Raw genomic sequence first — 72,089 nt, forward strand, 5'->3', positions numbered from 1 at the left:
GGGACTAAAAGTCGGGGTCACCCCAAACCACCAAGGGCTAAGGAAGGCGAGTCAGTAGTCACCCTCATAAAGTCAGCCTGAAGGATACCTGGTTCCCACCTGGTTCATCCCAGCTAAGCCCGGGCTACTCACCCTGCCATCAAATGTGAGTAAAGCCCTTGAAAGACATTCCTGCCTGTGTGGTTATTCTGCGACTTGTGGTACTACAAACCTACACAGGGCCCTGGGGCTTGCCTCACTCTCAGGAGGCTACTACATCCGACTGCACCCACCATCAGCCCCAGGCGTCCCCTAACCTGCAGTGGCGGTCCCCACTGACCGCAATACTGAGAGTGGCGTCACGATCAAACAAGAAGATTTCCTACCAGTGACGGAGATCCAGCAACGTGGAGTCCCTGAAGGTAATGCACCGACACTGACACTACACCTGTGGGGCTTCACACTATCATCGAACTGCAGCCTTCCACAGGTAGTGATGACCTTGGGCCCTATGTAATTCCAAATCCCTGTATAGGGGTTAAAGGGTTTCAGGGTTCTAGGGGTCCTGCTTGGTGAGTGGCTTCCCTCTAGCTTGTCCATTACAGCCTGTCTGAGTCTGTGGATCCAAGCAGGTGTTACAATATGGCATTCATAATCTATCCCAGGCAATATTGCACTCCAAAAATCAAATGTTGCTCTTTCCTTTCTGAGCCCTGCTGTGCATCCAAACAATAGTTTTCCACCACATATGGGATATCGACGTACTGTAGAGAAATTGCAGAACAAATTGTATGGTGTAATTTCTCCTGTTAATATTGTGAAAATGCAAACTTTGGAACAAAAATAAAATTTTTATTGGAAAAAAGTGATTTTTTATTTTCATGGCTTAACATAAAATTCTATGAAGCACTTGGGGGTTCAAGGTGCTCACCACACATCTATATTAATTTCATGAGGAGTCTAGTTTCCAAAATGGGGTCACTTGTGGGGGATTTACACTCTTTAGGCACATCAGGGGCTCTCCAAATGCAACATGGCATCCGCTAAGGATACATGCACACAATCAGGACTCGCTGTATCCTCGACTCAGCGGGTCCTGACCTGTGGGGCCACAAAACTCCTTCACAGGAGAACGCAGTAGACCGCAGCTGCTTGTACCCACAATCAGGGTTCGGTGCGCTGCGGTCTCTCGCTTGTGTTCTCCCTATGGAGGACACTTGTGCTTTCACAGCAAACAATTTACATGCTGCAGCTTAGAAAGTTGCACCGCAGGTCAGTGTTTACTGCGGGAAAAACAACAAGCACAGTGGGCATGAGCGTTCTAGAAAACCCATCCACTATGCTTGTACTTTACAGTGCAGCATTTCGGATGCAGCTGAAGCATGCTGTATCCAAAATGCTGTGAACACTGATCGTGTGCACTTACCCTGACGATTCCAGACAATTTTGCATTCCAAAAATCAAATGGTGCTCCTTCGTTTCTCTGCTGTGCACCCAAACAGTAGTTTTCCATCACATATTGGCATATGGGACGCCCTGGACTAGCCAGGTAGTTACAGACATAACATACACACCCCCACCCTAGGCAGTTACAACAGTCAGACAAAAAAACCCTTGATGCCTCCCTCCAGGGTCTGATGTCCACACCAGGTGGGGCGGAGCCAGGTGGTTGGCCCCACCCACCAAGGAGTTCACAGGCCTGCAGGCGGGAAAAGCAGTAGATCAGTTTAGAAGGTGAAAGTGAGAGGACACAAACTGCAAGTGTCTGGGTAGGAGCCCAGGCACTGACAGCAAGGTTGGCAGACGGTGGTGGCCATCTGCAGGAGTTAGCGGAACTCTGCAGAACCGTAGGACTGGGGTTGGGCGGTGGCCCACCGGTACCGAACCGGGGTAGCGGAGTGAAATTAAGCACACAGGCAGGGCCATCGGACCCCGACTAGGCTTGGAGCCGCCGACAACGGTCAAATCCGAGTGTGACCGGAACCCCAGGGGTTTCCAAACAACCAAGTCCCGACAGAAGGCAACAGTCCACACTGTGAGGATATACAGCCACCGCCACAGGCTAGAGATCCAAGGGCCAGCGCCTGCGGGCAAAAGGGCTCCTACGGTACCTATACGCTGGGGAGCGGACTACCGTTGGGAAACCATCGGAGTCAACACAGTTTACACAGGTGCAGGGAAAAACAGCCATCATCAGCCGTCTGGGGAGAGCACAACAACACTGCAGCCGGCTGCGGGACCCGTCCATCCGGCCGTTTGGTTTACCAGAGACTTTGTGACTTTCTGTCTGAGTGAGTACACCAGTGCCGCCTGGCACTGTGCCGCGCTGTCCCTTCAACCCTGTGCCCCAGCCATCCAGCCTTCCCGTTACATCATCGGTCCCCGGGAGCACCGACCCCTACCCACGGAGGGGACAACATCCTAGCTGCTCTCTACCATCTCTCCCAGGATTCCAGTCACCAGCAGCGGTGGTGCCATCATCACCACGTCCCGTGGGTGGCATCACGAAATATCTCCCCAAACCAATCATCCCTTTTCACTCATGGGTGAGGAGCACTTGAGCCACCGAGCAGCAGCAGTAGAAGCCCCGTCCCCGAGCGTGGCGAGCGCGTCCTCTCCGCCCGCGACACATACTCAGAAGAAATTGCACAACACATTGTATGGTGCAGTTTCCCCTGTTACCCTTTTGAAAATGCAAAATTTGGAACTAAGACAACATTTTTGTTGTAAAAAAGTGATTGATTTTTTTTTTTTTCACATCTCAACATTATAACATGGTATAATCGCCTGGGTGTTCAAAGTGCTCACCACACATCTGGATACATTCCTTGATGGGTCTAGTGTCCAAAATGGGGTCACTTGTGGTGGAGCTCCACTGATTAGGCACATCAGGCACTCTGCAAACATGACATGGTGTCGCTAACGATTCCAGCCAATTTTGCATTTCAAAAGTTGAATGGTGCTCCTTCCCTTCTGGGCCCTGATGTGCATCCAAACAGTAGGTTTTTTTTTAGAAAAAATGCAGATCAAATTGTATGGTGCAATTTTTCCTGTTACTATTGTGAAAATGTAAAATTTGAGGCTAAAATAACATTTTTGTGGTCAAAAGTTAAATTTTCATTTTTTAATTTCATATTGTTTTTGCTCCTGTGAAGCACATACAGGATTCATAAACTTCCTGAATGTAGTTTTGAGCAGTTTGAGGGTTGCAGTTTATAGAATGGTGTCACGTTGGGGTATTGTCTGTCACAAAGGCCCCTCAAAGTCACTTCAAATGTGATGTGGTCCCTAAAAATGTGGTTTTATAAATTTTGTTGGAAAAATGAGAAATTGCTGATAAACTTTGAACCCTTCTACCTTCCTAGCAAAAAAATTCTGTTTCAAAAATGGTGCTGATGTAAAGTAGACAAGTGGGAAATGTTATTTATTAACTATTTTGTGTGGTATAGCTATCTGGTTTAGGCCATAAAAATTCAAAGTTTGAATAACCACTGGCACCTGTTGAAGCTTTCCAGGATTATTATTGTACTTCATAAAATAACACTAGTCTGATTTAAAAAAAATGAGACTTGGTCGCTAATGTACTAAGTGGCTTCGTTGTCAAGGGGTTAACCTGATCGGTAAACACTGTATAGAAAAATCTAAATTCCAGAAATGCAATTTTTTGGACCAACACAAAAAAATGTAAAAGTGATCAAAGTGTATTAGTGCCAAAATAGTGTCAATAAATACATCAACTTTCCACGCAACAAACAAACCCTCATACAGCTCCATTGAGTGAAAAAATGAAAATATTGCTCTCAGAAAATGGCGATACAAGGGATTTTTTCAACAAATTTGTTCATTTTTTCCACCACTATGTATTGCTGTAATCATACTGAATTGGAAAATCACATTGCCAGGTCATTTTTACTGAACATTTCTTCCCCCCCATTTTCTTGTACACTGCATTGTACAATGGATAGTGTTATTCAAATGTACATCACAATTAAAAAACAAGTCTTTATATGGCTAAGTGAAATTAAAAAATGTAAGTTATGGCTCTTGGATAAAGTGGAGGAAAACATGAAAACATAAAAAAGCGAAAATTGCCATGTCAGGAAGGGGTTAATTTAATAGGAACTAATAATGGGCGAGTGTGCTTGGCACTCGATTAAGCATCGGGGTGCTCGGGTACTCGCAGTGCGCAGCTGGGTTTCACGGGTGCTTGGATGTTTCGTCTGTGAGGCAATGAACACAAACCACAGGCTTGCTTCACTGCATGATGCGAGTAGGCACCCAAGTGAGAGCCACTTGCTTTGGGGTACGGTAGGAACCTCCAGCTGTGACCACAAATAAACTGAGTGACGTCACCGCTCATCGCTGCGGCTCAGTCAGACTCTGACTGAAGCCACAGTCTGCGGACATGTTCTGTCCCAGCACGCTGTGCCTTCAGTATGTAGCAGAGCCGGAATCATTGTGGGACCTTTTGTGGATTATGTCGGAACTGGATGTTTGAGGATAATAAAGGGGTGAAAGAGGGTGTTTATTTGTATTTTATTTCAAATAAAGTATTTTTTCGGTGTTTGTGTTTATTTCTTTTCACTTACAGATTAGTAATGGGGCCACTCATAGAAGCCTCCCATTATTAATATAGGGTTTAGTGGCAGCTGTATGTTGTCATTACTCCCTTATTACCCTGATTGCCACTGCACCAGGGCAATCACGATGAGCCGGGTAAAGTGCCAGAATTGTCACTTCTAATGGATGTGAGAATTCAGGGTGGCTGCAGGCTGCTAAATTAAGGCTGGAGGGGGGCTCAATAAGCATGGGCCTCCCCAGCCTAAGAATAAAAGCCCCCAATTGCCAATCATGGCTGGTTATCAAAATTGTGGGGGGGGACCACTCGCCACTTTTAAAAATTGTAATAAGTTTTAAAAAAAGCTGCATAGGAGTCCCTCTTACTTTGATATGCAGCCAAGAGCAGCACACGGCTGAGGGATGGAGACTGCAGCTGTATGCTTTATCTGTGCTGGATATCATAGTATGGGGAGACCCTACACCAATTTTTTATTTATTTATATTATCACCAGTATAGGGACACACACAGCATCTGTGATTCCAGTCAGACACGCTGTCACACAGGGTGGGGGCGCGGTCTGACTGCAACGAGTCACAGATGCCGAGACTGCCGGTGAGCGAGGGATGCAGTGCATATGCATGAGGATAATGAGCTGCCCCGGAAGTAGTGTTACAGCCGTGAGGAGACTGATAAGTATAATGCACCTGCTTTATTTTTATTTTCTTTCTTTTTCCTTTATTTTTTAGCTTTAATTCCCTGGGTGGCCAGATCTGGATAGTTACCTGGAGTTCCCTGAAACCTCGGGGCCCAAGGATCAGTGCACGTGTACTAGATAATTCTTGCGGATCTGGACTATTACAGTCCGGGTTCGCCCATCACTAATAGTAATATATTTTGTATGATCTCAACCATTAATTAGCTTGCTTTGACCTCAATCCAAGTCAGGTGTAGAACATTTCAGAACTTGAAAATGTTTCCTTGAAGCTAAATGTGCTTTATTGTTTCTGAATCTTAAAACAAATGTAATCTCTATATATATAGAAAGCAGAATCTGTGTGTTGTAGCCTGTGGTAGCCCGTTCAACACAAAACAGTTTTCATCCGATTTGAGTGAATTTTGCATGGCCCATCTTTAACCCCAGACTAAAAATACTGAAAATATTGAGTGAACAGTGCACTAAGGCTATGTTCACACACTGCGTTTTTTACCTGCGTTTTGGGTCCGTTTTTGCTGCAGAAATTTCTTGAGAAATTCTTGTAACCTTTCTGCAGACATTCCCCAGCAAAACCTATGGCAAAAAAAATTAGCTGTGCACACACTGCGTTTTTTTCTTAAGAAAATTCTTTCAGTAGATTTTCTTAAGAAAAAGAATGAGCATGTCACTTCTTTTCTGCAGCTAACTGCGTTTTTTCCCATAGATAATTGGCACAATAACGCAGGGAGCAACCAGCGGTAAAAACGCACCAAAAACGGACCGAAAACGCACCAAAAACGCACCGAAAACGCGGCAAAAACGCAGGTGCGTTTTTGGTGCGTTTTTTAACACAGGTGCACTCTTAAGAAATTTCTTAAGAAAAATCATTTTTCTAGTGTGAACATAGCCTAAAAGTGCACAAGTGCTCTTTACCTGAGTCGAGCAGCTCAGACGGTCTGATGGGCTCAACTCGAGTAACGAGTATAATGGAAGTCAATAATTCGGCAGGTCAGCTCCCCCCACTTACAGCCAGACATAAACAAAGCATTTCTGGGCTACCAGATCGGGTATTGAGCAGTAGTGAGCATGCCCACTCATCATTAACTGCAAACATTAAAACTCAAAACCTCCCCACTTTCATGAGATTTAGTCCCCAAAATTAGGCTCTATACAAATAAAGGAGTAAATGGTTTTCAATGCAAAACCATAGTTTTTGCCCAAAAGGGTCTTAAACAATTAAAGCCATGGTGCCAAAAGAGTTGCTCTTAAAGGGGCAGAAACCATATAGTCGCTAAGCTGGGGCAACCTGATAATTCGCTCTAAAGTCTGCAATTATAGCAATAACTATCAACAATCAGTGCAAAAGTAACTGGGACCTCATTTATCAGAATTGCCTCACAGTAAGATCATTCTAGTTGCCTAAAGCCACTGCCGAAGTAAATGGGGCCTCATTTATGAGATTGCCTCACAGTAAGATGTTCTGGTTCCCTATAGCCACTACAAAAGTAACTGGGGCCTCATTTATGAGTATTACCTCACAATAAGATCATTCTGGTTCCCTATAGCCACTGCAGAAGTAACTGGAGCCTTATTTATAAGAATTGCTTCAAAGCAAGATCATTCTAGTCTCCTATAACCACTGCAGAAGTAAATGGGGCCTCATTTATGAGTATTTCCTCACAATAAGATCATCCTGGTTCCCTATAGCCACTATAGAAGTAACTGGGGCCTCATTTATGAGAATTGCCTCGCAGTAAGATCGTTCTGGTTTTCTATAGCCACTGTAGAAGTAACTGGGGCCTCATTTATGAGTATTGCCTCACAGTAAGATCGTTCTGGTTCCCTATAGCCACTGCAGAAGTAACTGGGGCCTCATTTATGAGAATTGCCTCACAGTAAGATCGTTCTGGTTCCCTATAGCCACTGCAGAAGTAACTGGGGCCTCATTTATGAGAATTGCCTCACAGTAAGATCGTTCTGGTTCCCTATAGCCACTGCAGAAGTAACTGGGGCCTCATTTATGAGAATTTCCTCAAAGTAAGATCGTTCTGGTGGCCTATAGCCACTGCAGAAGTAACTGGGCCCTCATTTATGAGTATTGCCTCACAATAAGATCATCCTGGTTCCCTATAGCTACTGCAGAAGTAACTGGGGCCTCATTTATGAGAATTGCCTCACAGTAAGATCGTTCTGGTTGCCTATAGCCACTGCAAAAGTAACTGTGGTCTCATTTATGAAAATTGCCTCAAAGCATGATCGTTCTGGTTGCCTATAGCAAAAAGAGTGCAGCTTTCATAATGAAGCTGCTGAGGTAAAGTGAAAGCTGAGTTCTGATTGGTTGCTATGGACAACTAGAACAGTCTGACTGAGGCAGATTTCATAACTGATATTTTACATACGTCAGGACATATTTTGTGGTTTAGATATTTAGATTCACCTATTAGATCTCTGATCAGTGTGAGAAGATTACTAAGGGTCATAAGACTGTTTTCTCCCTCTTCTTTTTTGTGTTATGTTATGTGAAAGGAGAGTACATTTTAATGTTTGATAAAAATGTGTTCAAAAACTAGTTGTTGTTCACCTCAGTATTACAACAAATTTGTAAAAAGAAACAAGTGGCCTGAGGCAATCGTCCCCCCATCCTCCTCCATTTCATAAAGAGCCTCGCCCGTCTCAGAATGAAGTGGAGGCGCTGGGATCAGAAGAGGGTCAGAAATAATATGTTCAGATCCGGCATAATGAAGTATATAGCGAATTAGCAGAATACCAGGGCTTCGCTCGCTGAAAACCATATGTGACATTATTGATAATGCTTATAAGATAATAATAATAAGATAATAAGATTACATTTTCAATTTCAACCTGAAGAAGACCTCCTCAGGGTTAAAAATGTTTTTTTTTCAGCTATTCTTTTATTAGTTTGGCGTTAACAATAGCTTAAACCAGCCCAATTCTCCATTCTTCCACTTCATTTTATCCACCCCTTATTGCTGTATTTTGAATGACACCGTCCATTTTATGATGGATGTACTGGAAAGCAGAAAAATCATCCTAAGTGCGGCGAAATAGCAAAAAAAACCCTGTAATTTAAATAATGCACTGCCTCCAAAGCATCATGCAATTCACTCCTTCACTGCTGGCAGAATAGACCATTTCCAAGTAAGCTCCAGCAGGCTGGGAAAGTTCAGTGCAGGGTAACCAGTATCAGTAGCTCAACAAGTTCTAGATTTATCAATGAAACCTGTTTATAGATACCTAGCTACTGATTCTTATAGAGGAGGCAGAAGTGTTAGAAATGGCTACATTACACCCAAGGTTGTTTGTTCCAAAGAGAAAAAATAAAAGTTTTCTAAGCTGCCTCAGTATGGCGACCTCCTCAACATTATTAGAATCCAGAGAAAAAAAGGGAACCAGCACGATCTGAAATTAGCATGCATCATATAAAAAGTGAAAATTCACAAATTTATTCCAACTGTACTATAATAAAAAAAATGAGATTTTTAGCAAATAATTGATCAATTTTTTGAGCCACCCCTGCCAACGTCACGGCAAATCTCAATAGGGGGGTCCTACTCTACATTCTGTATTTCATGTGCCATGCGGCCTCCTAGATAAAGTTAAAAGCAGAACCATAATGGAGCACACATACCTGCAACCTGTATATAGCCGCTTCCATGTTGCAAAAAAGGCACTTGTGGATAGAGACCAGCCCAGGTCCCAGCATGTGGAGCAAGCCCTACACATACCAGGACTATATCAGAACTGATCCTCCCAGTGTCAAACAGCAACCATTGATAAAGGCGGACCAGATCCAAGAATGGTGCTTAATTAGCATTGCCTGTGGAAAGGGGTGAGGTAACTGAGTCTGAACAGCTACCAACAGGAGGAATATATTGCAAGCCAAAATCAGGCGTGCATGGTATGGTGATGGTCAGACACCAGATTTGTAGCATAACTACGGTCAAAACAGAGAAAATTTTATATTATGCATGCCAATTTCAGATCGTGCTGGCTCCCCTCTCTCTCTGTTTGGTCGTAGTTATGCTACAAATTCTGGTGGCCGGTCACCACCATGCCATGCACGCCTGATTTTGGTTTGCTATGTATTCCTCCTGTTGGTAGCTGTTCAGATTCAGTTACCTCACCCCTTTCCACAGGCAATGCTAATTAAGCACCATCTTGGATCTGGTCCGCCTTTATCAATGGTTGCTGTTTGGCACTGGGAGGATCAGTTCTGATATAGTCCTGGTATGTGTAGGGCTTGCTCCACATGCTGGGACCTGGGCTGGTCTCTATCCACAAGTGCCTTTTTTGCAACATAGAAGCGGCTATATACAGGTTACAGGTATGTGTGCTCTATTATGGTTCTGCTTTTAACTTTATCTAGGAGGCCGCATGGCACATGAAATACAGAATGTAGAGTAGGACCCCCCTATTGAGATTTGCCGTGACGTTGGCAGGGGTGGCTCAAAAAATTGATCAATTATTTGCTAAAAATCTCATTTTTGTTATTGTAGTACAGTTGGAATAAATCTGTGAATTTTCACTTTTTATATTATGCATGCCAATTTCAGATCGTGCTGGCTCCCCTCTCTCATTATTAGAATCCAGAAGTGTGTGAGAAATAGCATTTACTGACAAATCTTTCATTTCTGCAAAAATCTAGAAAAGAATAATGTTTAATAATACATCATAACAATAACAAGGCTGCAACTGGCACTCACTGATGAAACTGATGAGCAGCTTCATTAATAGTCACTCACATTAGTGACAACTTCTGGTGGTTAATAGATTATGGGATTTGATAGCCACTCAATAGCCATACCACAGTGCTATTGTTTTATGACCTCTGCCATCAATCAATTAAAGGGAATCTATTGATTCAGTCACTGGTCATTGGGACCCAATAACAGTAAATTATAAATGGATACAGTATGTATATATACTGTATATATATTATACAAACATACAAACACCATATGTATTTATTCTTTATATGTAGTATATACAAGTATATTCTTGCAAATGGATACAATGTATGTACAGTTACACACACACACACACACATATACATATATATATGTATATATAATATTATACACACACTAAATGTATATACATGCAAAATTATATAATGTGTACACACACACACACACAGACACAAATATAAAGCCACACCATGGGTATATATACAGTATATGTACATGCAAAGATATGCAATGTATATACATGCAAAATTAATATATACAAATGGTAGCGTGAGATATATATATATATATCTATATATGCACACATACATACTAGGTTACTATTTGCTGCATTTAAACTCAATAAGTGAGCCATGAGAGGAACAATCCGACTACTCACAATGATGTAACTAAATGAAATCTGCATAGGCACCCTTGTCCAAATGCGTCAGAGCCAGGTCCCTGTGTGGGGGAGGGGGGGCATTCCAGACACCTCTCCTATCCAGAGTGCAGTTTTTGTCCCCTTATTGATCGCTTTCATCCAGGGAGTTACTTTTTCCTCCTCTTCTTCTTCAGCTTCACCAATAGGGAGGTGATGCTGCTGCTCCAGTTGCTGTGCATAGGCTGAGCACACAGCATCTTGGAGGGGATTCCCTGGGCCAGTTAGTGCAGGGTCTCAGGCAGGCTCTAAGACATCAGGGGATTCCTCTGTGTGTGCAAAGTGTTCTTGGTGCCGAGTTTCTCCTTGTGCTCAGGATGCAGCTCTGCAAGGGGCGTTTGCTGGGGATCTCTGTGGCTGGAGCACATGGGGTGTTCTCTGAACATCCTGCTGAAGTTCCTAATCAGCCACTTCTCCTTCCTAACCCTAGTGCATGGCCAGCTCCACCGCAGCCCTCACCCTGGAGGTGCGCAGGCGCTGTGGGAAGATCTCCGGGCCTCCTTATGGGCTGCAGCTGGCTCGGATGTTTGCAGGAGTGAGCATCCTCTCCACCCTGCAGTCCGGCCTGACACTATGGTCTCTGCGAGGACTCAGCTTGCCTATGTACGCAGTATTCAAGCGATGTCTGCCCCTGGTGACCCTATTCATTGGAGTACTGGTGCTCAGGAATGGGCTGCCCTCTGTAGGGGGGCTCGCTGCAGTGGTCATCACCACTTGTGGGGTGCTCTGGCAGGTAAGTGCAATCATCATACCTATTCAATTCAAGCTGCTGCCTCTTACTGCATCTTAGGCAAGAGTCTGCTGTATTAATAAAGTCTGCTTTCTTTATTTGCTCCTACAAAGACATATCAGGCTCCTGAAAGGGTATATGTAGTATTCTTCAACTCAATAAATACCTGGCTATCCAGAAAGATAGACTTCCCCCATTTGATCACTACCTCATTTTATAGGACTTGTGAGTATATTAACAGCTGTTTTTATTGTCACCTCTATAAGCTACAGGCTGAAGCTTTTTCCTCTTTCCCCTCCTTGCCCCCTAGTGTTCTAGCACTTGTCATGCTGCATACTGTACATACTTTACAGTTTAGTGTGACCTGCCTTTTGGGCAACAATATAACTTCACTTACCCTGGGTATTCACATTAGCAAAATGAAATAAATCTCATTTAATCATGAATTATTAATGAACACTAAATAATAGTATAAGTAAAGGACGTCTGGCTCAATGAACAGGTTCTTCTTTAATGATCACTAAAGTTGGTTATACACCTGAAACGCGTAGGTGCAGATGCTATCAATACATTTTTAATGTAATGTCCCATATATTAATATTTAAAAAATAAAGAAAAACATGTTCATGTTTAGGACGTCCTTTACTTTTTCTATGCTGAATTCAGGCCATGGCGAAGCTCCTGTCCGAGCTCTGAAGAGAAGGTGGATACTTGTATGTTGATCTGGACCTTCTTTGATACTAAATAATAGTGATTTGGTAATTTATAGCAACACTTTACCATGCATCAAGGTGAAGTCAGGATTTTTTATGGTTGAAGTACACATCTTTGGGTGTCCCACTGAAGAAATAGGTGATACAACATATGGAGCATGCAGTAGAAAAGAATGAGTCAACTGACCTATAGGATATAAGATATCAGATTTAGTAAACAATTTTGGCACATTATGTAATATAAATATAGTGATACTGAGCCTTGAACACCTATATATACTTTATTAGCCTCTGAAGAAAAAAGTGTGGCATAATGAATTTGTGTCATGTCTCATGTTTTTGTAGACACCCCCGCAACTTGCACAAAATCCCCCATTAACCTGTCTTCTTATGAACTTATTCAGGTTAACATTGTATTTATTATGTCAGATAATACTGTATTTAACACACTGGATTTTCTGTGGTATTATCATGCTAATTTATAAACCATGAAGGAGAAATCTGCAGAGTCTTGTTTTGTGGAAGTATCGAAAAATAAGTAGTATTAAGAGACACTGGTAGATACTGTTAACATTACTGAGTGTACCCTTTCTCCTCTATATGGCCAAAACTACTAAAGGAATGTGTGTTCTCCATTGAAACGAAATTATTTAACTTCTACATATTTTCTCTGCAGACTTAGCAGGTACTAATATATATATATATATATATATATATATATATATATATATATATATATATATATATATATATATATATATATATATATATATAGTTACGTCCGGGTGGTGGAAGCACTGGACCGTACACCGATTTCCCCTGAGAAGGCAGCCAAGCTGGTCACCCCGCCAGAGGGTCCTGATGCACGGCAGCCGGAGCACTATAGGTAGCTGGACAGTCCGTAGAGAAGCAGGAAAGGTGGATGATGCTGAACCCACGGAGTTCTGGACGGTAGTCCGGGTGACGAGGCTCAGGGTCCGAGGCCGGGTTATAGGGTCAGGCGGGATCCGGAACCTGCTGAGCGATGGAACAGGTCACCGAACGGAGCCAGAGACTGGAGACTGGCGGAGCTGTAGAGGTGGTGGGACATCCGCCGAAGTCACCGTCAGGGTCCAGGGATGGACTTGGTTCGGAGCGACTGGCGTGGCAGGATAGGCTCTACGAGACAGGACAGGGTTAACACAAGGCAAAGCACAGGGCAAAGCAATACGGGGACCTGAACACTAGCTTGCTAAACACGTAGAACAGGCCCCGCCCACCAGGAAAGAGAAACCTTATATACCCTGTACCTGTCTATGCAATATCCTGTTTCTGGGTGCTGGCTCTTTAAGAAAGGGTCAATGACCGCGCGCGCGCCCTAATGCGCATGCGCGAGGCCCGTGTGCCAGAAGCCAGTCCAGGAAGTGGTGAGGAGGAAGCAGGAGCGCCCGGCTGGGAGTCCCACGTCGCAGAGGAGCGCCGGGAGCGGGGAGCTGGACGCATGGAGGCCGCAGGCGGGTAAGAGGAGGCCGGGACCGGAGTGGTAAGCAGGGGACACCGCCGGGGAGCGGACCACGGGGACCGGAAAACGGGACCAGGGGACCGGGAAGCGTGACAAAATATATATATATATATATATATATATATATATATATATATATATATATATGGTACTGTTCAAAACTATGAGTCAGGGTGTGGAGAAATTGCTGTACAGTAGGAAGATAGTTACGGGTGTAATTATTTTTTTTTTATTAATTACCAAAATACAAAGTTGATGAACAGAATAAAGATTCATATCAACTCAATATTTGATGTGACTGCCCCTTTTCCAAATCAGCATCAATACTTCTAGCTACAGGTGAGCACAGTTTTTGATGGAACTTGGCACATGGAGGTTATTGCAAACATCTTGGAGAAGTAACCGCAGATCTGTGGATGTAGTCTTGCACAAATCTTTCTGTCTATTTATGTAATCCCACACAGGCTTGATGATGTTAAAATCAGGGCTTTGCAGGGCTTATATTATAACTTCCAGGACTGTTTGTTCTTCTTTACACTGAAGATCGTTCTTAATAACACTAGTTGTATGTTTGGGTTCATTGTTCAAATGCAGAACACATTTGGAGCCAATCAGATTCCTCCCTGATGGTACTGTATGAGAGATATGAGTATCTGACATCTTTTTAGCATGTATTTAAATTGACCAAATCCCCAACTCTCTATGCTGAAATGTAGCCCGACTTGCAAGGAACTTCCCCCAAGCTTGACAGTTGCCTACAGATGCTAATTATTGCACAGCTTTCCTGCTGTTCCGTAAACAGACTACATTATATTAGAGCCAAATAGATCAAACTTTTACTTCATCAGAGCACCTGCTGCCATTTTTCTGTTCTTATATTTTCATACATACTTGAGTCACTTGGTCTTGTTTCAGTATCAAATGTATGACTTTTTAGCCACAATTTTTCCATGACAACCACTTTTAGCCAATCCTTTCCAAACAGTAGATGGGTATAGCTGGGTTGCACTGGTAGCTGGCAATTCTGAGCCAATGACATTACTGGATATCTTCTTATTTTGAAGGAAAGTAAACATGTTGAGTCTTTCATCTGCTATATTAAAGGGAACCTGTCAGGTCCCCTATGCCCTCCAACTTAGTAGCATTCACACCTGAATGCCCAAATTCCTTGCCAAACCAGCCCTGTATAATGCTATTCACTAATATGAATGTTTTCAAAAACTACTTTTAAACTTCACTTTCCCTATGCTAATTATGCTTGTTGCAGGGGCGTTTTCTCCCCACGCTAGTCTGCCCTTTTTCCATGTTTCCACTCCACTATGGGTATGGTAACATGATTTCCACGAGCTGGCGCGTCACAGCCAGCTAATGGAAATCTTACACATGCACGCAGCTCATTTTGACCAGTGCTCTTCAGAAGCAGGGTGGATGCTTCCCGGCTTCATTAGGTGCACTACACATGACCGTAAGTTCAGAAGATGTGAATTTTAACCATCTGCTGAACGTCCGGTCATGCACAGTGTGCCTAATGAAGCTGGAAAGCGTATGTGGCGCCTCTGAGCCTTCAGTCGCCATAGAGGTACTGGACCTCAGCCAGATGTGTAGTATCCCATTCTCGGGTAAGGAGGGGGGTCCCAAACCGGTATACACACAACACAGGCACTCTCATTTAGCAACACTCCACTAGACCGTGGTTAGGGCAAGTTGCACCTTTGATGCGCCATAGGAACGCACAGTCCGAAGCCAGGCTGGGAGGTGGAGTCTAGTTAGTGGGAGCAGACTGTAGAACGTTGGCGAGTTAGGAAGGAGCAGTGGAGGCGTAAAGACCTGTGGTCTGGAGCTGCAGCAGCTTGGCCCAGGCACACGACAAAAAGAGTCCTAGAGCCCACGGGAAGTGCACCATACTCTCGTGGTCTCGTTCCACAGATGACATTCCGGAGTGGAGGGACTTGGCCGCAGAAGGAGACCGGCCCCTCAACTAGTGGAGAACTTTAAGACTCAGCTAGCAAACTAGAGGCTGAGGTTGCTTCAAGTGCAGAAGCCACATCCACACACATCCAGTGAAAAGGTGACCACATAGGGCCAAGAAATAGAGCTTTAAGCCACCCGACAGGGTCCGCAGACACCGGCTCGGGGCTCTGTGTGTGCAGGCGTGGGACAGGCGGGAGAGGTCAGCGCAGGAAGACGACCAGGAAGGGAACACAGAAGGGTGTACCGGTTTGTGCCTCCGAACTATCTGGCATCGGCTGGAGCCCATCACAGCAGGACTCAGCACCCCAAGGGCAGCATTTGTCTACATGTGCTAACCTAGAACTGTTAACTGTGAGTAAAGACCTTGTGACTGCATCCCTGTCATCCGGTTATTTCCTGGGCCTCCAGCCTGGCACCCCGCTGTTACAGACTACTACTCCCAACACCCTGGGGTCCTGCTCTACCTGTGGAGAGAGATTCCAACTCTGCTGTGTCACCACCGACCCCAGGGGAAACTGAACAGCAGCGGCGGCAGCACTCTTGCTGCATACCACAGGTGGCGTCACGATATCTCCCCTGTAAATATTTCAAGGACTGCTCATTACCCTCATGCATATTTAATGCTTCCCTCGCCCACTGTTAGTCCCAGCGTCTCTGATTGGTTGCAGTCAGACCACGCCCCACTCTGTGTGACAACGTATCTGACTGTTTGAAATTGCATACTCTACCTGCCTATGTATAGTGGTGCAAAAATAAAATAAAAAATTGGGATAGGGTCCCCCTATATTATGATACCCAGCATAGATAAAACACATGACTACAGGCTGCAGCCCCCAGACGTGTGCTTATCTTGGCTGTGTATCAACCTACCTAATGTGGCTTTTTCTTTTTTTTAAAAAAAAGTTAAATAAATAGCTTAGAAATAGCAGCCTGCAGCCACCCAGAATTGTCGCCACCATTAGATGTGACAATCCCGGCACTTTACACTGCTCATACCGATTGTCCTGGTGCGGTGGCAATCAGGGTAATAAGGGGTTAATGATAGCTCACAGGTGCCACTAAACCCTAGATTAGTAATGGGAGGCATCTATGAGACCCCCACATTAATAATCTGTAAGTGAAAAGAAATAAACACAAACACCGAAAAATTCTTCATTTGAAATGAAATGCAAAAAAACACCCTCTTTCACCCATTTATTAACCACAAACACTTAGTTCCAACGTAATCCACACTCGGTCCCACGTCATGATGATTCCAGCTCTGATACATACATACTGAAGACAGAACATGTCCGCACGCTGTGGGCTCCACGCAAAGTCTGACTTAGCTGCAGTGATGTCACTCAGTTTATCTGCGGTCATAAATGTTGTTTCCCACGGTACCCCACCTGTGACTGCAGGTAAACTGACCTCAAGTGACGTCATTAAATTCAGTGACCTGACCTCAAGCGAGGTCACTGAGTTCACAGACCTTCATTTCCTGGCAGAAAACCAAGGTTTTATTGTCAAGAGAAACAGATTTGGTGCTGATATTTCCATCATATTGCTGCACCAAATCTGCATTTTTAGGCAAAAAAACCCGCATCAAAACATGATGCAGTTTTGATACGATAGTGATGTGATTTTTTGCCAGGAGATGCAGATTTGGTTTAGGACTATGGTGTATAAATTTCAGCACCAAATCTGCATGTCTTGGCAAAAAAATGCACAATCTCAGTGCGGTTTTCTGCTAGAAGATGCAAATTTGGTGCTAAGATGGTGTCAAAACTGTTATGGTGTTTTTTTTTTAACTACAGATGCAGATTTGGTGCTGAAATTTATTCCTGCACCAAATCTGCATCTCCTGGCAAATAATTGCATCACTACTGCATCAAAACCACATCGTGTTAAGATGAGTTGGGGTTTTTTTGCAAGAAGATGCAGGTTTGGATCAGGAATATGGTGTATAAATGTTAGCATCATATCTGCATCTCTTGGCAATAAAACATGTAGTTGTCTGCCAGGAGATGCAGATCTATGAACTCAGTGACCTCACTTGAGGTGACGTCACTGAGTTTAATGAGATTGCCTGAGGTCCATTTACCTGTGGTCACAGGGGGAGTACCGTGTGAACCTTCAGCTATGACCACACATAAGCTGAGTGACATCACTGTTCATTGTTGCAGCTCAGTCAGTCTCTGCCTGAATTCACAGGATGCAGACATGTTCTGTGCCCGCACACTGTGACTTCAGTATGTAGCAGAGCTGGAATTGTTATGGGACCTTGTGTGGTTTACATCAGACCTGAGTGGGGTAATATAGGGATGAAAGAGTGTGGTTTTTTTTGTATTTTATTTCAAATAAAAAAATTTTTTTGTGTTTGTGTTCATTTCTTTTCCTTTACAGATTACTAATGGGGGGGGGTCTCACAGACTCCTCCCAATACTAATCTAGAGCCACCATACCAGGGTAATCAGGATGAGCCGGGTAAAGTGGCAGGATTGTCACAGCTAATGGATGCAATAATCCTGGATGGCTGCCGGCTGCTATTTTTTGGCTCGGGGGCCAAATAACAATGGGCCTCCCCAGTCTGATAATAGCAGCTGTCGGATTTATGATGGTTGAGTAGTAAAATTGGGGGGGGGACCATGCACTGTTTTTTATATTATTTATGTAAATATTTTTAAAAAAAAATCTACATGGGGTTCCTCTTATTTTGATACACAGCCAAGATAAGCACATAGCTGTGGGCTGCAGCCTGTATCCGTATGCGTTATCTGTGCTGGGTATCATAATATGGGGGGACTCTATGCCAATTTTTTAATTTATTTATTTTTACACCACTATACATATTCAGACAGCATCTGTGATTCCACACAGTCTGAAACGCTGTCACACAGTGTGGGGATGTGGTCTGATTACAATCAATGACAGACGAGCTTAAACCACGGTGTAGACCTGTAAGAGTTTGCTAATAAGTATTGTAGGGATACGGCTCACTCGGAGGCAGTTGAGGTAGACATGGGAGGCGACATTAAACAAAAATTACTAGGCTGCTTTTTTAAGGCTCCATAAAGCAAGCCACCCACAAGGAAAATAAATGGCATTTCTTTGCAGGACAATAGAATACATAGTCCTAACAAAAACACTACAATATTATTTCAGCACATAAGTCCAAACATGGAGATATCACACAAGAGAATTTCTTACCTCCAGACACAGTTAATGATCACACCGGGACTTTCTTATGTCCACAATACCACACCCCAGGGTGGGGATACGTGAGCAGCCAATCCCACTCATATATCTGACTGCTCATAAACTGCCCCTTGTTAGCCCAATCCCTCTCAGTACCATACGTACTGTGAGCTTGCTTTGAATCACGATCTCTGTGATACATATCTCCCCTCTATGACGTGTCCAGATGCCATCTTGCAGTATAATGAGAATTTTTAAAGTGGAGCCAGATTTCACAATACAAATTGTATACAATATTAAATAGATCTCATAGCTCTGATGAAGCTGGTGTAGAAACTTTGAAGCTGAAATGGCTGTATAATCCTTTTTGAAAGTTTTCTTGCGGGATATTAAAATTAGTATTTAATGCACTGGATTTATAAAATGTTCATCTTAACATGGACATTCTGCTGTGGATTATCATAGTAAGTACACCAGATTAATTGGATCTATAAGATACATTTAATAATGTGTACAATTTGTACTGAGAAATCTGGTGAGAAATCTTTTTTACATAACCACTGACTTTTTTTTTCTGGGAAATCTTATTTTGCTTCCTTTTTGACATTTAATCTACACAATATTTTGGAAAACTGCAATTGAAAAGGACACATTATTCATTAATTAATGCAGGGGGCCTGGCCCGTTACTGTCACTTCATCAGTAATTAGATAGGGTCACATTATTGATTTCTGCTCCTTTTAAGCTACCATCAGAGTTAGTTTTATTGTTCGTATAGTTATTTATTACACTAATTTTGCACATAGCATATTCCTACACTAAGACATCTAAAATAGTAATAAACTTCCAGACACCATTTTCTGGCTTGTTTGTAAGCAAATGTGGCGCCCTGGACAAGCCAGGACGTTGCAGGTACTGCAACAACACACCCCACACCCCGGTTAGGAACATCAAAGTCAGACACAAATCCTTGTTGCCTCCCTCCAGGGGCTGATGTCCACACCAGGTGGGGCGGAGCCAGGCGGTTGACTCCACCCACCAAGGAGTTCACAGTCCTGGAGGCGGGAAAAGGAAAGAGAGAAGTGAAGTGGAGTGAGAAAAAGTGGAAGGAGTAAGTGGTAGGAGAGGAGCAGACTAACCGTGTCCGGGTACGTGGCCCGGGCACCTGAGAGCAAGGTTGGCACACGGTGGTGACCGTCTGCAGGAGAGGCCGATTGACGCACAACCGTAAGGACCGGGGACGGGCGGTGACCCGCCGGTACCGGATCGGGGAGCGAAGAGAAGCCAGCACCATCCGGCAGGGCCTACGGACCCCGACCAGGCTTGGAGTTGCCGTTAAACCGGTCAAATCCGTCAGCGACGGGAACCTCCGAGGTTTCTCAGCAGTAAAGACCTGACTGAAGGCAACCGCTCAACCGTGAAGGGAAATACAGCTACCGCCACAGCTAGGGTTACCAGGGCCAGCGCCTGCGGGCAAAAGGGGCTCCTCCGGCAAATATACCGCTGAGGAACGGGTTACCGGTGGGAAGCCATCGGGGCCGAGAACATAACACCGGTGCAGGGAGAGACAGTTACCGCCAACGTACCGGGAGTGACCGGCGCAGCCGTCTGTGGGACTCGTCCATCCAGCCGTTTGTTTTACCAGAGACTCCATGTACGTTACTGGCTAAGTAAGTACCACTGCGCTGCCCCGCGACCCTGCACCTGGCCAAGCCCCGCAATCCACCTTACAGACAACAACTCCGGGCCCCGGGACTACCAAAATCCCCCTACCCACGGAGGGGAGAGAAACATCCAAGCTTCTCCCTGTCATCGCTCCCGGGATCCCCGTACAGAGCAGCGGTGGTACCTCAACCTCACCACACACTGTGGGTGGCGTCACAAACCGACATACCAAACACCAACAAACCACCCCTTTCACTCACGGGGGAGGAGCGACGCTCGTATCCCCGGATCCGGCCCACCGCTCGAGCCACCGAGCAGCAGTAGCAGCAGCGCCGGACCCGAGCGTGGTGAGCGCAGCGCCCTCCCCGCCCGCGACAACTTGGCGTCACGAACAGGATCCTCCGTTCTACCGCCCGGTAGAAGTGCGCCTTGTGTCCCGCCGGAGGTGTCCGGCCGAAAATATTCGGAAGCCGCCATCTTGGGCGCAAAAAGTCCCCGCTCGAGCGTCTTCCCGAGCAGTGGAGGCGCGAAAGCTGTAGCTCCGCCCCTGAAGAGGAGGTGCCGGAAAGAGACCAAGGAGGGCACGGAAGGCGTCTGGCCGCATGTGGACCACGGCTATGAAAGCAGGGACGCCAGGACCCTGCGGCCATCTTTTGGTTCCTGGAAGAGGCCGCCGCAGCGATGCACCGTCCGATCAGCAACACCGTAGCTCCCGCGCCCGGCACCCATCCTGCTGCCCCAAGGATAGGCCCCCACATCCTGCTGCCCCAAGGATCAGCGCCCCCATCCTGCTGTCCCAAGGATCAGCGCCCCCATCCTGCTGCCCCGGGGTCAGCACCCCCATCCTGCTGTCCCAAGGATCAGCGCCCCCATCCTGCTGTCCCAAGGACCAGCGCTCCCATCCTGCTGTCCCAAGGATCAGCGCCCCCATCCTGCTGTCCCAAGGATCAGCGCCCCCATCCGGCTGTCCCAAGGATCAGCGCCCCCATCCTGCTGTCCCAAGGACCAGCGCCCCCATCCTGCTGTCCCAAGGATCAGCGCCCCCATCCTGCTGTCCCAAGGATCAGCGCCCCCATCCTGCTGTCCCAAGGATCAGCGCCCCCATCCTGCTGTCCCAAGGATCAGCGCCCCCATCCTGCTGTCCCAAGGATCAGCGCCCCCATCCTGCTGTCCCAAGGATCAGCGCTCCCATCCTGCTGTCCCAAGGATCAGCGCCCCCATCCTGCTGTCCCAAGGATCAGCGCCCCCATCCTGCTGTCGCAAGGATCAGCGCCCCCATCCTGCTGAACTGTAGTCAGTGCCCCCATCCTGCAGTCCCAAGGATCAGTGCCCCCATCCTGCAGTCCCAAGGATCAGTGCCCCCATCCTGCTGTCCCAAGGATCAGTGCCCCCATCCTGCTGTCCCAAGGATCAGTGCCCCCCATCCTGCTGCACTGTGGTCAGTGCCCCCATCCTGCTGTCCCAAGGACCAGCGCCCCCCATCCTGCTGTCCCAAGGACCAGCGCCCCCATCCTGCTGTCCCAAGGATCAGCGCCCCCATCCTGCTGCCCCGGGGTCAGCACCCCCATCCTGCTGTCCCAAGGACCAGCGCCCCCATCCTGCTGTCCCAAGGATCAGCGCCCCCATCCTGCTGTCCCAAGGATCAGCGCCCCCATCAGGCTGTCCCAAGGATCAGCGCCCCCATCCTGCTGTCCCAAGGATCAGCGCCCCCATCCTGCTGTCCCAAGGATCAGCGCCCCCATCCTGCTGTCCCAAGGATCAGCGCCCCCATCCTGCTGTCCCAAGGATCAGCGCCCCCATCCTGCTGCACTGTGGTCAGTGCCCCCATCCTGCTGCGCCGGGGTCAGTGCTACAGGCCACAGCAAGGAGAAGACACCGGTGTTACCTAGCCGATGCCCCAGGGTCAGCGCTACAGGCCACTGCGAGAAGCACACGCTGGTGTAACCCCACCGACACCCCAGAGTTAGCACTACAGGCCACAGCGAGGAGCAGAGACCGGTGTAACCCAACCGATGTAACCGCCACACCTGGACTGATCCCCATGTGCACTGGTCAAACAGTGAAACCTGTGGAGCACAGCACAACAGGACGGCTCCACACCTCACTCATCATAGCAGCCTCGTCCACAGGCACCGACCCCTCCAGCTCCTGCACAGGGGGAAGAGAGCTGAAGACGTCTGTGGGGCCATGTCCCAGATGTCAGGGACGCGAGCGACCATGATCTCAGAGACATGCCTAAATACACCCAGAGAAACAGCAAGTTTGCCCCACAGCCAGAGGAGGGTCCACGCGGAGGGGACAGAATAGAAGGGTCCAGTGTGAGAGAACACTAGGGTCCAGAAATAGGGGGAGAGAATAGAAGGGTCCAGAGAGAGGGGGCTGAGAATAGAAGGGTCCAGATGAAGGGGCAAGATTAGAAGGGCTCTAAAAAAATAAGGGGCAAGAATAGAAGGGTCCAGAGGGAGCAGGCAAAAATAGAAGGGTCCAGAGGGAGGGGACGCCTAGGAGTCCTGAAGAAGGTGGGGGGAACAGAAGTCTGTATGCACCACACTAACAGAGGTTGCTGCACCGTGGGGCCGTGCACCCTCTTGCCATTGTGCTCCTCAGATTGTCGTACATGGGCTTTATACAAGGCGCCTGCTATGTGGAGATTACTTGCAGATAATTAGGAGGACCAGTCGTCTTCTGCAGACGTCGCACACAGGCCTGCAGGGTCCGGTGGGGACTTACAAGCTCGTTCCTGGTGGCCATCTGGCGCCCCAGCTCCTGGTAGATCTTCTGCTGCTTCACCTCCTGCTGCAGAGACTTGATAAGCTGGTCCTGGCTGTGGAGCTCACTGGCCACATTCGTCTTCTGACTCTGCAGCTCCTCGATCTCCTTCATCTTCTTCTCCAGGTCTGTCTCCAGCTTCTCCACCTCCTCTACAAGAACAGTTCAGACTGCCAGGACCCCAGCACATACTCCCCCCCCCTTTAAGAGACACCACGACACAATTTTTTCTTTAAAACAAACTTTTTATTTAACTTTGCTTTGGAGAGTCAAAGGAAATCAATGCTCTCATCTTTTGGGATAAAATTATGGTCACAGCTCTCCAAACAGGCGTTAAACCAGCCAAATATACCAGGGGTTTAGGTAAAGTACTGCCACTCGGCCGTCCGGTGCGGGTATTTCGCCTCCATTTTTCCTTATTTCCAACCCCTTCCGCCAAGGAGCAGCCAAATATCAACGAGCTGCGACCCCACCCACCAGGGACTGGAGCGCTTGCACGACACCCTCACGGATTCCTGCCATGAACACATCCTGCCCACTATCATTCAGATGCACTCCATCTGCCCGCAGGTAAGCCGCATTATCACCCTCCAGCTGGTGATGGCGGACGACAACCCCGTTTTTAAACCGGATGAATTTGGAGATACGCTGATTCAGTGTTCGCCGGGTTCGTTCTATGGCGAAACCTTCCCTAGCGCCATGCCAAACGAGCCGTGGAATTACCTCGGACCAAACCAGCTTCATTTGGGGGAAGAAGCAGGGGAATTTGTCCATATCTGACCGCATAAGGGTCAGTAACTCAGCCAACGGGAAAGAAACCAGGTCGTTACCCCCGGCGTGTATCACCATAACCACTGGGGAAGAGACCATCCTTGCTATCTTGACCACCTCCGGTAAAACTTGCGGCCAGGACAGGCCCCTGATACCTCTCCAGTTAACATCGATGTCGAGTAATCCCAAGGACCGGCCACCAGGTCGAGAGTCCGCTCTCCGAGCCGCCCAGTACACAAATGAATGACCTAGGATCCACACACTCGGACGGCTTGTATCTGAAAGGAAAACAATGTCAACCGCAGAAAAACAAATAAAACAGGTACCTTCGCCTTTGCAATGCTCCAGCTAACCACGTCCCGCTAGATCAGCCGCATGTGTTCCCAAACCACAGCGGCGTGCCCCTGTTACACCACCAACATGACAAGTTTACTTAAATGGAGACAGAACATTTATTATGTCTGAAGGCAAAATGTGAGTCACTGGTCTCAGTACAGACATCATTCACTGCAGCTTTGAAGACCGGCTGAGTCACAGGACAAACGCAGTTTCTGCGATTGACCGCCGGCTGGTCAGTATTATGGCAGAGCAGCGGATATGAGGCCTGTAAAGACTTCAGACATCCGAGAACCAACCACCAAAGCATGTATTCTATATAATATACACCGTGTGCAGAATTATTAGGCAAGTTGTATTTTAGAGGCTTTTTTTTATTATTGTTCAACAGCTATGTTCTCAATCAACCCAAAAGACTCAAATATCAAAGCTTAATATTTTTGGAAATTGGAGTGTTTTGGTTTTTTTTTGATTTGGCTATCTTAGGAGGATATCTGTTTGTGCGGGTAACTATTACTGTGCAGAATTATTAGGCAACTTAATAAAAACCAAATATATTCCCATCTCACTTATTTATTTTCACCAAGTAAACCAATATAACTGCACAACATTTAGAAATAAAAATTTAAAATTAGTGACCAATATAGCCATCATTCTTTATGATGACACTCAGCAGCCAACCATCCATAGATTCTGTCAGTTGCTTGATCTGTTTACGATCAACATTGCGTGCAGCAGCCACCACAGCCTCCAGACACTGTTCTGAGAGGTGGACTGTTTTCCCTCCCTGTAGATCTTACATTTTATGAGGGACCACAGGTTCTCTATGGAGTGCAGATCAGGTGAACAAGGGGGCCATGTCATTATTTTTTCATCTTTTAGACCTTTACTGGCCAGCCACGCTGTGGAGTAGTTGGATGCATGTGACGGAGCATTGTCCTGCATGAAAAAAGAGAATTTTGTTTACTTACCGTAAATTCTTTTTCTTATAGTTCCGTATTGGGAGACCCAGACCATGGGTGTTTAGCTTCTGCCTCCGGAGGACACACAAAGTACTACACTTAAAAGTGTAGCTCCTCCCTCTGAGCTTATACACCCCCTGGAGAACCAGATCTAGCCAGGTTAGTGCAAAAGCTGAAGGAGAATTGCCACCCACAAGTAAAAACAGAGCAAAAACCGGAACAACCGGAGACTCTGTCAACAACAACAGCCGGTGAAAACACGTGGAACAAGAAATTGCCAACAGGCAACAGGGAGGGAGCTGGGTCTCCCAATACGGAACTATAAGAAAAAGAATTTACGGTAAGTAAACAAAATTCTCTTTTTCTTTATCGTTCCTATGGGAGACCCAGACCATGGGACGTCTCAAAGCAGTCCATGGGTGGGAAATAAACAGAAAAACTAAGAAGTAGGCAGAACCTAACTTCACAAATGGGCGACAGCCGCCTGAAGGATGCGTCTACCCAAGCTCGCATCTACCAAAGCATGAGCATGCACTTGGTAGTGCTTTGAAAAGGTATGCAGGCTAGTCCAAGTGGCAGCCTGACTGACTTGTTGAGCCGTAGCCTGGTGCCTGAAAGCCCAAGAGGCACCGACAGCTCTGGTCGAGTGTGCCTTGATCCCCGGCGGGGGAGGCACCTGAGAACACTGGTAGGCGTCCAAAATGGTCGACCTAATACAACGGGCTAAGGTCGGCTTAGAAGCAGTGAGGCCCTTGCGCCGACCTGTGGTTAGCACAAAAAGAGAGGTGCACCACCTAAGAGCAGCGGTGCGAGACAGATAGATCCGGAGAGCACGCACCAGATCCAGAGTATGCAGCGCTTTTCCAAAGCGATGAACAGGAGCCGGACAAAAGGAAGGTAGGGTAATGTCCTGGTTAAGGTGGAAAGGAGAGACCACCTTAGGAAGAAAGTCCGGAGTCAGACGGAGAACCACCTTGTCTTGATGAAAAACCAAAAGAGGTGACTCCGAAGAGAGCGCAACCAAATCGGAGACTCTCCTGAGGGAAGTTATGGCCACTAGAAAGACCACTTTCTGTGAAAGACGAAACAAACCTCCCTAAGAGGCTCAAAGGGGGGTTTCTGCAAAACCGTGAGGACCAAGTTAAGGTCCCAGGGATCCAAGGGCCGCCGGTAAGGCGGAATGATGTGAGACGCGCCCTGCATGAAGGTGCGGACCTGAGCCAGCCGGGCGAGACGCCGCTGGAACAGCACTGACAGAGCTGAGACTTGTCCCTTGAGAGAGTTGAGGGACAGTCCCAGCTGCAGACCAGACTGTAGAAAGGACAGAAGGGTCGGCAAGGAAAATGGCCAAGGAGGATGGCCGGAAGAGCGACACCAGGACAGGAAAATTTTCCAAGTCCTGTGATAGATCTTGGCGGAGGAAGACTTACGGGCCCGAGTCATAGTGGAGATGACTTCAGGAGGGATACCAGAAGCCGTCAAGATCCAGGACTCAAGAGCCACGCCGTCAATTTGAGAGCCGCAGAATTCAGGCGGAAAAAACGGACCTTGTGAGAGAAGGTCTGGACGGTCCGGAAGATGCCACGGCACCTCTACGGACAGATGGAGCAGGTCTGGGTACCGAGCTCGCCTGGGCCAGTCCGGAGCAATGAGGATGACTCGACGGCCCTCCATTCTGATCTTGCGCAGGACTCTGGGCAAGAGAGCTAGAGGGGGAAACACGTAGGACAGACGAAACTGGGACCAGTCTTGAACCAGAGCGTCCGAGGCGAATGCCTGAGGATCGTGGGAGCGAGCCACGTAAACGGGAACTTTGTTGTTGTGACGAGATGCCATTAGGTCCACGTCCGGAGTGCCCCATTTGCGGCAGATTGACTGAAAAACTGCCGGGTGCAGGGACCACTCACCACTGTCCACGGTTTGACGGCTGAGATAATCTGCCTCCCAGTTTTCCACGCCTGGGATGTGGACTGCGGATATGGTGGACTTGGAGTCCTCCGCCCATTGAAGGATGCGTTGTACCTCCAACATTGCCAGGCGGCTGCGTGTCCCGCCTTGGTGATTGATGTAGGCAACCGCTGTCGCGTTGTCCGACTGGACTCGGATGTGCCTGCCCGCCAGCAGATGGTGAAAAGCTAGGAGAGCCAGAAGCACGGCTCTGGTTTCCAGCACATTGATCGAAAGGGCTGACTCGGACGGAGTCCAAGTGCCCTGCGCTCGGTGGTGGAGACATACCGCTCCCCAGCCGGATAGACTGGCATCCGTGGTGAGGATCACGCAGGACGGGGCCAGAAAGGAGCGCCCCTGGGACAGAGAGAGGGGCCGAAGCCACCACTGAAGAGAGCTCCTGGTCTGTGGCGACAGAGCCACTAACCTGTGCAAGGAGGAAGGCCGCTTGTCCCAACAGCGGAGAATGTCCAGCTGCAGAGGGCGCAGATGGAACTGGGCAAAGGGAACAGCCTCCATTGACGCCACCATTTGACCCAGCACCTGCATCAGGCGCCTGAGGGAATAACGGCGGGGCCTCAGCAGAGAGCGCACCGCCAGTTGGAGGGACTGCTGTTTGACTAAGGGCAACTTCACAAGTGCCGGCAAAGTCTCGAACTGCATCCCTAGGTACGTGAGACTCTGGGTCGGAGTCAGAGTGGATTTGGGAAGGTTGACAAGCCACCCGAATTGGGCTAGAGTGGCGAGAGTGAGCGAGACAGTCCGCTGACAGTCTACGCTGGATGAAGCCTTGACTAGAAGGTCGTCCAGGTAAGGGATCACTGCCAACCCCTGTAGGTGCAGGACCGCAATCACTGCTGCCATGACCTTGGTGAATACCCGAGGAGCTGTGGCCAACCCGAAGGGGAGAGCCACGAATTGGAAATGTTCCTCTCCGATTGCAAAACGTAGCCAACGCTGGTGTGAAACTGCAATTGGTACATGCAGATAGGCATCTCTGATGTCAATGGATGCCAGGAAATCCCCTTGGGTCATTGAGGCAATGGCTGATCGCAGAGACTCCATGCGAAAATGCCGCACCTGAACATGCTTGTTGAGAAGCTTGAGATCCAGGATGGGCCGGAAGGAACCATCCTTTTTGGGGACTAGGAAGAGATTTGAATAGAAACCTCTGAACCGTTCCCGGGCGGGAACCGGTACAATTACTCCGTTGGCCTGCAAGGATGCCACGGGCTGTGAGAAGGCGGCGGCCTTGGAGCAGGGGGGAGTTGAGAGAAAAAATCTGTTTGGCGGGCTGGAAGAGAATTCTATCCTGTAGCCGTGGGAGATGATATCCCTCACCCACTGATCGGAGACGTGTTGAAACCACGCGTCGCCAAAGTGGGAGAGCCTGCCACCGACTAAGGACGTTTCTGGCGCGGACAGATAGTCACGAGGAGGCTGCCTTAGCGGCAGCACCTCCTGCGGTCTTTTGTGGACACGCTTTTGGGCGCCAGTTGGATTTCTGGTCCTTGGCTGAGTTAGTGGACGAGGCCGAGAGCTTAGAGGAGGACCAGTTGGAGGAACGAAAGGAACGAAACCTCGACTGATTCCTGCCCTGGACAGGTTTCCTGGTTTTGGTTTGTGGCATGGAAGTACTCTTCCCGCCAGTAGCTTCCTTAATAATTTCATCCAGCTGTTCCCCGAACAGCCGGGACCCTGAAAAGGGAGTCCAGCAAGGTACTTCTTTGAAGAAGCATCTGCCTTCCACTCTCGAAGCCACAAGATTCTGCGGATAGCGAGGGAATTAGCCGAAGCCACCGCAGTGCGGTGAGAATCCTCCTGCATGGCAGACATGGCATAGCATGAAAAAGCTGAAGCTTGGGAAGTTAAGGTAACCATTTCGGGCATAGATTCCCTGGCGAGGGAATGCATCCCCTCTAGAGAAGCAGAGATGGCTTTCAGAGCCCACACTGCTGCAAAAGTCTGGGAGAACGAAGCCCCCGCCCCGCCGCTTCATATATGGATTTGGCCAGAAGGTCAATCCGGCGGTCAGTGGAATCCTTAAGAGAGGTGCCATCAGCCACCGATACAATGGTCCGGGCTGAGAGTCTAGACACCGGGGGGTCTACCTTTGGGGAATGAGCCCACTCCTTGACCACCTCAGGTGGAAAGGGAAAGCGGTCATCAGAACCACGCTTTGGGAAGCGTTTGTCAGGACAGGCTCTGGGCTTGGTCACAGCGGCCTGAAAACTGGAGTGGCTAAAGAACACACTCTTTATCTCTTAGGCGAGGTAAACTGGTGCTTTTCTGCCAGAGAGGGTTGCTCCTCTGATACTGGCGGATTGAGATCCAGTACAGAATTAATGGACGCAATCAAATCACTAACATATGAGTCACTTTCGGACAGATCAATGGGGTACATGGAGTTAACCTCCGAGCCCCCCGTAAAGACATCCTCCTCGTCCTGCGAGTCAGCTCCTGAATTAGAGCCGTGGGACGAGGAAGGAGAGGGAACCCTGCGTCTCTTCTTAGAAGGACGGGGTCTGGGACCAGATGATGAATCCTCTGTGAGCTCCAGTCCTGAGAGACCCCTAGCAGCAGAGGCACCCTGTGAAAGGGGCTGATGCATGTTCAGCAAAGTCCTGGACAGAAGTCCCTTGGAGTCAGCAAAAGACTGGGAGATAGACCTAGAAAAGGATTCTACCCAAGCCGGGGGTTCAGCCACAGGAGCAGGAGCAGCCTGAGAGACCACTGGGGGTGAGACTCCAGGCTGACGCACCGCCACGTTAGAGCAGGCATCACAATGTGGGAAGATGCTCGGTTCAGGCAGCAGGAGCTTACATGCAGTGCATACTGAATACAGCTTTGGAGCCTTGCTCCTCGTGTGAGACATGCTGCTGGAGTGGGGGCTCTGCCAGAGAATGAACCCCAGAGAGTATAATCAGAGGTCCACAACCGGAGACCGGTTGTGGCTTACCAGACCGCTGGAGCAGTGTTGTGTGCCCTCCAGATCCCGAAGCCCGGACCCCCAAGCACAGCAACTCAGCAGAGATGCTGCAGACCAGCGCTGCAATGCAGAGAGAACGCTGAGAAAATGGCCGCCGGAGCAAAGAGAGGGGGCGGGACTTGCTTGAGATGCGGGATCTGAAGGGCCATAGAGATCTACAGGGGAGGAGACACATACTGCAGTAGGGAGTGTCCCTCCCCTTGCAGAACGGCCGCCGGGCGGAGCCGAGCCTGTCCCTCTGCATGAGTGACATGCGAGGGCAGTGAAACCGAAAGTAGGCCTCCGGCAAAGCCGGGGCCTAAATTTGAGCGGCGCGGCCGGCGCGCAGGCACCATCGGCGCGGTTCTCAGGCAACAGCCAGAGAACCCGCCGGAAATGTCATAAAAACACATCAGCACACTCTCCCACAACAAAAAAGTACAGGGACCCCCAATATATAAACGTCTCAGGTACTTAGCTTGCTGAGACGCCGGGTTCCAAGTCCCTGGGGATGAGTGCTCCGGTCCAGCAGGGTCCTGAAGGGCTAAGGATGGAGACCGGTCTCCTGCTAAGCATGGAGACCGTGCTGGCTCCCACTTCAAGCCAGAGCCCAGGAGGGATGGTGAAGGAGCGCGGCATGTAAGGCTCCAGCCTTGGAATCAACCTTAACAACACCGCCGACACAGTGGGGTGAGAAGGGACATGCCGGGAGTCCAGACTTGGACCCGCTTTTCTTCAAACTCTTTCCAAAAATCAAAAAATCAGATGAGAATGCATGTGTGGATGTATGCCTCCTGAACACAAAGCGATAAACTGGCTAGATCTGGTTCTCCAGGGGGTGTATAAGCTCAGAGGGAGGAGCTACACTTTTAAGTGTAGTACTTTGTGTGTCCTCCGGAGGCAGAAGCTAAACACCCATGGTCTGGGTCTCCCATAGGAACGATAAAGAAATCATGTTTTTCTTGAACGATACCGACTTCTTCCTGTACCACTGCTTGAAGAAGTTGTCTTCCAGAAACTGGCAGTAGGTCTGGGAGTTGAGCTTTACTCCATCCTCAACCCAAAAAGGTCCCACAAGTTCATCTTTGATGATACCAGCCCATACCAGTCCCCACCTCCACCTTGCTGGCGTCTGAGTAGGAGTGGAGCGCTCTGCCCTTTACTGATCCAGCCTCTGGCCCATCCATCTGGCCCATCAAGTATCACTTCTTATTTCATCAGTCCATAAAATCTTTGAAAATCATTCTTAAGATATTTCTTGGCCCAGTCTTGACGTTTTATCTTATGTTTCTTGGTCAGAGGTGGTGGTTTTTCAGCCTTCCTTACCTTGGCCATGTCCTTGAGTATGGCACACCTTGTGCTTTTTGATACTCCAGTAACGTTGCAGCTCTGAAATATGGCCAAACTGGTGGCAAATGGGATCTTGGCAGCTTCACGCTGAATTTTCCTCAATTCATAGGCAGTTATTTTGCACCCTTTTTTGCCCAACACGCTTCTTGCGATCCTGTTGGCTATTTGCCATGAAACGCTTGATTGTTCGGTGATCACGCTTCAAAAGTTTGGCAATTTGAAGACTGCTGCATCCCTCTGCAAGACATCTCACAATTTTGGACTTTTCAGAGCCCGTCAAATCTCTCTTCTGACCCATTTTGCCAAAAGAAAAGAAGTTGCCTAATAATTAAGCACACCTCATATAGAGTGTTGATGTCATTACACCGCACCCCTCCTCATTACAGAGATGCACATCACCTGATTTACTTAATTGGTAGTTGGCTCTCAAGCCTATACAGCTTGGAGTAGGACAACATGTATAAAAATGTGATCAAAATACTCATTTGCCTAATAATTCTGCACACAGTGTATATATATGTTTCACAACCATACCTGCTCAGCAGTGCGGAAGTAAATGCTTTTATCTGCTCCACAGCTGATCATTCGCATCTTGCCATCGTTAGCTGAAAACGTAGCAGATTCAGGTTAGCAGTACGACAGTCGCCATCTTGGCAAAGATGATCAGTCTTCTTTACAAGGTATATAGCATTGTACTAGTCTATATGACTGCACATCAGAGCTCACCAGTAAATTTTACAGCAGTGATTGATGAAGAGTGGTCATCCAAGGTTTGTTGAAGGCTGTAATCTTTTGATGCATCTAGGACATGAATCAGTCGGTCACGGCTGGCAGAGGCCAACAGGTTCATTCCTAAAAAGGCAAACAAAAAAAAAAAAAAAGCATAAGATATTGAAGAAATAAAATGAATCACAATACATAAATGCACGTATAAAAGGTCACCTTGCCACGGTTGATCGGCTCACATGAATTGGCCAATTCTTGTGTGCCACCTATTCTGACTGTGCTTTCCGCCTATCAGCCACAGGGTGATTTTAATTAGTGCCAGATCCTATCTCCCCATACATTTGTAGAATTATAGCCCAGGAGAGGCAGGACACTAATATAGGGTCCCATCAAAGAAAGGTCACCTTGCCGTGGTTGATGAGCCAACTTTCATTTTTTTATGTATATTGCATATAGCATTAATGCAGTTTAGATTTCACATATTCTATGTTTGGTGCTTACAGAGGCTGCTGTATCCTTTTGTTTGTATATTTACCTGTGTCTGGTTTAGAATATTCTAAGCAAAGGATTTCCGAATCATGAGCTTCTACTTTCAGTAGCTCCGTCAGAGACTGCAGCTCATGAACCCTGTAATAATGAAGAATAAGCATTCAATCCCCCTAATATAGTGAGAATTTCGATGCCAGATATCCCTCTGACCCTATACCTGAGTGTGCCGGTTCTGTCGCCTGAGGCCAAGTGTTGGCCATTGGGGCTCACACACACGGAGCGAATCCCGGCCTCGGTGTCCAGGGTCTGCACATCGACCTTGTCCACCAACCCAGTGCAGTTACAGTCAGTGTCGAGCAGAGCTTGTGTGTTACCATCAATCAGAAGAATTTTCATCAAGTCCTGGTAAAGTCAAAGAACGTGAGACAATAAGAGTTGGTCGTGCTGTACATGATACAACCCCCCCCCCCCCCCCCCACAACCAAATACACGCACATTGCTGAGGATGTTCCGGTGTAACGCCGTGCCATGGATGTTAGACGTCTCCATGTTCCACAGTCGGATGGTGCTGTCAGAAGAGCAGGTAATGAAGGAGTTTGGGGGCAGGCAGGCCTGGTTGCTGTCCTTCATTTCAGGGTAAACCTAGACAAAAATATATAAAATTGGTATATAAGAAGCAAATGCTACCATTTATAAGATGAAACGGCTTAAATAACAATTCCTTAATTGTAGAGTCACTCACTTTACAATCAACAGAAAAAATGTAAAGTATCTGCGGCTTCAAATCAGCCCAGAATAAGATGTACTGATGTGATTCTATAGATCAGATCACTGCAATTTATAATAGCCAGTTTTATCTTAAAAGGAGATGACTCCGCACATATAAACGCCCTCAGAGCGGCGCTCGCTGAACAAGGCAGCACATCAATACTATAAAATAGACATCTGTGTTGTATTTTTATCTCGGTCGGCACGCTCATACCTCAGCGCTCCATACACAGGAGGAGTGGTACAGGGCAGAGTAGACTTTCCCCACTTTCTTCAGATCTTTAATGTCCCATACATAAAGACTGTGGTCATTGTACACACAAGACAGCCACTGGTTGGTGGAGTCAAAAGTCATACCGACGGTGTCCGGGTACTTGGCATCCGCAGCATTGGAAAAGAGGCGGCTGCAAAGAGAATAGATTGCATGAAAAAAAACAAACAAACAGATATGGGAGATTTAAAGGAAAACCTATATAAACTATATATAAATGGAGAGCGAGCACAAGGCAGAAAGCGGAGGCCATCCAGAGGCACGACGCTGCCCACCACTGAAAGCGGCACGACGCTGCCCACCACTGAAAGCGGCACGACGCTCCCCAACAATGAAAGCGGCACGACGCTCCCCAACACTGAAAGCGGCACGACGCTGCCCACCACTGAAAGCAGCACGACGCTGCCCACCACTGAAAGCGGCACGACGCTGCCCAACACTGAAATCGGCACGACGCTGCCCATCTTGTCGGATGAGGCGACGTCCCTCTTCAGTTCCCTCAACTCTTGGTCCAGTCCGGAGAGTCTGTGCCGAGCGCGGGAATCCTGTACATCCCGCTACAAAACACAGCATCGTATCAGCACACGCTGAAGGGGGTGCTCCGCCGCACCGCATACATGCTGAAGGGGGTGCTCCACTGCACCGTACACATGCTGAAGGGGGCGCTCCTCGGTACACATACAAGACTGAGGAGGCGCAGGGGGGTATGGGCAGATTATTAAGGGTATTCAGAGTGCGGGGGGAGTATGGGCAGGATTTCTGAGTGCGGGGGGAGTATGGGCAGGATTTCAGAGTGTCGGGGGTATGGGCAGGATTTCAGAGTGTCGTGGGTATGGGCAGGATTTCAGCGTGTCGGGGGAATGGGCAGGATTTCAGAGTGTCGGGGGTATGGGCAGGATTTCAGAGTGTCGGGGGTATGGGCAGGATTTCAGGGTAAGGTCCCAGATTTCGGGGTGAGGGAGTATGGGCAGGATTTCAGGGTGCGGGGGGGGGTGTATTGGCAGGATTTCGGGGTGCAGGAGGGTATGGGCAGCATTTCGGGGTTCACCAGCTGGCAGTGAATACCGCACCTCGGCCTCCAGCTGGTGCAGCTCGGCCAGCAGCCTCTCCCGCTCTTCCTCAGCCTCCAGCAGCTGCTGGTCAGCCAGGCCTTGTATCTCCTCCATGGTGCGGAGCTTCTGGTTCAGCCGTTGGACCTGGTTTTCCAGTTGTCGCTCCGCTGCCTCGTGCTGTCGCTCCGCTGCTTCGTGTTGTCGCTGCTCCATCTGGATCTATGGAGAAGAGAGATCTAAGTCTTCCTCCATTCCTGTGCACAATGCGTCTCACCAGTTTCCACATCTCTACATGACATACTGCTGGATACTGGTATTACGCACAGCTGAGGTTTTGTTACATTTGCATCCAGTCTCCCCTGTGACCTAATGCACTGACACATTGTAACGTGTTAGACATTATTGCACAGCAGTTTGTGGCTGGCAGCAGAGCAGTGGTGAGAAGCTGCGTGCGGACTCCGTCTCTGTGCTCACCCTGGCGTCTGCCGCCTTGGTACACGCCTTCTTATAGTCCTCGGGGGCCTGGCGGGCACGCTCCTGGAGGGCAGAGACCTCCTTTTGCAGCCTCTGGTGCCGCTCCTCTGCCTCCTTCTTCTCCTCTTCTGATTTCCGCAGGATCTGACCGATCTGTCTCTGTAGCTCCAGAAGATTCTGCCCCAGGACATCAGATGGAGCCAAACATCTGCCAAAAACCAAATGTAGAAATTACACGGGTCCCACGTGTGCCATACACATCCAGTGTCCATTGTAGCATCGGCCCCCCCATGTGTAACATGAGGGCGCTGTTGTGTCTGCACATATACGGCTCCTCCACGTCTGGAGGAAACATTGTAATGAAATGTCCAATAATCCAGGGCCTCTTCAGCCCGGGACAGGAGAGGCGAGGCGAGGGCCGGCGCCCCCAGCTTGGGACAGGAGAGGCGAGGCGAGGGCCGGTGCCCCCAGCCCGGGACAGGAGAGGCGAGGCGAGGGCCGGCGCCCCCAGCTTGGGACAGGAGAGGCGAGGCAAGGTCTGGCGCCCCCAGTCCAGGAAAGACGAGGGCCAGCTTCCCCAGCCCAGAACAGGAGAGACGAGGGCCAGTGCCACCAGTCCAGTAAAGGCGAGGGCCGGCAACCCCAGCCTGGGCGCGCGGCGGCAAAGTTTTAGGCCACGCCCCCTAACCACACCCATTTCACAGTCACGCCCATATCCACTCCCCATCCACACCCATTCAGCATGGACACGCAGGCAGCCGGCGGGCTTCCAGCATGGACACGCAGGCAGCCGGCGGGCCTCCAGCATGGACACGCAGGCAGCCGGCGGGCCTCCAGCATGGACACGCAGGCAGCCGGCGGGCCTCCAGCATGGACACGCAGGCAGCCGGCGGGCCTCCAGCATTGACACGCAGGCAGCCGGCGGGCCTCCAGCATTGACACGCAGGCAGCCGGCGGGCCTCCAGCATGGACACGCAGGCAGCCGGCGGGCCTCCAGCATGGACACGCAGGCAGCCGGCGGGCCTCCAGCATGGACACGCAGGCAGCCGGCGGGCCTCCAGCATGGACACGCAGGCAGCCGGCGGGCCTCCAGCATGGACACGCAGGCAGCCGGCGGGCCTCCAGCATGGACACGCAGGCAGCCACAGTGAGGCGGCCGGTCGCCCGCACAGAGAGGCGGCCGTCCGCCCGAACAGAGAGGCGGCCGGCCGCACACACAGAGAAGCGGCCGGCCGCACACACAGACAGGCGGCCAGCCATACGCACAGAGAAGCGGCCGGCCGCACGCACAGACAAGCGGCCGGCCGACCGCACAGAGAGGCTCCGGCCGGGGGTGGGGGGGGGGGGGGAGGGAGGGAAATCAGCGCTGGGGAGATTCAGTTTACATACCAGCAGCAGCACAGCGCTCCTCTCTGTTATGCCACGTCTACTAGGATGGTAGGAGGGAAAAGCAGTGAGGCGGGGAGAGTGGGTGGGCGGATCCCGGGAGACGGCCGTCCCGCCCGTGGCATCGGGACAAACAATGTAAAGCGTGAAAGTCCCGCTGTATCCGGGACGGTTGGGAGGTATGTGTTCATAATTTACACCTACTGTCAATTCTATAAGTAGGCACTGAATAATTACAGCCAAAGCTTTCAAACCTCAGGTTCTGAATGTTTTTGATTAGAACGGTACATACCTGCAAAACTTATGGCTAAGAATGTCTTTAGTGGAATTTTCTTTTTCAAGATGATAAATGTTCACACTTCTCTTGACAATATTACACTAAAATCTTGAGAAATAGAAGATCCAATGTATAATTGACCCAGTAACATGTCACAACATGAATTTTGTTGTCTATTTTAACTTGCAAGTTAAGCAGGAAAAAGCGCACTGCTACATATGCAAAGTTTCTAAAGCCTGACTACAATGTGAAAACAGTGTAAGATGAGCACATTGAAATGCCCGACATGAAAACATAATACATCTGGATATTATCATCTTCATTAACCCCTAGAGAGTTGGTGCTAACACAAATAGACTATTTGTTACATATGTATCATATCCACGTATATACAATTTTATCCAAGCTTTAAGGCTCCACTTGTGGTCTGCCTCTAAGGCTACTTTCACACATCCGGTTTGAGCACTGCGGCTCAATCCGGCTGTGAAACCTATGGAACGGATGCGGCGAAAACACCGCATCCTTTGCATACGTTTTTACATGCGGCCCGTCCATTTTTTTCCGGTTGCGGCACGCTACTGAGCATGCGCAGTAGAAGAAACCGCATGCGGCGGCCGGATGCGTTTTTTTCCGCATCGCGCCGCATCCGGCATCCATAGGCATGCATTGAAAATGCGCCGCAGCGTCCGGATGCGGCGCGATGCGGTTTTTTTTTGCCGGAGCAAAAAACGTTGCAGGCAACGTTCCATCCGGCCGTGGCATCGGCTAAATCTGCCGCATGCGGCAAAAACCGGACCGAACGCAGGCCCATGCGGCACAATACGGCACTAATGTAAGTCTATGCAAAAAAACCCGCAACCGGCGGCAAAAAAAACGGTTGCGGTTTTTCTGCAGAGTGCCGTATTGTGCCGCAGTGCAAAAACCGGATGTGTGAAAGTAGCCTAAGTAAAAAGAAGTTAAGACAGGCTTTTCCAAAAAACTGTCATGTGCAAATGCTCTCACAGTTAAAGTGGTCTCCTCATTTCCACATCGGCGGCGAGCTGAGTGAGAGGAAACCAAAGTACCCAGAGCAAACCCATACAATCACAGGGAGAACATGCAAATTCCTTGCAGATGTGGTCCTTGGGGGGATTTCAACCCAAGAATCACTGAGCCACCATGCCACCCAAATATCAGTACTTTTCACACGATTACTGCAGGAGCTCGGCAAAGCCAACAGCCGAGCTCCCGTAGTAACAGCCAGGGATGGCGTGTGGCCCTCTAGATGCTGCAATGGATAGTGATCATGGCATTTAGAAGCTTGTGGGAGAGGGCTCCTATTCTGACCTCCATTGGCCACTCCCGTGACTAAATCATGGGGAGCCAATGGTTGTCATGGCACCCAGAGGTCAAACAATTACCTCCTGGTATGTGTTATGATGGTCTGTTAGGCCAGATTACAATTGTAGGCATTCTGTCTGTGTAATGATAGGTCTCAAGAATTGCAATACATGTCTATTGCAGTACATGAAGATGCATACAGTTGCACACTAAAAAGCCAACAATGCATAAAGGAATTCTGGTATTTCATTACTGCTATAGGAATATATGAAAAAAGAGATATTTGGTTTATGAATTGTCCAATGCATGTAAGCCCGGTCACCACGGCAAGGTATATCTCTGTAAACTAAATCCAAACGCTCCCTCCCTTCTGAGCCCCACAATGTGCCTAAACCACAGGTAGCATCCACATGTTTGGCTTTTCTATAGTAAGGAAAGCCCATTACATTTACAAGGTGCAGGTCTCTTGAAGCTGAAGCTGGACACAATATTCTGGGCACTACAAGATTTCCATTTTCACAACAGCAACATCCATTGCTGCTTTTTTCTGGAAAACACCCATGTGTTCCATGTTTCAAAATCTTCTCTACACCGGTAGATGAATTCCCAGAAGGGTGTAATTTCCAATTTGGGGTCACTTGAAGGTGGTTTCTGCTGTTTTGGCACTTAGGGTCTTTGTATATGGCGTCCAAAAACCATACTAGGAAACTCTGTGCTCCAAAAGTCAAATAGTGCTCCTTCCCTCCCAAGTCTCGCCATGTGGCCAAATGCTACTGCACAGCCACATATGTGGTATACTCACTTTCACAAGAATTTGTGTAATAATAATTATACAGTCTCTTTCATCTATTTAACTTTGTGAAAATGTAAAATATGGGGCTAAAATTACATTTTAGTGGTAAAAATGTAATTATTTTTTCTTCACCGCTCAATGGTATAACATTTTGTGACACACCTGTGATGTCAAATTGAAAACGGCACCCATAAATAAATTAATTGAGGGGTCCAGTTTCTAAGATGGGGTTACGTGTGATTTCTGCTGTTCTGGCACCTCAGGGGCTCTGCTAATATGATATGGTACTCGCAAAGCAATCCAGCCAAATCTGCACTCCGATATGGTGCGCCTTTCCTTCTATGCTGTGCACTGTGCCTGAAAAGTAGTTTCTGATCACATATGGGATACTGCTGTAGTCAGGAGAAATTGTGTAACATATTTTATGGTACTTTTTCTCCTGTTACCCTTGAAAAATATTTTTTTTTCCCTTCAGCATCAGTTTTGTTGAAAACAAAATGTAATATATCATTTATACTGCCCAATATCATAAAATTCAGTGAAACACCAATGGGTTCAAGATGCTCACCACCCCCCTAGAAAAAAATCTTAAGGGGTGTGGTTTCCAAAAATGTGTCACATTTGGGGGGTTTCTGCTGTTTTGAAACCTTGGCTGCTCTGCAAACGAGGCATGTGTTACGTCCCCACAGGAGTCCGCTCCAGCGACTTCTGCTTCGATCACCAGGCAATACCGTGTTCTTGTCATGGATAGGGCTGGTGATGGGAGAGGAGTCGATGCCAGCGGCGCTGGTGGGCACAGGCTCCGCTCATCCACTGGGCTGGGTTTCCTTGGGATCTGCAGTAGCACTGGCTGACTGTAAGTGGTGTGTGTCTTCCAGCTGAAGTTACCATCATTCAGCTACAACCAATGGGAAGACACCACACCCTTTGTATTTGCCATCCTGTCTGCTGACCACTGCCAGAGATAGTTCTGTATTTCTGGTTCCTGTCCTGCCCTGTTCTGTTTAGTAATTCTGGTGTTCTGACTTCTGCTTGTTTCCTGACTACCCTCCTGCATGCTGTTTATGCACCTTGCTGCCCGATCCAGATTTCACCTCTGCTTTGTTTTCTGATTACGTCCTTGCCTGCGTGATTCTGTCCCTGTTTTGCATTTCCCGGTTTGACCCTGCCTGACTACTACTATCATCGAACTGCAGCCTTCCACAGGTAGTGATCACCTTGGGCCCTATGTAATTCCAAATCCCTGTATAGGGGTTAAAGGGTTTCAGGGTTCTAGGGGTCCTGCTTGGTGAGTGGCTTCCCTCTAGCTTGTCCATTACAGCCTGTCTGAGTCTGTGGATCCAAGCAGGTGTTACAATATGGCATTCATAATCTATCCCAGGCAATATTGCACTCCAAAAATCAAATGTTGCTCTTTCCTTTCTGAGCCCTGCTGTGCATCCAAACAATAGTTTTCCACCACATATGGGATATCGACGTACTGTAGAGAAATTGCAGAACAAATTGTATGGTGTAATTTCTCCTGTTAATATTGTGAAAATGCAAACTTTGGAACAAAAATAAAATTTTTATTGGAAAAAAGTGATTTTTTATTTTCATGGCTTAACATAAAATTCTATGAAGCACTTGGGGGTTCAAGGTGCTCACCACACATCTATATTAATTTCATGAGGAGTCTAGTTTCCAAAATGGGGTCACTTGTGGGGGATTTACACTCTTTAGGCACATCAGGGGCTCTCCAAATGCAACATGGCATCCGCTAAGGATACATGCACACAATCAGGACTCGCTGTATCCTCGACTCAGCGGGTCCTGACCTGTGGGGCCACAAAACTCCTTCACAGGAGAACGCAGTAGACCGCAGCTGCTTGTACCCACAATCAGGGTTCGGTGCGCTGCGGTCTCTCGCTTGTGTTCTCCCTATGGAGGACACTTGTGCTTTCACAGCAAACAATTTACATGCTGCAGCTTAGAAAGTTGCACCGCAGGTCAGTGTTTACTGCGGGAAAAACAACAAGCACAGTGGGCATGAGCGTTCTAGAAAACCCATCCACTATGCTTGTACTTTACAGTGCAGCATTTCGGATGCAGCTGAAGCATGCTGTATCCAAAATGCTGTGAACACTGATCGTGTGCACTTACCCTGACGATTCCAGACAATTTTGCATTCCAAAAATCAAATGGTGCTCCTTCGTTTCTCTGCTGTGCACCCAAACAGTAGTTTTCCATCACATATTGGCATATGTGACGCCCTGGACTAGCCAGGTAGTTACAGACATAACATACACACCCCCACCCTAGGCAGTTACAACAGTCAGACAAAAAAACCCTTGATGCCTCCCTCCAGGGTCTGATGTCCACACCAGGTGGGGCGGAGCCAGGTGGTTGGCCCCACCCACCAAGGAGTTCACAGGCCTGCAGGCGGGAAAAGCAATAGATCAGTTTAGAAGGTGAAAGTGAGAGGACACAAACTGCAAGTGTCTGGGTAGGAGCCCAGGCACTGACAGCAAGGTTGGCAGACGGTGGTGGCCATCTGCAGGAGTTAGCGGAACTCTGCAGAACCGTAGGACTGGGGTTGGGCGGTGGCCCACCGGTACCGAACCGAGGTAGCGGAGTGAAATTAAGCACACAGGCAGGGCCATCGGACCCCGACTAGGCTTGGAGCCGCCGACAACGGTCAAATCCGAGTGTGACCGGAACCCCAGGGGTTTCCTAACAACCAAGTCCCGACAGAAGGCAACAGTCCACACTGTGAGGATATACAGCCACCGCCACAGGCTAGAGATCCAAGGGCCAGCGCCTGCGGGCAAAAGGGCTCCTACGGTACCTATACGCTGGGGAGCGGACTACCGTTGGGAAACCATCGGAGTCAACACAGTTTACACAGGTGCAGGGAAAAACAGCCATCATCAGCCGTCTGGGGAGAGCACAACAACACTGCAGCCGGCTGCGGGACCCGTCCATCCGGCCGTTTGGTTTACCAGAGACTTTGTGACTTTCTGTCTGAGTGAGTACACCAGTGCCGCCTGGCACTGTGCCGCGCTGTCCCTTCAACCCTGTGCCCCAGCCATCCAGCCTCCCCGTTACATCACCGGGCCCCGGGAGCACCGACCCCTACCCACGGAGGGGACAACATCCTAGCTGCTCTCTACCATCTCTCCCAGGATTCCCGTCACCAGCAGCGGTGGTGCCATCATCACCACGTCCCGTGGGTGGCATCACGAAATATCTCCCCAAACCAATCATCCCTTTTCACTCATGGGTGAGGATCACTCGAGCCACCGAGCAGCAGCAGTAGAAGCCCCGTCCCCGAGCGTGGCGAGCGCGTCCTCTCCGCCCGCGACACCTACTCAGAAGAAATTGCACAACACATTGTATGGTGCAGTTTCCCCTGTTACCCTTTTGAAAATGCAAAATTTGGAACTAAAACAACATTTTTGTTGCAAAAAAGTGATTTTTTTTTTTTTTCACATCTCAACATTATAACATGGTATAATCGCCTGGGTGTTCAAAGTGCTCACCACACATCTGGATACATTCCTTGATGGGTCTAGTGTCCAAAATGGGGTCACTTGTGGTGGAGCTCCACTGATTAGGCACATCAGGCACTCTGCAAACATGACATGGTGTCGCTAACGATTCCAGCCAATTTTGCATTTCAAAAGTTGAATGGTGCTCCTTCCCTTCTGGGCCCTGATGTGCATTTAGAAAAAATGCAGATCAAATTGTATGGTGCAATTTTTCCTGTTACTATTGTGAAAATGTAAAATTTGAGGCTAAAATAACATTTTTGTGGTCAAAAGTTAAATTTTCATTTTTTAATTTCATATTGTTTTTGCTCCTGTGAAGCACATACAGGATTCATAAACTTCCTGAATGTAGTTTTGAGCAGTTTGAGGGTTGCAGTTTATAGAATGGTGTCACGTTGGGGTATTGTCTGTCACAAAGGCCCCTCAAAGTCAATTCAAATGTGATGTGGTCCCTAAAAATATGGTTTTATAAATTTTGTTGGAAAAATGAGAAATTGCTGATAAACTTTGAACCCTTCTACCTTCCTAGCAAAAAAAATCTGTTTCAAAAATGGTGCTGATGTAAAGTAGACAAGTGGGAAATGTTATTTATTAACTATTTTGTGTGGTATAGCTATCTGGTTTAGGCCATAAAAATTCAAAGTTTGAATAACCACTGGGACCTGTTGAAGCTTTCCAGGATTATTATTGTACTTCATAAAATAACACTAGTCTGATTTAAAAAAAATGAGACTTGGTCGCTAATGTACTAAGTGGCTTCGTTGTCAAGGGGTTAACCTGATCGGTAAACACTGTATAGAAAAATCTAAATTCCAGAAATGCAATTTTTTGGGCCAGCACAAAAAAATGTAAAAGTGATCAAAGTGTATTAGTGCCAAAATAGTGTCAATAAATACATCAACTTTCCACGCAACAAACAAACCCTCATACAGCTCCATTGAGTGAAAAAATGAAAATATGGCTCTCAGAAAATGGCGATACAAGGGATTTTTTCAACAAATTTGTTCATTTTTTTCACCACTATGTATTGCTGTAATCATACTGAATTGGAAAATCACATTGCCAGGTCATTTTTACTGAACATTTCTTCCCCCCCATTTTCTTGTACTCTGCATTGTAAAATGGATAGTGTTATTCAAATGTACATCACAATTAAAAAACAAGTCTTTAAATGGCTAAGTGAAATTAAAAAATGTAAGTTATGGCTCTTGGATAAAGTGGAAGAAAACATGAAAACATAAAAAAGCGAAAATTGCCATGTCAGGAAGGGGTTAATTTAATAGGAACTAATAATGGGCGAGTGTGCTTGGCACTCGATTAAGCATCGGGGTGCTCGGGTACTCGCAGTGCGCAGCTGGGTTTCACGGGTGCTTGGATGTTTCGTCTGTGAGGCAATGAACACAAACCACAGGCTTGCTTCACTGCATGATGCGAGTAGGCACCCAAGTGAGAGCCACTTGCTTTGGGGTACGGTAGGAACCTCCAGCTGTGACCACAAATAAACGGAGTGATGTCACCGCTCATCGCTGCGGCTCAGTCAGACTCTGACTGAAGCCACAGTCTGCGGACATGTTCTGTCCCAGCACGCTGTGCCTTCAGTATGTAGCAGAGCCGGAATCATTGTGGGACCTTTTGTGGATTATGTCGGAACTGGATGTTTGAGGATAATAAAGGGGTGAAAGAGGGTGTTTATTTGTATTTTATTTCAAATAAAGTATTTTTTCGGTGTTTGTGTTTATTTCTTTTCACTTACAGATTAGTAATGGGGGGCTCATAGAAGCCTCCCATTATTAATATAGGGTTTAGTGGCAGCTGTATGTTGTCATTACTCCCTTATTACCCTGATTGCCACTGCACCAGGGCAATCACGATGAGCCGGGTAAAGTGCCAGAATTGTCACTTCTAATGGATGTGAGAATTCAGGGTGGCTGCAGGCTGCTAAATTAAGGCTGGAGGGGGGCTCAATAAGCATGGGCCTCGCCAGCCTAAGAATAAAAGCCCCCAACTGCCAATCATGGCTGGTTATCAAAATTGTGGGGGGGGACCACTCGCCACTTTTAAAAATTGTAATAAGTTTTAAAAAAAGCTGCATAGGAGTCCCTCTTACTTTGATATGCAGCCAAGAGCAGCACACGGCTGGGGGATGGAGACTGCAGCTGTATGCTTTATCTGTGCTGGATATCATAGTATGGGGAGACCCTACACCAATTTTTTATTTATTTATATTATCACCAGTATAGGGACACACACAGCATCTGTGATTCCAGTCAGACACGCTGTCACACAGGGTGGGGGCGCGGTCTGACTGCAACGAGTCACAGATGCTGAGACTGCCGGTGAGCGAGGGATGCAGTGCATATGCATGAGGATAATGAGCTGCCCCGGAAGTAGTGTTACAGCCGTGAGGAGACTGATAAGTATAATGCACCTGCTTTATTTTTATTTTCTTTCTTTTTCCTTTATTTTTTAGCTTTAATTCCCTGGGTGGCCAGATCTGGATAGTCACCTGGAGTTCCCTGAAACCTCGGGGCCCAAGGATCAGTGCACGTGTACTAGATAATTCTTGCGGATCTGGACTATTACAGTCCGGGTTCGTCCATCACTAATAGTAATATATTTTGTATGATCTCAACCATTAATTAGCTTGCTTTGACCTCAATCCAAGTCAGGTGTAGAACATTTCAGAACTTGAAAATGTTTCCTTGAAGCTAAATGTACTTTGTTTCTGAATCTTAAAACAAATGTAATCTATATATATAGAAAGCAGAATCTGTGTGCTGTAGCCTGTGGTAGCCCGTTCAACACAAAACAGTTTTCATCCGATTTGAGTGAATTTTGCATGGCCCATCTTTAACCCCAGACTAAAAATACTGAAAATATTGAGTGAACAGTGCACTAAAAGTGCACAAGTGCTCTTTACCTGAGTCGAGCAGCTCAGACGGTCTGATGGGCTCAACTCGAGTAACGAGTAGAATGGAAGTCAATAATTCGGCAGGTCAGCTCCTCCCACTTACAGCCAGACATAAACAAAGCATTTCTGGGCTATTTTTTTTTACATACAGCACCCAGACACGTTTTTACCCCCCCCCCCCCCGTGCCCCCGTGAGAGCCATTCAGAGACTGCAAGTGGCTCTTATTGGGGTTCTGGCTCTCATCATTCACTGAAGGGAGCTGGCTCTTTGTGTCTGATCGCTTATAAACAAAACATCTGAGCACCCATGATACTTGGCCAAGTACCGAGCGTACCCGAGCACCCAGATCGGGTATTGAGCAGTAGTGAGCATGCCCACTCATCATTAACTGCAAACATTAAAACTCAAAACCTCCCCACTTTCATGAGATTTAGTCCCCAAAATTAGGCTCTATACAAATAAAGGAGTAAATGGTTTTCAATGCAAAACCATAGTTTTTGCCCAAAAGGGTCTTAAACAATTAAAGCCATGGTGCCAAAAGAGTTGCTCTTAAAGGGGCAGAAACCATATAGTCGCTAAGCTGGGGCAACCTGATAATTCGCTCTAAAGTCTGCAATTATAGCAATAACTATCAACAATCAGTGCAAAAGTAACTGGGACCTCATTTATCAGAATTGCCTCAAAGCAAGATCATTCTGGTTGCCTAAAGCCACTGCAGAAGTAACTGGGGCCTCATTTATGAGAATTGCCTCACAGTAAGATGTTCTGGTTCCCTATAGCCACTACAGAAGTAACTGGGGCCTCATTTATGAGTATTACCTCACAGTAAGATCGTTCTGGTTCCCTATAGCCACTGCAGAAGTAACTGGGGCCTCATTTATGAGAATTTCCTCAAAGTAAGATCGTTCTGGTTCCCTATAGCCACTATAGAAGTAACTGGGGCCTCATTTATGAGAATTTCCTCAAAGTAAGATCGTTCTGGTGGCCTATAGCCACTGCAGAAGTAACTGGGCCCTCATTTATGAGTATTGCCTCACAATAAGATCATCCTGGTTCCCTATAGCCACTGCAGAAGAAACTGGGGCCTCATTTATGAGAATTGCCTCACAGTAAGATCGTTCTGGTTCCCTATAGCCACTGCAGAAGTAACTGGGGCCTCATTTATGAGAATTTCCTCAAAGTAAGATCGTTCTGGTGGCCTATAGCCACTGCAGAAGTAACTGGGCCCTCATTTATGAGAATTTCCTCAAAGTAAGATCGTTCTGGTGGCCTATAGCCACTGCAGAAGTAACTGGGCCCTCATTTATGAGTATTGCCTCACAATAAGATCATCCTGGTTCCCTATAGCCACTGCAGAAGTAACTGGGGCCTAATTTATGAGAATTGCCTCACAGTAAGATCGTTCTGGTTCCCTATAGCCACTGCAAAAGTAAGTGTGGTTTCATTTATGAAAATTGCCTCTAAGTATGATCGTTCTGGTTGCCTATAGCCACTGCAGAAGTAACTGTGGTCTCATTTATGAAAATTGCCTCAAAGCATGATCGTTCTGGTTGCCTATAGCAAAAAGAGTGCAGATTTCATAATTGAAGCTGCTGAGGTAAAGTGAAAGCTGAGTTCTGATTGGTTGCTATGGACAACTAGAACAGTCTGACTGAGGCAGATTTCATAACTGATATTTTACATACGTCAGGACATATTTTGTGGTTTAGATATTTAGATTCACCTATTAGATCTCTGATCAGTGTGAGAAGATTACTAAGGGTCATAAGACTGTTTTCTCCCTCTTCTTTTTTGTGTGTTATGTTATGTGAAATGTTTGATAAAAATGTGTTCAAAAACTAGTTGTTGTTCACCTCAGTATTACAACAAATTTGTAAAAAGAAACAAGTGGCCTGAGGCAATCGTCCACCCATCCTCCTCCATTTCATAAAGAGCCTCGCCTGTGTCAGAATGAAGTGGAGGCGCTGGGACCAGAAGAGGGTCAGAAATAATATGTTCAGATCCGGCATAATGAAGTATATAGCGAATTAGCAGAATACCAGGGCTTCGCTCGCTGAAAACGATATGTGACATTATTGATAATGCTTATAAGATAATAATAATAAGATAATAAGATTACATTTTCAATTTCAACCTGAAGAAGACCTCCTCAGGGTTAAAAATGTTTTTTTTTCAGCTATTCTTTTATTAGTTTGGCGTTAACAATAGCTTAAACCAGCCCAATTCTCCATTCTTCCACTTCATTTTATCCACCCCTTATTGCTGTATTTTGAATGACACCGTCCATTTTATGATGGATGTACTGGAAAGCAGAAAAATCATCCTAAGTGCGGCGAAATAGCAAAAAAACCCCTGTAATTTAAATAATGCACTGCCTCCAAAGCATCATGCAATTCACTCCTTCACTGCTGGCAGAATAGACCATTTCCAAGTAAGCTCCAGCAGGCTGGGAAAGTTCAGTGCAGGGTAACCAGTATCAGTAGCTCAACAAGTTCTAGATTTATCAATGAAACCTGTTTATAGATACCTAGCTACTGATTCTTATAGAGGAGGCAGAAGTGTTACAAATGGCTACATTACACCCAAGGTTGTTTGTTCCAAAGAGAAAAAATAAAAGTTTTCTAAGCTGCCTCAGTATGGCGACCTCCTCAACATTATTAGAATCCAGAAGTGTGTGAGAAATAGCATTTACTGACAAATCTTTCATTTCTGCAAAAATCGAGAAAAGAATAATGTTTAATAATACATCATAACAACAATAACAAGGCTGGAACTGGCACTCACTGATGAAACTGATGAGCAGCTTCATTAATAGTCACTCACATTAGTGACAACTTCTGGTGGTTAATAGATTATGGGATTTGATAGCCACTCAATAGCCATACCACAGTGCTATTGTTTTATGACCTCTGCCATCAATCAATTAAAGGGAATCTATTGATTCAGTCACTGGTCATTGGGACCCAATAACAGTAAATTATAAATGGATACAGTATGTATATATACTGTATATATATTATACAAACATACAAACACCATATGTATTTATTCTTTATATGTAGTATATACAAGTATATTCTTGCAAATGGATACAATGTATGTACAGTTACACACACACACACACACACACATATACATATATATATAATATTATACACACACTAAATGTATATAAAAGTATATACATGCAAAATTATATAATGTGTACACACACACACACACAGACACAAATATAAAGCCACACTATGGGTATATATACAGTATATGTACATGCAAAGATATGCAATGTATATACATGCAAAATTAATATATACAAATGGTAGCGTGAGATATAGAGATATATATATATATATATATATATATATATGCACACATACATACTAGGTTACTATTTGCTGCATGTAAACTCAATAAGTGAGCCATGAGAGGAACAATCCGACTACTCACAATGATCTAACTAAATGAAATCTGCATAGGCACCCTTGTCCAAATGCGTCAGAGCCAGGTCCCTGTGTGGGGGAGGGGGGGCATTCCAGACACATCTCCTATCCAGAGTGCAGTTTTTGTCCCCTTATTGATCGCTTTCATCCAGGGAGTTACTTTTTCCTCCTCTTCTTCTTCAGCTTCACCAATAGGGAGGTGATGCTGCTGCTCCAGTTGCTGTGCATAGGCTGAGCACACAGCATCTTGGAGGGGATTCCCTGGGCCAGTTAGTGCAGGGTCTCAGGCAGGCTCTAAGACATCAGGGGATTCCTCTGTGTGTGCAAAGTGTTCTTGGTGCCGAGTTTCTCCTTGTGCTCAGGATGCAGCTCTGCAAGGGGCGTTTGCTGGGGATCTCTGTGGCTGGAGCACATGGGGTGTTCTCTGAACATCCTGCTGAAGTTCCTAATCAGCCACTTCTCCTTCCTAACCCTAGTGCATGGCCAGCTCCACCGCAGCCCTCACCCTGGAGGTGCGCAGGCGCTGTGGGAAGATCTCCGGGCCTCCTTATGGGCTGCAGCTGGCTCGGATGTGTGCAGGAGTGAGCATCCTCTCCACCCTGCAGTCCGGCCTGACACTATGGTCTCTGCGAGGACTCAGCTTGCCTATGTACGTAGTATTCAAGCGATGTCTGCCCCTGGTGACCCTATTCATTGGAGTACTGGTGCTCAGGAATGGGCTGCCCTCTGTAGGGGGGCTCGCTGCAGTGGTCATCACCACTTGTGGGGTGCTCTGGCAGGTAAGTGCAATCATCATACCTATTCAATTCAAGCTGCTGCCTCTTACTGCATCTTAGGCAAGAGTCTGCTGTATTAATAAAGTCTGCTTTCTTTATTTGCTCCTACAAAGACATATCAGGCTCCTGAAAGGGTATATGTAGTATTCTTCAACTCAATAAATACCTGGCTATCCAGAAAGATAGACTTCCCCCATTTGATCACTACCTCATTTTATAGGACTTGTGAGTATATTAACAGCTGTTTTTATTGTCACCTCTATAAGCTACAGGCTGAAGCTTTTTCCTCTTTCCCCTCCTTGCCCCCTAGTGTTCTAGCACTTGTCATGCTGCATACTGTACATACTTTACAGTTTAGTGTGACCTGCCTTTTGGGCAACAATATAACTTCACTTACCCTGGGTATTCACATTAGCAAAATGAAATAAATCTCATTTAATCATGAATTATTAATGAACACTAAATAATAGTATAAGTAAAGGACGTCTGGCTCAATGAACAGGTTCTTCTTTAATGATCACTAAAGTTGGTTATACACCTGAAACGCGTAGGTGCAGATGCTATCAATACATTTTTAATGTAATGTCCCATATATTAATATTTAAAAAATAAAGAAAAACATGTTCATGTTTAGGACGTCCTTTACTTTTTCTATGCTGAATTCAGGCCATGGCGAAGCTCCTGTCCGAGCTCTGAAGAGAAGGTGGATACTTGTATGTTGATCTGGACCTTCTTTGATACTAAATAATAGTGATTTGGTAATTTATAGCAACACTTTACCATGCATCAAGGTGAAGTCAGGATTTTTTATGGTTGAAGTACACATCTTTGGGTGTCCCACTGAAGAAATAGGTGATACAACATATGGAGCATGCAGTAGAAAAGAATGAGTCAAGTGACCTATAGGATATAAGATATCAGATTTATCAAACAATTTTGGCATATTATGTAATATAAATATAGTGATACTGAGCCTTGAACACCTATATATACTTTATTAGCCTCTGAAGAAAAAAGTGTGGCATAATGAATTTGTGTCATGTCTCATGTTTTTGTAGACACCCCCGCAACTTGCACAAAATCCCCCATTAACCTGTCTTCTTATGAACTTATTCAGGTTAACATTGTATTTATTATGTCAGATAATACTGTAGTTACCACGCTGGATTTTCTCTGGTATTATCATGCTAATTTATAAACCATGAAGGAGAAATCTGCAGAGTCTTGTTTTGTGGAAGTATCGAAAAATAAGTAGTATTAAGAGACACTGGTAGATACTGTTAACATTACTGAGTGTAACCTTTCTCCTCTATATGGCCAAAACTACTAAAGGAATGTGTGTTCTCCATTGAAACGAAATTATTTAACTTCTACATATTTTCTCTGCAGACTCAGCAGGTACTAATATATATATATATATATATATATATATATATATATATATATATATATATATATATATATATATATTAGTTACGTCCGGGTGGTAGAAGCACTGGACCGTACACCGATTTCCCCTGAGAAGGCAGCCAAGCTGGTCACCCCGCCAGAGGGTCCTGATGCACGGCAGCCGGAGCACTATAGGTAGCTGGACAGTCCGTAGAGAAGCAGGAAAGGTGGATGATGCTGAACCCACGGAGTTCTGGACGGTAGTCCGGGTGACGAGGCTCAGGGTCCGAGGCCGGGTTATAGGGTCAGGCGGGATCCGGAACCTGCTGAGCGATGGAACAGGTCACCGAACGGAGCCAGAGACTGGAGACTGGCGGAGCTGTAGAGGTGGTGGGACATCCGCCGAAGTCACCGTCAGGGTCCAGGGATGGACTTGGTTCGGAGCGACTGGCGTGGCAGGATAGGCTCTACGAGACAGGACAGGGTTAACACAAGGCAAAGCACAGGGCAAAGCAATACGGGGACCTGAACACTAGCTTGCTAAACACGTAGAACAGGCCCCGCCCACCAGGAAAGAGAAACCTTATATACCCTGTACCTGTCTATGCAATATCCTGTTTCTGGGTGCTGGCTCTTTAAGAAAGGGTCAATGACCGCGCGCGCGCCCTAATGCGCATGCGCGAGGCCCGTGTGCCAGAAGCCAGTCCAGGAAGTGGTGAGGAGGAAGCAGGAGCGCCCGGCTGGGAGTCCCACGTCGCAGAGGAGCGCCGGGAGCCGGGAGCTGGATGCATGGAGGCCGCAGGCGGGTAAGAGGAGGCCGGGACCGGAGTGGTAAGCAGGGGACGCCGCCGGGGAGCGGACCACGGGGACCGGAAAACGGGACCAGGGGACCGGGAAGCGTGACAATATATATATATATATATGGTACTGTTCAAAACTATGAGTCAGGGTGTGGAGAAATTGCTGTACAGTAGGAAGATAGTTACGGGTGTAATTATTTTTTTTTTATTAATTACCAAAATACAAAGTTGATGAACAAAAGAAAGATTTATATCAACTCAATATTTGATGTGACTGCCCCTTTTCCAAATCAGCATCAATACTTCTAGCTACAGGTGAGCACAGTTTTTGATGGAACTTGGCACATGGAGGTTATTGCAAACATCTTGGAGAAGTAACCGCAGATCTGTGGATGTAGTCTTGCACAAATCTTTCTGTCTATTTATGTAATCCCACACAGGCTTGATGATGTTAAAATCAGGGCTTTGCAGGGCTTATATTATAACTTCCAGGACTGTTTGTTCTTCTTTACACTGAAGATCGTTCTTAATAACACTAGTTGTATGTTTGGGTTCATTGTTCAAATGCAGAACACATTTGGAGCCAATCAGATTCCTCCCTGATGGTACTGTATGAGAGATATGAGTATCTGACATCTTTTTAGCATGTATTTAAATTGACCAAATCCCCAACTCTCTATGCTGAAATGTAGCCCGACTTGCAAGGAACTTCCCCCAAGCTTGACAGTTGCCTACAGATACTAATTATTGCACAGCTTTCCTGCTGTTCCGTAAACAGACTACATTATATTAGAGCCAAATAGATCAAACTTTTACTTCATCAGAGCACCTGCTGCCATTTTTCTGTTCTTATATTTTCATACATACTTGAGTCACTTGGTCTTGTTTCAGTATCAAATGTATGACTTTTTAGCCACAATTTTTCCATGACAACCACTTTTAGCCAATCCTTTCCAAACAGTAGATGGGTATAGCTGGGTTGCACTGGTAGCTGGCAATTCTGAGCCAATGACATTACTGGATATCTTCTTATTTTGAAGGAAAGTAAACATGTTGAGTCTTTCATCTGCTATATTAAAGGGAACCTGTCAGGTCCCCTATGCCCTCCAACTTAGTAGCATTCACACCTGAATGCCCAAATTCCTTGCCAAACCAGCCCTGTATAATGCTATTCACTAATATGAATGTTTTCAAAAACTACTTTTAAACTTCACTTTCCCTATGCTAATTATGCTTGTTGCAGGGGCGTTTTCTCCCCACGCTAGTCTGCCCTTTTTCCATGTTTCCACTCCACTATGGGTATGGTAACATAATTTCCACGAGCTGGCGCGTCACAGCCAGCTAATGGAAATCTTACACATGCACGCAGCTCATTTTGACCAGTGCTCTTCAGAAGCAGGGTGGATGCTTCCCGGCTTCATTAGGTGCACTACACATGACCGTAAGTTCAGAAGATGTGAATTTGAACCATCTGCTGAACGTCCGGTCATGCACAGTGTGCCTAATGAAGCTGGAAAGCGTATGTGGCGCCTCTGAGCCTTCAGTCGCCATAGAGGTACTGGACCTCAGCCAGATGTGTAGTATCCCATTCTCGGGTAAGGAGGGGGGTCCCAAACCGGTATACACACAACACAGGCACTCTCATTTAGCAACACTCCACTAGACCGTGGTTAGGGCAAGTTGCACCTTTGATGCGCCATAGGAACGCACAGTCCGAAGCCAGGCTGGGAGGTGGAGTCTAGTTAGTGGGAGCAGACTGTAGAACGTTGGCGAGTTAGGAAGGAGCAGTGGAGGCGTAAAGACCTGTGGTCTGGAGCTGCAGCAGCTTGGCCCAGGCACACGACAGAAAGAGTCCTAGAGCCCACGGGAAGTGCACCATACTCTCGTGGTCTCGTTCCACAGATGACATTCCGGAGTGGAGGGACTTGGCCGCAGAAGGAGACCGGCCCCTCAACTAGTGGAGAACTTTAAGACTCAGCTAGCAAACTAGAGGCTGAGGTTGCTTCAAGTGCAGAAGCCACATCCACACACATCCAGTGAAAAGGTGACCACATAGGGCCAAGAAATAGAGCTTTAAGCCACCCGACAGGGTCCGCAGACACCAGGTCGGGACTCTGTGTGTGCAGGCGTGGGACAGGCGGGAGAGGTCAGCGCAGGAAGACGACCAGGAAGGGAACACAGAAGGGTGTACCGGTTTGTGCCTCCGAACTATCTGGCATCGGCTGGAGCCCATCACAGCAGGACTCAGCACCCCAAGGGCAGCATTTGTCTAGATGTGCTAACCTAGAACTGTTAACTGTGAGTAAAGACCTTGTGACTGCATCCCTGTCATCCGGTTATTTCCTGCGCCTCCAGCCTGGCACCCCGCTGTTACAGACTACTACTCCCAACACCCTGGGGTCCTGCTCTACCTGTGGAGAGAGATTCCAACTCTGCTGTGTCACCACCGACCCCAGGGGAAACTGAACAGCAGCGGCGGCAGCGCTCTTGCTGCATACCACAGGTGGCGTCACGATATCTCCCCTGTAAATATTTCCCCCACCATCATCAGCCATTTATTAAAACAACACCGCCGGGGAGCCGCGGCCCGGTAACAAGTAACCCCCAGGCCCCTGTGCGGGCGTGTCACGTACACCTGGCTTCAAAGGCATACTGTTGCAGCTGAAATGAGCCATGCGCATGCGTGAGATTTCCACGACCTGGTGGTGACATCAGCTCGTGGAAATCATGTTATCACACCAACAGGGGCATGGAAACATGGAAAAAGGGCCAACTAGTCTGGGGAACTAATGCCCCTGCAACTAGTCAAGGCCCTAATTAACATAGGGAAAGTGAGATTTTCATTTTTTCTAAACATTCATATTACTATAGAGCATTAGACATGGCTGGTTGTGTATTACGTCACCACCAGAGTCCACTCCAGCGACTTCTACTCTGATCGCCAGGTGACGCCGTGTTCCTGCCGTGGATGGTCCTGGTGATGGGAGAGGAGTAGATGCCAGCGGCGCCGATTGGCGCAGGCTCCACTCATCCACTGGGTTGGGTTTCCTTGGGATCTGCACTGACTGACTATAGGTGGTGTGTGTCTTCCAGCTGAAGTTACCATCATTCAGCTATAGCCAATGGGAAGACACCACACCCTTTTTAATTCCCCTCCTGTCTGCTGACCACTGCCAGAGATAGTTCTGATATTCTTACTCCTGTTCTGCCCTGTTCTGTTTTGTGATTCTGGTGTTCTGACTTTTCCTTGTTTCCTGACTACCTCTCCTGCCTGCTGTTCATGTACCTCGCTGTCCGATCCGGATTTGACCTCTGCTATGTTTTCTGATTACATCCTTGCCTACCGATTCTGTCCCTGTTCTGCAATTCCTGGTTTGACCCTGCCTGACGATTACTCTCTCACACTGCTGCCTTCCACAGGTAGTGATCTCCAGGGCCCTGTGTAATTCCAAATCCCTGTATAGGGGTTAAAGAGTTTCAGGGTTCTGGGGTCCTGCTTGGTGAAGCGGTTTCCCTCTAGCTTGTCCATTACAGCTCGTCTGAGTCTGTGGATCCAGGCAGGCGTTACATTGGGGTGGGAATTTGGGCGTACAGGTATCAATGCTGCTGGGTTAGAGGGCATGGGGGACCTGACAGGTTCCCTCTAAGTTTCCCTGGCAGACCAGTGACTCTTTGGTCCTCAGTCGTGATGGGCGAACTCAGACTGTAAAAGTCTGGATCTCAGGGAATTTCAGGTAAATTTCCAGATCTGGTCATCTGGATAATAAAAAAAAATAATTAAGTGAAGAGAAAAAGAAAATAGGAATAAAGCAGGTGCGTTATACTTACCGAGTCTACACGCAGCTGTAACACTATTTCAAGGACTGCTCATTACCCTCATGCATTTTTAATGCTTCCCTCGCCCACTGTTAGTCCCAGCGTCTCTGATTGGTTGCAGTCAGACCACGCCCCACCCTGTGTGACAACGTATCTGACTGTTTGAAATTGCATACTCTACCTGCCTATGTATAGTGGTGCAAAAATAAAATAAAAAATTGGGATAGGGTCCCCCTATATTATGATACCCAGCATAGATAAAACACATGACTACAGGCTGCAGCCCCCAGACGTGTGCTTATCTTGGCTGTGTATCAACCTACCTAATGTGGCTTTTTCTTTTTTTAAAAAAAAGTTAAATAAATAGCTTAGAAATAGCAGCCTGCAGCCACCCAGAATTGTCGCCACCATTAGATGTGACAATCCCGGCTCATACCGATTGTCCTGGTGCGGTGGCAATCAGGGTAATAAGGGGTTAATGATAGCTCACAGGTGCCACTAAACCCTAGATTAGTAATGGGAGGCATCTATGAGACCCCCACATTAATAATCTGTAAGTGAAAAGAAATAAACACAAACACCGAAAAATTCTTCATTTGAAATGAAATGCAAAAAAACACCCTCTTTCACCCATTTATTAACCACAAACACTTAGTTCCAACGTAATCCACACTCGGTCCCACGTCATGATGATTCCAGCTCTGATACATACATACTGAAGACAGAACATGTCCGCACGCTGTGGGCTCCACGCAAAGTCTGACTTAGCTGCAGTCATATCACTCAGTTTATCTGCGGTCATAAATGTTGTTTCCCACGGTACCCCACCTGTGACTGCAGGTAAACTGACCTCAAGTGACGTCATTAAATTCAGTGACCTGACCTCAAGCGAGGTCACTGAGTTCACAGACCTGCATTTACTGGCAGAAAACCAAGGTTTTTTTGTCAAGAGAAACAGATTTGGTGCTGATATTTCCATCATATTGCTGCACCAAATCTGCATTTTTAGGCAAAAAAACCCGCATCAAAACATGATGCAGTTTTGATACGATAGTGATGTGATTTTTTGCCAGGAGATGCAGATTTGGTTTAGGACTATGGTGTATAAATTTCAGCACCAAATCTGCATGTCTTGGCAAAAAAATGCACAATCTCAGTGCGGTTTTCTGCCAGAAGATGCAAATTTGGTGCTAAGATGGTGTCAAAACTGCTGTGGTGTTTTTTTTTAACTACAGATGCAGATTTGGTGCTGAAATTTATTCCTGCACCAAATCTGCATCTCCTGGCAAATAATTGCATCACTACTGCATCAAAACCACATCGTGTTAAGATGAGTTGGGGTTTTTTTGCCAGAAGATGCAGGTTTGGATCAGGAATATGGTGTATAAATGTTAGCATCATATCTGCATCTCTTGGCAATAAAACATGTAGTTGTCTGCCAGGAGATGCAGATCTATGAACTCACTTGAGGTGACGTCACTGAGTTTAATGAGATTGCCTGAGGTCCGTTTACCTGTGGTCACAGGGGGAGTACCGTGTGAACCTCCAGCTATGACCACACATAAGCTGAGTGACATCACTGCTCATCGTTGCAGCTCAGTCAGTCTCTGCCTGAATTCACAGGATGCAGACATGTTCTGTGCCCGCACACTGTGACTTCAGTATGTAGCAGAGCTGGAATTGTTATGAGACCTTGTGTGGTTTACATCAGACCTGAGTGGGGTAATATAGGGATGAAAGAGTGTGGTTTTTTTGTATTTTATTTCAAATAAAAAATTTTTTGGTGTTTGTGTTCATTTCTTTTCCTTTACAGATTACTAATGGGGGGGGGGTCTCACAGACTCCTCCCAATACTAATCTACAGCCACCATACCAGGGTAATCAGGATGAGCCGGGTAAAGTGGCAGGATTGTCACAGCTAATGGATGCAATAATCCTGGGTGGCTGCCGGCTGCTATTTTTTGGCTCGGGGGCCAAATAACAATGGGCCTCCCCAGTCTGATAATAGCAGCTGTCGGATTTATGATGGTTGAGTAGTAAAATTGGGGGGGGAACCATGCACTGTTTTTTATATTATTTATGTAAATATTTTAAAAAAAAAATCTACATGGGGTTCCTCTTATTTTGCTACACAGCCAAGATAAGCACATAGCTGTGGGCTGCAGCCTGTATCCGTATGCGTTATCTGTGCTGGGTATCATAATATGGGGGGACTCTGTGCCAATTTTTTAATTTATTTATTTTTACACCACTATACATATTCAGACAGCATCTGTGATTCCACACAGTCTGAAACGCTGTCACACAGTGTGGGGATGTGGTCTGATTGCAATCAATGACAGACGAGCTTAAACCACGGTGTAGACCTGTAAGAGTTTGCTAATAAGTATTGTAGGGATACGGCTCACTCGGAGGCAGTTGAGGTAGACATGGGAGGCGACATTAAACAAAAATTACTAGGCTGCTTTTTTAAGGCTCCATAAAGCAAGCCACCCACAAGGAAAATAAATGGCATTTCTTTGCAGGACAATAGAATACATAGTCCTAACAAAAACACTACAATATTATTTCAGCACATAAGTCCAAACATGGAGATATCACACAAGAGAATTTCTTACCTCCAGACACAGTTAATGATCACACCGGGACTTTCTTATGTCCACAATACCACACCCCAGGGTGGGGATACGTGAGCAGCCAATCCCACTCATATATCTGACTGCTCATAAACTGCCCCTTGTTAGCCCAATCCCTCTCAGTACCATACGTACTGTGAGCTTGCTTTGAATCACGATCTCTGTGATACATATCTCCCCTCTATGACGTGTCCAGATGCCATCTTGCAGTATAATGAGAATTTTTAAAGTGGAGCCAGATTTCACAATACAAATTGTATACAATATTAAATAGATCTCATAGCTCTGATGAAGCTGGTGTAGAAACTTTGAAACTGAAATGGCTGTATAATCCTTTTTGAAAGTTTTCTTGCGGGATATTAAAATTAGTATTTAATGCACTGGATTTATAAAATGTTCATCTTAACATGGACATTCTGCTGTGGATTATCAAAGTAAGTACACCAGATTAATTGGATCTATAAGATACATTTAATAATGTGTACAATTTGTACTGAGAAATCTGGTGAGAAATCTTTTTTACATAACCACTGACTTTTTTTTTCTGGGAAATCTTATTTTGCTTCCTTTTTGACATTTAATCTACACAATATTTTGGAAAACTGCAATTGAAAAGGACACATTATTCATTAATTAATGCAGGGGGCCTGGCCAGTTACTGTCACTTCATCAGTAATTAGATAGGGTCACATTATTGATTTCTGCTCCTTTTAAGCTACCATCAGAGTTAGTTTTATTGTTCGTATAGTTATTTATTACATTAATTTTGCACATAGCAAATTCCTACACTAAGACATCTAAAATAGTAATAAACTTCCAGACACCATTTTCTGGCTTGTTTGTAAGCAAATGTGGTGCCCTGGACAAGCCAGGATGTCACAGGTACTGCAACAACACGCCCCACACCCCGGTTAGGAACATCAAAGTCAGACACAAATCCTTGTTGCCTCCCTCCAGGGGCTGATGTCCACACCAGGTGGGGCGGAGCCAGGCGGTTGACTCCACCCACCAAGGAGTTCACAGTCCTGGAGGCGGGAAAAGGAAAGAGAGAAGTGAAGTGGAGTGAGAAAAAGTGGAAGGAGTAAGTGGTAGGAGAGGAGCAGACTAACCGTGTCCGGGTACGTGGCCCGGGCACCTGAGAGCAAGGTTGGCACACGGTGGTGACCGTCTGCAGGAGAGGCCGATTGACGCACAACCGTAAGGACCGGGGACGGGCGGTGGCCCGCCGGTACCGGATCGGGGAGCGAAGAGAAGCCAGCACCATCCGGCAGGGCCTACGGACCCCGAGCAGGCTTGGAGTTGCCGTTAAACCGGTCAAATCAGTCAGCGACGGGAACCTCCGACGTTTCTCAGCAGTAAAGACCTGACTGAAGGCAACCGCTCAACCGTGAAGGGAAATACAGCTACCGCCACAGCTAGGGTTACCAGGGCCAGCACCTGCGGGCAAAAGGGGCTCCTCCGGCAAATATACCGCTGAGGAGCGGGTTACCGGTGGGAAGCCATCGGGGCCGAGAACATAACACCGGTGCAGGGAGAGACAGTTACCGCCAACGTACCGGGAGTGACCGGCGCAGCAGTCTGTGGGACTCGTCCATCCAGCCGTTTGTTTTACCAGAGACTCCGTGTACGTTACTGGCTAAGTAAGTACCACTGCGCTGCCCCGCGACCCTGCACCTGGCCAAGCCCCGCAATCCACTTTACAGACAACAACTCCGGGCCCCGGGACTACCAAAATCCCCCTACCCACGGAGGGGAGAGAAACATCCAAGCTTCTCCCTGTCATCGCTCCCGGGATCCCCGTACAGAGCAGCGGTGGTACCTCAACCTCACCACACACTGTGGGTGGCGTCACAAACCGACATACCAAACACCAACAAACCACCCCTTTCACTCACGGGGGAGGAGCGACGCTCGTATCCCCGGATCCGGCCCACCGCTCGAGCCACCGAGCAGCAGTAGCAGCAGCGCCGGACCCGAGCGTGGTGAGCGCAGCGCCCTCCCCGCCCGCGACAACTTGGCGTCACGAACAGGATCCTCCGTTCTACCGCCCGGTAGAAGTGCGCCTTGTGTCCCGCCGGAGGTGTCCGGCCGAAAATATTCGGAAGCCGCCATCTTGGGCGCGAAAAGTCCCCGCTCGAGCGTCTTCCCGAGCAGTGGAGGCGCGAAAGCCGTAGCTCCGCCCCTGAAGAGGAGGTGCCGGAAAGAGACCAAGGAGGGCACGGAAGGCGTCTGGCCGCATGTGGACCACGGCTATGAAAGCAGGGACGCCAGGACCCTGCGGCCATCTTTTGGTTCCTGGAAGAGGCCGCCGCAGCGATGCACCATCCGATCAGCAACACCGTAGCTCCCGCGCCCGGCACCCATCCTGCTGCCCCAAGGATCGGCCCCCACATCCTGCTGTCCCAAGGATCAGCGCCCCCATCCTGGTGTCCCAAGGACCAGCGCCCCCATCCTGCTGTCCCAAGGATCAGCGCCCCCATCCTGCTGCCCCGGGGTCAGCACCCCCATCCTGCTGTCCCAAGGATCAGCGCCCCCATCCTGCTGTCCCAAGGACCAGCGCTCCCATCCTGCTGTCCCAAGGATCAGCGCCCCCATCCGGCTGTCCCAAGGATCAGCGCCCCCATCCTGCTGTCCCAAGGACCAGCGCCCCCATCCTGCTGTCCCAAGCATCAGCGCCCCCATCCTGCTGTCCCAAGCATCAGCGCCCCCATCCTGCTGTCCCAAGGATCAGCGCCCCCATCCTGCTGTCCCAAGGACCAGCGCCCCCATCCTGCTGTCCCAAGGACCAGCGCTCCCATCCTGCTGTCCCAAGGATCAGCGCCCCCATCCGGCTGTCCCAAGGATCAGCGCCCCCATCCTGCTGTCCCAAGGACCAGCGCCCCCATCCTGCTGTCCCAAGCATCAGCGCCCCCATCCTGCTGTCCCAAGCATCAGCGCCCCCATCCTGCTGTCCCAAGGATCAGCGCCCCCATCCTGCTGTCCCAAGGATCAGCGCCCCCATCCTGCTGTCCCAAGGATCAGCGCCCCCATCCTGCTGTCCCAAGGATCAGCGCCCCCATCCTGCTGTCCCAAGGATCAGCGCCCCCATCCTGCTGTCCCAAGGATCAGCGCCCCCATCCTGCTGTCGCAAGGATCAGCGCCCCCATCCTGTTGAACTGTAGTCAGTGCCCCCATCCTGCAGTCCCAAGGATCAGTGCCCCCATCCTGCTGTCCCAAGGATCAGTGCCCCCATCCTGCTGTCCCAAGGATCAGTGCCCCCATCCTGCTGCACTGTGGTCAGTGCCCCCATCCTGCTGTCCCAAGGACCAGCGCCCCCATCCTGCTGTCCCAAGGATCAGCGCCCCCATCCTGCTGCCCCGGGGTCAGCACCCCCATCCTGCTGTCCCAAGGATCAGCGCCCCCATCCTGCTGTCCCAAGGACCAGCGCCCCCATCCTGCTGTCCCAAGGATCAGCGCCCCCATCAGGCTGTCCCAAGGATCAGCTCCCCCATCCTGCTGTCCCAAGGACCAGCGCCCCCATCCTGCTGTCCCAAGGATCAGCGCCCCCATCCTGCTGTCCCAAGGATCAGCGCCCCCATCCTGCTGTCCCAAGGATCAGCGCCCCCATCCGGCTGTCCCAAGGATCAGCGCCCCCCATCCGGCTGTCCCAAGGATCAGCGCCCCCATCCTGCTGTCCCAAGGATCAGCGCCCCCATCCTGCTGTCCCAAGGATCAGCGCCCCCATCCTGCTGTCCCAAGGATCAGCGCCCCCATCCTGCTGTCCCAAGGATCAGCGCCCCCATCCTGCTGTCCCAAGGATCAGTGCCCCCATCCTGCTGCACTGTGGTCAGTGCCCCCATCCTGCTGTCCCAAGGATCAGCGCCCCCATCCTGCTGTCCCAAGGATCAGCGCCCCCATCCTGCTGTCCCAAGGATCAGTGCCCCTATCCTGCTGCACTGTGGTTAGTGCCCCCATCCTGCTGTCCCAAGGATCAGTGCCCCCATCCGGCTGTCCCAAGGATCAGCGCCCCCATCCGGCTGTCCCAAGGATCAGCGCCCCCATCCTGCTGTCCCAAGGATCAGCGCCCCCATCCTGCTGTCCCAAGGATCAGCGCCCCCATCCTGCTGTCCCAAGGATCAGCGCCCCCATCCTGCTGTCCCAAGGATCAGCGCCCCCATCCTGCTGTCCCAAGGATCAGCGCCCCCATCCTGCTGTCCCAAGGATCAGTGCCCCCATCCTGCTGCACTGTGGTCAGTGCCCCCATCCTGCTGTCCCAAGGATCAGTGCCCCCATCCTGCTGTCCCAAGGATCAGTGCCCCCATCCTGCTGTCCCAAGGATCAGTGCCCCCATCCTGCTGTCCCAAGGATCAGTGCCCCCATCCTGCTGCACTGTGGTCAGTGCCCCCATCCTGCTGTCCCAAGGATCAGTGCCCCCATCCTGCTGCGCCGGGGTCAGTGCTACAGGCCACAGCAAGGAGAAGACACCGGTGTTACCTAGCCGATGCCCCAGGGTCAGCGCTACAGGCCACTGCGAGAAGCACACGCTGGTGTAACCCCACCGACACCCCAGAGTTAGCACTACAGGCCACAGCGAGGAGCAGAGACCGGTGTAACCCAACCGATGTAACCGCCACACCTGGACTGATCCCCATGTGCACTGGTCAAACAGTGAAACCTGTGGAGCACAGCACAACAGGACGGCTCCACACCTCACTCATCATAGCAGCCTCGTCCACAGGCACCGACCCCTCCAGCTCCTGCACAGGGGGAAGAGAGCTGAAGACGTCTGTGGGGCCATGTCCCAGATGTCAGGGACGCGAGCGACCATGATCTCAGGAGACATGCCTAAATACACCCAGAGAAACAGCAAGTTTGCCCCACAGCCAGAGGAGGGTCCACGCGGAGGGGACAGAATAGAAGGGTCCAGTGTGAGAGAACACTAGGGTCCAGAAATAGGGGGAGAGAATAGAAGGGTCCAGAGAGAGGGGGCTGAGAATAGAAGGGTCCAGATGAAGGGGCAAGATTAGAAGGGCTCTAAAAAAAGAAGGGGCAAGAATAGAAGGGTCCAGAGAAAGCAGGCAAAAATAGAAGGGTCCAGAGGGAGGGGACGCCTAGGAGTCCTGAAGAAGGTGGGGGGAACAGAAGTCTGTATGCACCACACTAACAGAGGTTGCTGCACCGTGGGGCCGTGCACCCTCTTGCCATTGTGCTCCTCAGATTGTCGTACATGGGCTTTATACAAGGCGCCTGCTATGTGGAGATTACTTGCAGATAATTAGGAGGACCAGTCGTCTTCTGCAGACGTCGCACACAGGCCTGCAGGGTCTGGTGGGGACTTACAAGCTCGTTCCTGGTGGCCATCTGGCGCCCCAGCTCCTGGTAGATCTTCTGCTGCTTCACCTCCTGCTGCAGAGACTTCATAAGCTGGTCCTGGCTGTGGAGCTCACTGGCCACATTCGTCTTCTGACTCTGCAGCTCCTCGATCTCCTTCATCTTCTTCTCCAGGTCTGTCTCCAGCTTCTCCACCTCCTCTACAAGAACAGTTCAGACTGCCAGGACCCCAGCACATACTCCCCCCCCCCCTTTAAGAGACACCACGACACAATTTTTTCTTTAAAACAAACTTTTTATTTAACTTTGCTTTGGAGAGTCAAAGGAAATCAATGCTCTCATCTTTTGGGATAAAATTATGGTCACAGCTCTCCAAACAGGCGTTAAACCAGCCAAATATACCAGGGGTTTAGGTAAAGTACTGCCACTCGGCCGTCCGGTGCGGGTATTTCGCCTCCATTTTTCCTTATTTCCAACCCCTTCCGCCAAGGAGCAGCCAAATATCAACGAGCTGCGACCCCACCCACCAGAGACTGGAGCGCTTGCACGACACCCTCACGGATTCCTGCCATGAACACATCCTGCCCACTATCATTCAGATGCACTCCATCCGCCCGCAGGTAAGCCGCATTATCACCCTCCAGCTGGTGATGGCGGACGACAACCCCGTTTTTAAACCGGATGAATTTGGAGATACGCTGATTCAGTGTTCGCCGGGTTCGTTCTATGGCGAAACCTTCCCTAGCGCCATGCCAAATGAGCCGTGGAATTACCTCGGACCAAACCAGCTTCATTTGGGGGAAGAAGCAGGGGAACTTGTCCATATCTGACCGCATAAGGGTCAGTAACTCAGCCAACGGGAAAGAAACCAGGTCGTTACCCCCGGCGTGTATCACCATAACCACTGGGGAAGAGACCATCCTTGCTATCTTGACCACCTCCGGTAAAACTTGCGGCCAGGACAGGCCCCTGATACCTCTCCAGTTAACATCGATGTCGAGTAATCCCAAGGACCGGCCACCAGGTCGAGAGTCCGCTCTTCGAGCCGCCCAGTACACAAATGAATGACCTAGGATCCACACACTCGGACGGCTTGTATCTGAAAGGAAAACAATGTCAACCGCAGAAAAACAAATAAAACAGGTACCTTCGCCTTTGCAATGCTCCAGCTAACCACGTCCCGCTAGATCAGCCGCATGTGTTCCCAAACCACAGCGGCGTGCCCCTGTTACACCACCAACATGACAAGTTTACTTAAATGGAGACAGAACATTTATTATGTCTGAAGGCAAAATGTGAGTCACTGGTCTCAGTACAGACATCATTCACTGCAGCTTTGAAGACCGGCTGAGTCACAGGACAAACGCAGTTTCTGCGATTGACCGCCGGCTGGTCAGTATTATGGCAGAGCAGCGGATATGAGGCCTGTAAAGACTTCAGACATCCGAGAACCAACCACCAAAGCATGAACTCTATATAATATACACCGTGTGCAGAATTATTAGGCAAGTTGTATTTTAGAGGCTTTTTTTTATTATTGATCAACAGCTATGTTCTCAATCAACCCAAAAGACTCAAATATCAAAGCTTAATATTTTTGGAAATTGGAGTGTTTTGGTTTTTTTTTTATTTGGCTATCTTAGGAGGATATCTGTTTGTGCAGGTAACTATTACTGTGCAGAATTATTAGGCAACTTAATAAAAACCAAATATATTCCCATCTCACTTATTTATTTTCACCAGGTAAACCAATATAACTGCACAAAATTTAGAAATAAACATTTAAAATTAGTGACCAATATAGCCACCATTCTTTATGATGACACTCAGCAGCCAACCATCCATAGATTCTGTCAGTTGCTTGATCTGTTTACGATCAACATTGCGTGCAGCAGCCACCACAGCCTCCAGACACTGTTCTGAGAGGTGGACTGTTTTCCCTCCCTGTAGATCTTACATTTTATGAGGGACCACAGGTTCTCTATGGAGTGCAGATCAGGTGAACAAGGGGGCCATGTCATTATTTTTTCATCTTTTAGACCTTTACTGGCCAGCCACGCTGTGGAGTAGTTGGATGCATGTGACGGAGCATTGTCCTGCATGAAAAAAGAGAATTTTGTTTACTTACCGTAAATTCTTTTTCTTATAGTTCCGTATTGGGAGACCCAGACCATGAGTGTTTAGCTTCTGCCTCCGGAGGACACACAAAGTACTACACTTAAAAGTGTAGCTCCTCCCTCTGAGCTTATACACCCCCTGGAGAACCAGATCTAGCCAGGTTAGTGCAAAAGCTGAAGGAGGACAGCCACCCACAAGTAGAAACAGAGCAAAAACCGGAACAACCGGAGACTCTGTCAACAACAACAGCCGGTGAAAACACGTGGAACAAGAAATTGCCAACAGGCAACAGGGAGGGAGCTGGGTCTCCCAATACGGAACTATAAGAAAAAGAATTTACGGTAAGTAAACAAAATTCTCTTTTTCTTTATCGTTCCTATGGGAGACCCAGACCATGGGACGTCTCAAAGCAGTCCATGGGTGGGAAATAAACAGAAAAACTAAGAAGTAGGCAGAACCTAACTTCACAAATGGGCGACAGCCGCCTGAAGGATGCGTCTACCCAAGCTCGCATCTACCAAAGCATGAGCATGCACTTGGTAGTGCTTTGAAAAGGTATGCAGGCTAGTCCAAGTGGCAGCCTGACTGACTTGTTGAGCCGTAGCCTGGTGCCTGAAAGCCCAAGAGGCACCGACAGCTCTGGTCGAGTGTGCCTTGATCCCCGGCGGGGGAGGCACCTGAGAACACTGGTAGGCGTCCGAAATGGTCGACCTAATCCAACGGGCTAAGGTCGGCTTAGAAGCAGTGAGGCCCTTGCGCCGACCTGTGGTTAGCACTAAAAGAGAGGTGCACCGCCTAAGAGCAGCGGTGCGAGACAGATAGATCCGGAGAGCACGCACCAAATCCAGAGTATGCAGCGCTTTTCCAAAGCGATGAACAGGAGCCGGACAAAAGGAAGGTAGGGTAATGTCCTGGTTAAGGTGGAAAGGAGAGACCACCTTAGGAAGAAAGTCCGGAGTCGGACGGAGAACCACCTTGTCTTGATGAAAAAACAAAAAAGGTGACTCCGAAGAGAGCGCAACCAAATCGGAGACTCTCCTGAGGGAAGTTATGGCCACTAGAAAGACCACTTTCTGTGAAAGACGAAACAAAGAAACCTCCCTAAGAGGCTCAAAGGGGGGTTTCTGCAAAACCGTGAGGACCAAGTTAAGGTCCCAGGGATCCAAGGGCCGCCGGTAAGGCGGAATGATGTGAGACGCGCCCTGCATGAAGGTGCGGACCTGAGTCAGCCGGGCGAGACGCCGCTGGAACAGCACTGACAGAGCTGAGACTTGTCCCTTGAGAGAGTTGAGGGACAGTCCCAGCTGCAGACCGGACTGTAGAAAGGACAGAAGGGTCGGCAAGGAAAATGGCCAAGGAGGATGGCCGGAAGAGCGACACCAGGACAGGAAAATTTTCCAAGTCCTGTGATAGATCTTGGCAGAGGAAGACTTACGGGCCCGAGTCATAGTGGAGATGACTTCAGGAGGGATACCAGAAGCCGTTAAGATCCAGGACTCAAGAGCCACGCCGTCAATTTGAGAGCCGCAGAATTCAGGCGGAAAAACGGACCTTGTGAGAGAAGGTCTGGACGGTCCGGAAGATGCCACGGCACCTCTACGGACAGATGGAGCAGGTCTGGGTACCGAGCTCGCCTGGGCCAGTCCGGAGCAATGAGGATGACTCGACGGCCCTCCATTCTGATCTTGCGCAGGACTCTGGGCAAGAGAGCTAGAGGGGGAAACACGTAGGACAGACGAAACTGGGACCAGTCTTGAACCAGAGCGTCCGCGGCGAATGCCTGAGAATCGTGGGAGCGAGCCACGTAAACGGGAACTTTGTTGTTGTGACGGGATGCCATTAGGTCCACGTCCGGAGTGCCCCATTTGCGGCAGATTGACTGAAAAACTGCCGGGTGCAGGGACCACTCACCACTGTCCACGGTTTGACGGCTGAGATAATCTGCCTCCCAGTTTTCCACGCCTGGGATGTGGACTGCGGATATGGTGGACTTGGAGTCCTCCGCCCATTGAAGGATGCGTTGTACCTCCAACATTGCCAGGCGGCTGCGTGTCCCACCTTGGTGATTGATGTAGGCAACCGCTGTCGCGTTGTCCGACTGGACTCGGATGTGCCTGCCCGCCAGCAGATGGTGAAAAGCTAGGAGAGCCAGAAGCACGGCTCTGGTTTCCAGCACATTGATCGAAAGGGCTGACTCGGACGGAGTCCAAGTGCCCTGCGCTCGGTGGTGGAGACATACCGCTCCCCAGCCGGATAGACTGGCATCCGTGGTGAGGATCACCCAGGACGGGGCCAGAAAGGAGCGCCCCTGGGACAGAGAGAGGGGCCGAAGCCACCACTGAAGAGAGCTCCTGGTCTGTGGCGACAGAGCCACTAACCTGTGCAAGGAGGAAGGCCGCTTGTCCCAACAGCGGAGAATGTCCAGCTGCAGAGGGCGCAGATGGAACTGGGCAAAGGGAACAGCCTCCATTGACGCCACCATTTGACCCAGCACCTGCATCAGGCGCCTGAGGGAATAACGGCGGGGCCTCAGCAGAGAGCGCACCGCCAGTTGGAGGGACTGCTGTTTGACTAAGGGCAACTTCACAAGTGCCGGCAAAGTCTCGAACTGCATCCCTATGGAACGTGAGACTCTGGGTCGGAGTCAGAGTGGATTTGGGAAGGTTGACAAGCCACCCGAATTGGGCTAGAGTGGCGAGAGTGAGCGAGACAGTCCGCTGACAGTCTACGCTGGATGAAGCCTTGACTAGAAGGTCGTCCAGGTAAGGGATCACTGCCAACCCCTGTAGGTGCAGGACCGCAATCACTGCTGCCATGACCTTGGTGAATACCCGAAGAGCTGTGGCCAACCCGAAGGGGAGAGCCACGAATTGGAAATGTTCCTCTCCGATAGCAAAACGTAGCCAACGCTGGTGTGAAACTGCAATTGGCACATGCAGATAGGCATCTCTGATGTCGATGGATGCCAGGAAATCCCCTTGGGTCATTGAGGCAATGGCTGATCGCAGAGACTCCATGCGAAAATGCCGCACCTGAACATGCTTGTTGAGAAGCTTGAGATCCAGGATGGGCCGGAAGGAACCATCCTTTTTGGGGACTAGGAAGAGATTTGAGTAGAAACCTCTGAACCGTTCCCGGGCGGGAACCGGTACAATTACTCCGTTGGCCTGCAAGGATGCCACGGCCTGTGAGAAGGCGGCGGCCTTGGAGCAGGGGGGAGTTGAGAGAAAAAATCTGTTTGGCGGGCTGGAAGAGAATTCTATCCTGTAGCCGTGGGAGATGATATCCCTCACCCACTGATCGAAGACGTGTTGAAACCACGCGTCGCCAAAGTGGGAGAGCCTGCCACCGACTAAGGACGTTGCTGGCGCGGACAGATAGTCACGAGGAGGCTGCCTTAGTGGCAGCACCTCCTGCGGTCTTTTGTGGACGCGCTTTTGGGCGCCAGTTGGATTTCTGGTCCTTGGCTGAGTTAGTGGACGAGGCCGAGGGCTTAGAGGAGGACCAGTTGGAGGAACGAAAGGAACGAAACCTCGACTGATTTCCTGCCCTGGACAGGTTTCCTGGTTTTGGTTTGTGGCATGGAAGTACTCTACCCGCCAGTAGCTTCCTTAATTTCATCCAGCTGTTCCCCGAACAGCCGGGACCCTGAAAAGGGAGTCCAGCAAGGTACTTCTTTGAAGAAGCATCTGCCTTCCACTCTCGAAGCCACAAGATTCTGCGGATAGCGAGGGAATTAGCCGAAGCCACCGCAGTGCGGTGAGAATCCTCCTGCATGGCAGACATGGCATAGGATGAAAAAGTTGAAGCTTGGGAAGTTAAGGTAACCATTTCGGGCATAGATTCCCTGGCGAGGGAATGCATCCCCTCTAGAGAAGCAGAGATGGCTTTGAGAGCCCACACTGCTGCAAAAGTCGGGGAGAACGAAGCCCCCGCCGCTTCATATATGGATTTGGCCAGAAGGTCAATCTGGCGGTCAGTGGAATCCTTAAGAGAGGTGCCATCAGCCACCGATACAATGGTCCGGGCTGAGAGTCTAGACACCGGGGGGTCTACCTTTGGGGAATGAGCCCACTCCTTGACCACCTCAGGTGGAAAGGGAAAGCGGTCATCAGAACCACGCTTTGGGAAGCGTTTGTCAGGACAGGCTCTGGGCTTGGTCACAGCGGCCTGAAAACTGGAGTGGCTAAAGAACACACTCTTTATCTCTTAGGCGAGGTAAACTGGTGCTTTTCTGCCAGAGAGGGTTGCTCCTCTGATACTGGCGGATTGAGATCCAGTACAGAATTAATGGACGCAATCAAATCACTAACATCTGAGTCACTTTTGGACAGATCAATGGGGTACATGGAGTTAACCTCCGAGCCCCCCGTAAAGACATCCTCCTCGTCCTGCGAGTCAGCTCCTGAATTAGAGCCGCGGGACGAGGAAGGAGAGGGAACCCTGCGTCTCTTCTTAGAAGGACGGGGTCTGGGACCAGATGATGAATCCTCTGTGAGCTCCGGTCCTGAGAGACCCCTAGCAGCAGAGGCACCCTGTGAAAGGGGCTGATGCATGTTCACCAAAGTCCTGGACAGAAGTCCCATGGAGTCAGCAAAAGACTGGGAGATAGACCTAGAAAAGGATTCTACCCAAGCCGGGGGTTCAGCCACAGGAGCAGGAGCAGCCTGAGAGACCACTGGGGGTGAGACTCCAGGCTGAGGCACCGCCAGGTTAGAGCAGGCATCACAATGTGGGAAGATGCTCGGTTCAGGCAGCAGGAGCTTACATGCAGTGCATACTGAATACAGCTTTGGAGCCTTGCTCCTCGTGTGAGACATGCTGCTGGAGTGGGGGCTCTGCCAGAGAATGAACCCCAGAGAGTATAATCAGAGGTCCACAACCGGAGACCGGTTGTGGCTTACCAGACCGCTGGAGCGGTGTTGTGTGCCCTCCAGATCCCGAAGCCCGGACCCCCAAGCACAGCAACTCAGCAGAGATGCTGCAGACCAGCGCTGCAATGCAGAGAGAACGCTGAGAAAATGGCCGCCGGAGCAAAGAGAGGGGGCGGGACTTGCTTGAGGAGCGGGATCTGAAGGGCCATAGAGATCTACAGGGGAGGAGACACACACTGCAGTAGGGAGTGTCCCTCCCCTTGCAGAACGGCCGCCGGGCGGAGCCGAGCCTGTCCCTCTGCATGAGTGACATGCGAGGGCAGTGAAACCGAAAGTAGGCCTCCGGCGAAGCCGGGGCCTAAATTAGAGCGGCGCGGCCGGCGCGCAGGCACCATCGGCGCGGTTCTCAGGCAACAGCCAGAGAACCCGCCGGGAATGTCATAAAAACACATCAGCACACTCTCCCACAACAATAAAGTACAGGGACCCCCAATATATAAACGTCTCAGGTACTTAGCTTGCTGAGACGCCGGGTTCCAAGTCCCTGGGGATGAGTGCTCCGGTCCAGCAGGGTCCTAAAGGGCTGCGGATGGAGACCGGTCTCCTGCTAAGCATGGAGACCGTGCTGGCTCCCACTTCAAGCCAGAGCCCAGGAGGGATGGTGAAGGAGCGCGGCATGTAAGGCTCCAGCCTTGGAATCAACCTTAACAACACCGCCGACACAGTGGGGTGAGAAGGGACATGCCGGGAGTCCAGACTTGGACCCGCTTTTCTTCAAACTCTTTCCAAAAATCAAAAAATCAGATGAGAATGCATGTGTGGATGTATGCCTCGTGAACACAAAGCGATAAACTGGCTAGATCTGGTTCTCCAGGGGGTGTATAAGCTCAGAGGGAGGAGCTACACTTTTAAGTGTAGTACTTTCTGTGTCCTCCGGAGGCAGAAGCTAAACACCCATGGTCTGGGTCTCCCATAGGAACGATAAAGAAATCATGTTTTTCTTGAACGATACCGACTTCTTCCTGTACCACTGCTTGAAGAAGTTGTCTTCCAGAAACTGGCAGTAGGTCTGGGAGTTGAGCTTCACTCCATCCTTAACCCAAAAAGGTCCCACAAGTTCATCTTTGATGATACCAGCCCATACCAGTCCCCACCTCCACCTTGCTGGCGTCTGAGTAGGAGTGGAGCGCTCTGCCCTTTACTGATCCAGCCTCTGGCCCATCAATCTGGCCCATCAAGTGTCACTTCTTAGTAATTAAAGTAGTTGTTCAGCTTTAGGACTTTTGGTTTCCTTTTTAATGCATGCATTTTGGGATAAAAATCAGCGTTTTTAATTACGTTTAATTAAAAATGTTAATGAGATCAAATGCAAAAATGATTTTCAGCCCAAAATAATTGAAATGCATGCAGAAATAATAATACAAAAAGTTTA

General features: G+C 48.4%; 1 protein-coding gene across 1 annotated transcript; it reads right to left on the bottom strand.

Annotated features, from left to right (window-relative positions):
* Positions 1-23,455: 23,455 nt before the first annotated feature.
* On the bottom strand, positions 23,456-33,867 carry LOC142250704 (mitogen-activated protein kinase-binding protein 1-like). The gene is made up of 7 exons (XM_075322902.1): positions 33,698-33,867; positions 33,211-33,357; positions 32,933-33,117; positions 32,762-32,853; positions 32,227-32,352; positions 32,035-32,105; positions 23,456-24,215 (listed from the first exon to the last, which is right to left on the bottom strand). Exons 1-7 carry the CDS (start codon positions 33,836-33,838, stop codon positions 24,186-24,188), a joined length of 792 nt encoding a protein of 263 aa, XP_075179017.1. The 5' UTR covers positions 33,839-33,867; the 3' UTR covers positions 23,456-24,185.
* Positions 33,868-72,089: the final 38,222 nt, after the last annotated feature.

Source organism: Anomaloglossus baeobatrachus, chromosome 9, assembly GCF_048569485.1.
Source record: "Anomaloglossus baeobatrachus isolate aAnoBae1 chromosome 9, aAnoBae1.hap1, whole genome shotgun sequence".
Classification (NCBI taxonomy): domain Eukaryota; kingdom Metazoa; phylum Chordata; class Amphibia; order Anura; family Aromobatidae; genus Anomaloglossus; species Anomaloglossus baeobatrachus.

Coding starts and splice junctions, on each gene's coding strand:
- LOC142250704 (XM_075322902.1), bottom strand. CDS start 33,838: ATGACTTTTGACTCCACCAACCAGTGGCTGTCTTGTGTGTACAATGAC. Junction 32,353..32,761: donor ATATTCTAAACCAGACACAG/GTAAATATACAA, acceptor TTGCCTTTTTAG/GAATGAACCTGTTGGCCTCT. Junction 24,216..32,034: donor ACTTCCGCACTGCTGAGCAG/GTATGGTTGTGA, acceptor TTTTCCTTTCAG/ATACAAGCCGTCCGAGTGTG.